Below are 53,266 nucleotides of genomic sequence, written 5' to 3'. Positions count from 1 at the left end.
GTGTTATTATTTTGAAGTATAAACTTAATAACGTCGTCGCGTAAATTACTAACATGAACATATTTAAACAAAGTAGAAAGCATTTTGTACTTTGATTACTCATAAAGTAATGTTACATTGAATAGACTATCATACGGATGGAAATTGTATCTTTTTTTCGCTTGGTTTTACTATTGAACCATTTTATTTGTTCTGTTTAAAAAGCTAATAGATTACGCAAACATATATCTGATGATTTACTGCTGTGAAAAGGAGACTTAGAAAATAAGAACGTGAATTATGTGTTTTGTTTTCCTTTTAAAGGTTCCCTTTTCGTTCATAGATGTCTGTATAGGGGGATCCGTGGCCAACTGGTTAAGAATCTTAACTTCAAATCACTTGCCCTCATCAATTAGGATTCGTACCTATGTTAGGGTGTATATTTCGTCATGTGAGGAAGCCACCCGGCGGCTTATGGAAGGTGGGAGATTCTAATTAGGTGCCCGCCCATACATGAAACAATGCACAGATTGACATTTGTGTCTTCTTCCGGTATAAAAGTCTGGAACGTACTTCCCGTCTGAAGTATTTTTGCATAGAACCTTTGTCCAGGCTTAAATTTAGTGTTTTGTCTAAACTTGCTGGCAATTAAAACAATTATTGTATACTTAGAAGTATAAAGTTTCTATCTTCAATAAAATTGCATTGTTTGAGAGAATTTCCATTTATTCGGAACAAAGTGATAATAACAGAATGTTAAAAAATGTCACAGAGTTTTGCGATTTTAGATGATGAAATGACTTGAGGTATTCTCTGTTATTTTGTGAAAAAGTGGGATCAAATGAAGATAATACATGTCGTTTATCCTTCCTCCATGTTTACTACTATGATGATTTTGATTGCTTGCTGGGAATATTTTAAACAAGTAAAGAATACAGTTAATTCCACTGATGTTTTCCTTTAAAATAGCATCTAAATAAACAAATTTAAATTTAACATACAAACATAAATTGCTGTTTTGAATTTAAGGGAAAAAAGCGAAGCGACATCATCGTCAAGCGCGACCTGTAAGTCCGGGCTACAGTACTGACAGTAACTACGGTACTGCTGATATACCACACAAGCCATATCCTAAATCACAACGGCGGAAACAGCTCGTAGAACATGGTAAACTAAGAAAGAAGGGAGATAACTCTAGCAGCAAGGAAGATAGCTCTAACACGGTAGAAACAACTAATGAAATTCCCTCCCCTGATACTAAAAATGGTTAGTTAACACATATATTAATTTATCCTTAAGTTCTTCAATTAATTCTATATGTTGTGAAAGGACTTGGTTGCTCAAAGCTTTGTCAGATTGAGATGATTTACAGTCAAACTTCGTTTGCTCTAACTCAAGGAGACAAGCAAAATTTGTTCGAGTTATCGGTAGTTCGAGCTATCGAACAATATACAATATATAGATATTTTGCTGGGACCTGACAGTAAGTTTGAGCCAACAATATTTGACTTTATTATACCTCACATAAATATCCAATGCAAATTTCCCGTTAGTTTAACTTGAATAATATATCGTATTCCCCAGTAATTTTTATATCTCATAAGCAAAAGCGCTATTTTGTTTTTCTGCGCATGTGATATTATTTTTTGATATCTCCCGTTGAGCGATTGATACTTTTGCACTGAGTAAAAGACTGAGACGTTAACTTTTCAGAAGATGTGCTTTTATAATTTAGGATTAAATTTCTTTGATTTGCGAACCTGGCCGATTTTTCTTTTATTAATGATTTGTTCTATGTGCCAAAAATTTCGAAAACAACTTTTTATCAAATGTTGAATCGAAACTACTTCCATGAGATTGGAAATGATCTAACTAAGAAAATAAGTGCTCACACATATATGTTTCGTTTAGAAATAATATAGTTATCGCCGTTTTTCGAATGTTACTGCAAGCGATTTCAGCAGTGTGTCACAATGTTGAAATAATTATGCGCATAAACATAGGATTCAGTGATATGCAAACGTCTCGACTAAATCTATCAAAAATGTCTTATTACACAGAAGAGTTGTCACCCGAGTGCTAACAAGTAAGCACTCCTTAATTCAGTCTCCATGTTTTGGTAATTCATTTTTAACGTTAGATAAATCATTTAAATCATTATGTTGATTTTACAGTAAATGTTTGACCTTTAATGTCATTTCGGTATAATAAAATAAATATTGCATTCCTGAGAGGGTGATATAAAAAATGTTCACCCCTCGAAATATGAATATAGACCTCGGCTGGCGCCTCGGTCGATATTCATATATCTCGTGGTGAACATTTTTCATATCACCCTCTCAGGAATGCAATATTTATATAATACTTGACATACAATATTATTAGAAAACTAATCTGAGAGATGAAGTTTAGAGCAACTGAAGCCAAAACTTTTGCTGTGTAACATGGGATACTTATAAGTGTAAATAGTATATGTTGTAATTGATGTGTAACCTTGTGAGCATTTTCTTCTGATTATTTTACACTAATCGTTGGGCATAAATAATACAGTTGTATAGATATGGAACAGCTTTACTTTGGCATATATTTCAATGTCCATCCTGTTATAACTTATGTAAAAAATATTCACTTTGTCTGCAGACAGCTTAAACTCATTTCTATTGTTTCAAAATCTCTATTAAAAACTTCTAGTCAGGTCCTAATTTCTAATCCCTAGGAAAGCATGATTATAGTACAACATACCTGATCATGGTCTGCACTGTTCGCTTTTCAGTCAGTAAATTTTCAGTGAACATCCCTTTGAATAATAAGTGGTATTGTCCAAATTGAATGATGGACCAGTCCATTTTAGAAATTAAGCAGGGTGAAGGTTAAAATTTTCTACAAGAGCTTTTATAAAGAACATTTAATTGTGACTTAACCAAATAATATTATGTCTTTTCCTGCATCTGTTTTGTTTTCTATAATGCCATTATTTCTTCTTCCTTTTACATATTCTTTTTTCTTCCTTGAATGGTCTGGCGTTTGCAATATGACTTCTTCTCGGCGAATTATGACCATTTTGTGTCGATTCGCCGTAAAACCCAACTCACTCACACTCCTTGAATGGTCTGAGTTGTAAGTGTATTATTTTGATTGTGAAACTTCCTCCAAGTCTTTCTATTTATTTGTAAGTGAGTAAAAAGAATAAAATAGTTTTAAGATAGTTTTTTAGATTCTAAGAGGTAATCAAATATGAGTGAAACATTTTCTCTTAAATGAAGACAGAATTTTTTGTTTGTTTGATGAGAGTTCAGATATTTAATAACACTGAATTACTGTTTGGCCATTTGATAAGGAATGATCAAACTTTCTAGTTTCGTAATTCTTAAAAGATTAAGACTAAAAGATGGATCATTTACTTCCTAATCGACATAATATTATTGTTGTCAAAAATTATATTAAAGTAAAATGTAATTATTGCTCCCATGACATTTTGTGTATTTACAGAACGTACACCCAGTCAGACTTGGTCTGTAGCATTTTTCGAAATATTGTGTGAATTTATCTTCCACAGGGTCAGAAAAACACGGGTACATCAACCCATTGCCAGCCAGCCCTGCGAAGTCAGGAAAGTCAGAAATTCCCTCCCTTTACAGGAGCCATAGATCACCAGGAGGAGGCACTGGACAGGAAGTTCAACAAAATTCTGGGAATTCTGGAAACAAATTAGGGATGTTTAATTTTGGAGATGATGTAAGGAATGATTTATACTGATGCATTTAAAATTTTAAGAAACCTTGTGATTTATTACTGACCTTGAGTTTTGTCCCTTGATAAACAGTATTATCGGTTTGATTTAAAATTGTTGCCCTCGTTCTGTTTTAATGTTGAGGACAAGGTGCCCAACCCATGTGACTTGGATACCATACACACTGAAAAAATGTCCTGATTTAGGTAGCATTTTGCCTGTATTTTCGTTATTACTTGACAGATTTTCATAAGGCAAAGAGCGTGAAAGACAAAAAAATGAGTGCTTTCCTCCACACAAAACGTCTGCTATCAGTTTTCAGTACAAACACTTTGTCCAAGTGAAAGTGTGTATGTTAACATTCCATGAAAAGCAGTTGGGCAAAGTGTTCTAGAAAAATACATAAACTTTACAAAAATATTAAGCATAATGAGACGGTTTGTCACAAGTCAGGTCTTTACCTTTAAGGTCAAGGTCACAAGTGTTTTATCTAATGACATCTGACCATGAATAAATCAGAAGAAAGTGTGTCATCTGTAATAATTCAAAATAGATATTAAATCAAGGTTTCCAGTTGGATCTTGCAGTTTTTAGCTCACCTGAGCACAAAGTGCTCAGGGTGAGGTATTGTGATCGCTCACCGTCCGGCGTCCGTCCGTCCGTCCGTCCGTCCGTCCGTCGTCCGTCCACACTTTCCTTTAAACAACATCTCCTCCTAAACCAACAGGCCAATTTTGATGAAACTTCACAGGGATGTTCCTTGGATGGTCCCCTTTCAAAATTGTTCAAAAAATTGAATTCTATGCAGAACACTGGTTGCCATGGCAACCGAAAGGAAAAACTTTAAAAATCTTCTTCTCAAAACCAGAAGACCTAGAGCTTAGATATTTGGTGTGAAGCATTGCCTAGTGGACCTCTACCAAATTTGTTCAAATCATGACCCGGGGTCAAAATTGACCCCCCGCCAGGGGTCACTTGATTTTACATAAGAAAATCTTAAAAAATCTTCTTCTCAAAAACCAGAAGCCCTAAAGCTTAGATATTTGACATGTAGCATTGCCTAGTGCACCTCTACTAAAATTGTTCAAATCATGACCCCGGGTCAAAATTGACTCTGCCCCAGGGGGCACTTGATTTTACATAGGAAAATCTTCAAAAAATTTCTAAAAATAAACCAGAAGGCCTAAAGCTTAGATATTTCACATGTAGCATTGCCTAGTGGACCTCTACAAAATTTGTTCAAATCATGGCCCCGGGGTCAAATTGACCCCGCCCCAGGGGTCACTTGATTTTACATAAGAAAATATTTAAAAAATCTTCTTCTCAAAAACCAGAAGCCCTAGAGCTTAGATATTTGACATGTAGCATTGCCTAGTTGACCTCTACTAAAGTTGTTCAAATTATGACCCGGGGGTCAAAATTGACCCCGCCCTAGGGGTCACTTGACTTTACAACGGAAAATCTTCAAAAGTTTTCTAAAAACAAACCAGAAGGCCTAGAGCTTAGATATTTCACATGTAGCATTACCTAGTGGACCTCTACAAAATTTGTTCATATCATGACCCCTGGGTCAAAATTGACCCCGCCCCAGAGGTCACTTGATTTTACATAGGAAAATCTTCAAAAATTTTCTAAAAATAAACTAGAAGGCGTAGAGACTAGATATTTGACATGTAGCATTGCCTAGTGGACCTCTACAAAATTTGTTCAAACCTTGTCCCCCGGGGTCAAAATTGACTCCGCCCTAGGGGTCACTTGATTTTACATAGGAAAATCTTAAAAAAAAAATTCTAAAAATAAACCAGAAGGCCTAGATCTTAGATATTTGACATGTAGCATTGCCTATTAGACTTTTACAAAGTTTATTCAAATCATGACCCCTGGGGTCAAATTGACCCTGCCCCATGGGGTTACTTGATTGTACATAGAAAAATCTTCAAAATTTTCTAAAAATAAACCAGAAGAGCTTAGATATTTGACATGTAGCATTGCCTAGTGGACCTCTACAAAAAGTTTTCAAATCTTGTTTTTAAAGTTACTTAAAGAAAATTTCAACTATATTTTCTCATAATTCTTTTGATTGATTTCTATTATGATCTTTTGACCTTGAAGACTTGTCCTTAAGTGCAATGATAACAGGTGAGCGATATAGGGCCATCATGGCCCTCTTGTTGAAGCTTTTACATAGTTAAAAATCTCTAAGCCCCCCCACACACACACACACTTCAACTATTATAATATTGTACTTATTGGGAATGGTTTCTTTGTACAAGAATTTTATCCTTTCAGATTCCAGTTGTCTGATAGAGACAGTGTTTTAGACACGAGGAGAAAATACTCAACAGTTTTCACCATAAGAGATTTGCAACTCAGTTTCTGGTTCAAAAAATTAACTGGGCAAACTCAACACTTGTGGAATCATGGGATTGAATAAGGGAGATAACCATTGACAATATTTCATGGAGGAATGAAAATGGAGTTATCCTTCTCAATAGTCAGCAAATTGTACATGTATGAGATATAGGAGGAGTGAAAATATACTGGAGTGTACTCATGAAATGATGTTTGTAAATGTGTAAATGGTCCAAGTGTTTTATGAAAAAATGGCATATATGACAAAAAAGGTGTTAAGTTCCAGTTTTGGACATTGTAAAAAAACCAAAGAGAATAAAAGTCATATTATTAATAATTTATTTAATGGACAATTAAAGAGAAATCCTGCCAAATACCAAAAAAGACATGTAATATTAGAGTATTATAACATATTGTCGTATAGAAATCCTGAGTGTTTGTGTAATGTGGGTCGGCGTGCTCTATAAGGTTGTGTTATAGAACTTTTACGAAGGACTATAGAACATTACGGGTTTCACATTTTGCTGTAACTCAATTGCTTAGGGTAAAAGTTGTATTTGCTTGTCTGCTAATGAGGTTTTCAGCTAGGAGTTGTACATTTTTGTGAAAAATTAAATGTATTGTGTAAGACAATGATGTATTTTGAATACAAACGTGGTAAGGAAAAGTGATTTTACCAGCTTGGCCTCATTTGCTGGGGTGCTGTGCTTCACTTTGGGTGTAGCTACATTGCAGACGGCTATTCCTAGTTGCAGACGGCAAGTTGGTTGCAAAAAAGAACAATGGCTGGCATGGTGAACATGGTGACTTTTTCTTAGATAAGTCGCATGTTTGTACACGGTACCAAGAAAGCCACATTGGTAGTTGAAGGTATGGTTTGACGGGATAATTTATGTTTGCCGGAGAAGAAAAAAACTTGGATAACTGTGATACTGGAATGGTTGCCGAGCAACCATTTTAGATAAGTGTATGTAAAAACTTTTTAAATGTTTGTTTTATGAAGAAGCTGAAAATGTGCTAAAATTTGCTAGTATATGATTTGTGGACCTTTGTGAATCTTTGTTTGTCATAACATTGTTATTGAATTGTATTTTAGACAATATTCAGCATTGCTTCCTGTACCCTGCTTTCCCTATAGCATTAATTAGGTTATTCCAGTTTCATGAGCTGGAATATTCTATTTTGAAATATTAGGGCGGATAAGTGTAGATTTGTAAAACTAAATGTAAGCAGTTATTTTGCTGTAATGCTGTTCTCAAACCAGATAAGAAAACAGACTCTGTATTCAGTACTATTGTAATTAATTGAATATTAAATTTATAAACATTAAACTTCGGAGAACTTTCATTGAATTTTTGTCTTATTTTTTAGATCCAAGTTTTGTTGGAACTGATTTATATGGACGGTAAATTAATATAGTTATATTTTATAACAAGTCCAGTTATTTTTGACGACTTTGAGTATTCATTTCACTTCAGTAAACATTAAATATGTTCATACTTCAAGTTTTCCTTACGTGTAAACAAAAGATACTTTCAAATTTTGTATAACACAGGTCCAAGAAAATATCTGAAGCTTTAAAAGTTATTAAATGAGTTCAAGACAAGTCAGCTATTGGTCATTTTCAAAGTTTTAGATTAAATGTCAACCAATCAGATGCTGGATGGAGTCATTAGACTTCTTACCTGGTATTGATATATAGAACATAGGATCTTTACAAAAAATCAGCATTTTAGAGGACAAAGTTAGACTTGTTAATAAAAACACTCGTAAAATTTAGTTTCACAGTGTAGGTTCAAGTGAAAAGATCTGCTCAATTAATTTTTCTTTCAGTTTTTAGCACTCTTATTCTAATATAAGCCTTGGGAAGAAATCTCAGCCTGTGTTATTTTTGAAATCTTTATCCATTTTCACTTCTGCTGATCGTTATTTTTTTGAATACCCTGAAATGCTGCTGATAGTTAAATCTTAGCATTATTTTATGACATACTCATATTATCAGTGTACATAGACTTTCTTTGGAGAGAAAATATACTAATATTGGTATTCATTTTTTCATACTCATTTCTTACTGCGTTTCTATACCATTTTAAGGGAAAACGCATCCCACTACTAAAATATAAAAGCAGAAATGCAGAAATTAATGATATTTTTCCAGATTTAAATTTATAGATAAAATGGCATTTGATTCATATATTTGATAGCTATATTATTTTTTTTATTGCGTCATATTTTAGAATAGAAAGAAATGATTTAATGTTCCCTCATGGCCATATTTGAAAAAAAAGAAGATTTTCTTAATCATTCCCTTTTAAGAAATAATTTTCAAGTGCCGTCTTTGTCTTTTTTGGCAACAAAGTGATTTAATGTATACCTAATTTTAAGTGTTTTCTTGGCCTTCCTTGATGCAGAAATGGTGAAACAAAATTTAAAGTTTTGCTTGGCCTTTGTTGAAAAAAGAAATGTTACAAAGCTAATTTTAAGATTTTTCATGGCTCTTTTTGACAAAAAAATACTAGTAATATGTTTTGTTTTGACAAAGAAGTAATGCATACCAGATTTCAAATGTTGTTTTTGACCTTTTAAACCAAGATGGAAGCTGTGTTCATTTTGTCTTTTTTCTAAAAAAGAAGCTATGTAAACCAGATTTTACCGTAAGTTTTGTCTTGGCCTTTTTTTTAAACAAGGAAATTATTTTTTTTAAAGCCTATGTTTCACTTGATCTTTACTGATATCATATACATTGACTGATAAATGTTGAGATTATTGGAGAAAAATCAGTTCAATTTGCTTAATGTGCAATATATGTATATACTAGACCTAGATACCTGTGAACATTTTTTGTTAATTTATCAGAAAATATAGGGATATATGATAGCTATTTTTAATGGTTATAAAAATCATTATGGTACGAATGGATGATTTTGTTTTTTGCTGTTTCAGTTCTTTTTTGTTAGTTGAATAAATGGAGAGGAGTGAATTTGTTAAGTCTTAGTGAAATTGGTAAGTCTAGTATGTGGAAATTAGTTATGGTGAAGTATGTTTGTAAAAATCCTGCTTGCTTGTGGTCATAATTGGCAGGTGGGCTTTAGTCACAGAATAGAATATGCCAAGAATGTTTCAATTAGAAATGAGATTAAGTGGCCTTTAGAGCCAGGTGGTTGCTGCTAAGAGATGGTTCTTTAGTAAAGTTTTGTCTCTATTTGTAATCTTTGATGTATTTTTAGATTTAAATAAGATCAGTACTTAAAGACCACAGAAATTCTTTACATTAATGACCTGTTAGTTAATATTTAATGTAGACAATGGAGATCTAAATATCATTTGTGAATATGGGGGTTTGTTGTTTTCATCTTCTTGGTTAAAAAATTACCCAGGGTACTGTTACCATGATAGGACCATTAGAAGCAATCTGTTACTAGTAACCACGTCATATATTATAATTACATCGCTAAGACCCTTCATGTGGTCTCATGAGAATAGCATTTGAACAGCCTGGTGAAGTTTTACTTTTGAAACACATGTAGATAATGCAGTGTTACTGTAACCATGTGGTTTTTAGAAGATAAATATTTGAATCTTTTTACAATGGTTTTATGAAGCATAGATCACGTTTATAGTCATATAAATTTCATTGGAAATATGTAGATCATCTTATATCAGAGAGTTATAAAATATAAATTATTTATAGTTTTGTGGTTATATCAAGAAACCATACATTATCTGACATGATTGAATAAAGCCATATAGCTAGTCATGTGATATGTGTGTAGAACCATTTTTAAGGTGGTGTACTGTATGAATGTTTGTGATTTGGTCTAATAAGTTATTTATGTGTTATTGAGAAGCATAATCATTTAAGTTGCTATTAGATGTCTATTGATAATAAAAATGTTAAAAACCCGAAAACCTTCTTTGATATTGCTTATTTATAATGTTACCTTTTGAGCCACTTTATTTAGTTTTGCAATAAATTTTATAGCTTGAATGTTCTAACAAAAAACTCCCATGAGAAGAGCAAGTTTAACAGCAACATTATCCACTCCTTTTGCGGCCATGGTCAAAACTCTTAAGTTGCTGAAATTTAGACATTGAATTTAAAAAGCTGTTTCAAGTTTCTTTTCACTCTGTGACTGTTCATTTTGCATATTTTATATATCTGTGCATAATGCAAATGCAGACATTAAACAAAATTTCGTCAGTATTAAAAAAGGTATAAACAAAGTTATAGTAAAATGAATATATTTCATTCTTCAGTCGAAGTTTCAGACTTTTGAATGTTGATGAGTACAGGTTCTATCCTGGTAGATGTGTAAAGCATGGTTATATATATAACCTAATGGTACCATTTAAAGAGACAGCACAAAGCTGGCTTCAGTTGCCACGAGCTACTTGCCGAAAAACTTGAGTTGACATGTCGTGAGCAGTCGACGAACTATACGGTAATTATCTGTCATTTGTTGCTGCATGGTTGCATGAATAGTCTTTTTCTAATGCAAAGAATTTCATTAATTACATTACTGAAAGATGCACCATTTTTAGGGTAGCAGATCAGCACTGACTGGCATTTCACTAGGAACTATTCAACCCCCTATTTGCTTTCATTTTTTCGTTAATCTATGACAGACTTTCATTAAAAATAGATGTAGGAAAAAGTGATGTTCTGTATAGATACGTAAATGCGACATGAAACCGTTTTTAGCTCACCAGAGCACAAAGTGCTCAAGGTGACTATTGTGATCGGTCATTGTGCGGTGTGCGTTGTGCGTCAACATTTGTCTTGTTAACACTGTAGAAACCACATTTGTGACCCAATCTTTATGAAACTTGGTTAGAATGTTTGTCTTGATGAATTCTACGTCAAGTGCGAAACTGGGTCATGTGGGGTCAAAAATTACGTCACTAGGCCAGATCAAAGGAAATTCATGTTAACACTGAATCCACAATTTGAGTTTGAAACTGATGAAAATTGGTCAGAATGTTTGTCTTGATGACCTCTAGGTCAAGTTCAGATCTGGGTCATGTGGGGTCAAAAACTAGGTCACACAGTCAAATCAAAGGAAAAGCTTGTTAACACTCTAGAGGCCACATTTGTGACCCAATCTTTATAAAACTTGGTCAGAATGTTTGTCTTGATGATCTCTAGGTCAGTTTTGAAACTGGGTCATGTGGGGTCAAAAACTAGGTCACCCAGTAAAATGAAAATCTTGTTAACACTCTAGAAGCAACATTTGTGACCCGATCTTGATGAAACTTGGTCAGAGTATTTGCCTTCATGATCGCTAGGTCAGGTGCGAATCTTGGTCCTGTGGGGTCAAAAGCTAGGTCACCTGGTCAAATCAAAGGAAAAGCTTGTTAACACTCTAGAGGCCACATTTGTGACCCAACCTTATGAAAATTGGTCAGAATGTTTGTCTTGATGATCACTAGGTCAAGTTTGAAACTGGGTCATGTGGGGACAAAAATTAGGTCACTAGGCCAGATCAAAGGAAGATCTTGTTAACACTTTAAAAGTCGACAATTTAAGTTTGAAACTGATGAGAACTGGTCAGAATGTTTGTCTTGATGACCTCTAGGTCAAGTTCGAATCTTGGTCATGTGGGGTTAAAAACTAGGTCACCCGGTCAAATCAAGAAAACGCTTTTTAACACTTAGAGGCCACATTTGTGACCCGATCTTTATAAAACTTGGTCAAAATGTTTGTCTTGATGATGTCTAGGTCAGTTTTGAAACTGGGTCATGTGGGGTCAAAAACTAGGTCACCCTGTAAAATCAAAGTAAAATCTTGTTAACACTCTAGAGGCAACATTTGTGACCCGATCTTTATGAAACTTGGTCAGAATGTTTGTCTTGATGACCTCTAGGTCACGTTCAAATCTGGGTCATGTGGGTCAAAAATTAGGTCACTAGGTCAAATCAAAGGGAAAGCTTGTTTACACTCTAGAGGCCACATTTGTGACCGTATCTTTATGAAACTTGGTAAGAATGTTTGTCTTGATGATCTCTTGGTCAAGTTGAATCCTGGTCATGTGGGTCAAAAACTAGGTCACCCAGTCAGATCAAAGGAAAAGCTTGTTAACACTCTAGAGGCCATATTTGTGACCCAATCTTTATGAAACTTGGCCAGAATGTTTGTCTTGATGATCTGTAGGTCAAGTTTGAAACTGGGTCATGTGTGGTCAAAAATTAGGTCACTTGGGCCTATCAAAGGAAAATCTTGTTAACACTCTAGAGTCCACAGTTAAAGTTTGAAACTCATGAGAATTGGTCAGAATGTTTGTCTTGATGACCTCTAGGTCAAGTTCGAATCTGGGTTATTTGGGTCAAAAGCTAGGTCAGTAGGCCAGATCAACTCTGTTGAGCGATATAGGGCCATCATGGCCCTCTTGTTTCTATGAAACAAAGAAGGATTTTAGGTACTGTCCTTCAACCTATAAGAACTGAAATAAAACTTTCCTCTGAACATATCACAATTAGTCTTAACAGTCATAAAACTGTTGTTAAATGGCGTTTCCAATGAAAAATAATCATGAAATTTGAAAAAGAAAAATTGATTTTCAACCATATTTAAGATAAATGCGCCTATTTCTGCAGCGATTTCTGGGATAAAAAGTTTGTCTCTAGAATGTCAGAAAATGTACAAAATGCATCCATCTGTGCCTTATTTACGACAGAGTGAATAATATTTCAGAACCCAAGTAAAACAATTCAAACAATTGAAACTTTTACCAAAATTTACAGTAAAACGACCATAGGGCCTAAATTTAGTCCAGCAAATGGGTAGAGGGTGGCTTTAATTAAATGTCTATATTTCTGTAAAATCTAGAATTGTTACTGAAAAAGTTATGAAATTTGATAAGAAATATATCTTGTACAGTACAGTAATATTGTGTAAAAATCGGACACCAATGCGGAGGAAAAGAAAAGCAGCGCATACTGCAACGATATGATTTCGGTGTAATGCAGTGAAATATTTAATTCATATACTAAAGAGACAATTTGAAAACATAATCACCAACAGATAGTAATAACAAATAGAAATTGTAGTAACAAAAAAGTGCATTTTATATTTTGACTCCAGTAAGATTCGAACCCACGCTCTCGTCTGTTTGAATTTAATTTGAAAGTACTAACTGAGTGTGATAACGATTAGACCACTTTTGGTCCTTCGAAAGTGTAACACTATGTATTCTTAATATTTTGAAAAATCAGCAATTGGGTAATTGCACCAATTATAGGTATATATACTAGACATTTGTTCGCATGAAATCTATTTATAGAATATCTGTTAAGCGAACCCAGTACATGAGCGCAATAATAATTATATTGTCCGAGGGTATTTTTTTTTCGTTTCAACTATTTGGTTTCAACAATACCTAAAGTAAATTATACTTTTTGCCCCACTGGACTGTTACTCGCTTTTAAAAATGCAAAAAATCGGAACAAAAGTCGATCGGCAATTCCTTTTAGAAGGACATATTTCATGACGGCTGCTGTTCATTTAATGCTAGTATCTATGTAAAATAGATACCATGTCGTAGGTGATATATACAGTTAATTTGAAGCCATAGACAAATGCACTTGTCACAAGACTGAAGCAAGAGCGGTCCGCACACAACTAGTCATTGCCAAGGAGTCAAGGAATTATACGGTAATAGTTCTATGGTGCACTGATGTGGCTAAAGTCATTAAAGTTTTAATACTATAGAAATGCTTCAGTTGCCTGCTTCAGTCGACAGGCCAACAAACACATTGTTTCGAGTCATAAGTATCTCCACTGCGGGGAATCACATGATCAAAATAATCTCTAAACCAAAATAAATTTATGAATAATAGGGGATAATATTGAAAAATCTTTTGCTGAAAATCTAAAATATAGCCTATCATATGCCAACATACATGTATCCTAAAACTACAACGATTTCAATCACAATCACCTTCTGATTATCTGGAACACTTCAAGAAACTGATACTTATTATTTTCCTTAGTGTTTGTAATTACAGGATATCTATCATTATTGTCAACTACATGATAATTTAACAATTTTCATTAGTCACATGATAGGCTATGTTTAAATTTCATATCTTATCATGACAGGAAATTTATTCATGTTCTTCAAAATATAACTTTGGTTTAGAGATTATTTTGATCATGTGATTCCCCACAGTGATCTCCTATTTCACAGTATTTCAGTCCGCGATCTTATGATTTTCTCTATTTGTATAATGATTTGAAACTGATGGGAGTTATCTGTCATTTGTTACTGCATGACTGCATATGTAGTTTTTTTCTAATGCAAAGATTTTCAATAATTACATTAATGAATGATGTCGAAAAATTTGTGATAATAATGAATTTGTAAAGTTTTGCAGATCGAAACCGAAAGTAGAAGTATACTTTGCATACAAGAGCAGATATGCGCCATTTTTAGGGTAGCAGACAAAATTTACAGTAAAACGACCATAGGGCCTAAATTTAGCCCAGCAGATGGTTAGGGGGTGACTTTAATGAAATGTCTATATTATTTTTTACTGAAAAAATTATGAAATTTGATAAGAAATATATCTTATACAGTAATATTGTGTAAAAATCGGACACCAATTCGGAGGAAAAGAAAAGCAGCGCATACTGCAACGATATGATTTCGGTGTTTTATCTAATTCATACATTAAAGAGACAGCTTTAAAGACCTTTTCGTTTTCTTCGGTTGTTCACTGGAATACTAATACATAATAATAAAAACAGAAATTGTAGTAACAAAAAAGTGCATGCTATATTTTGACTCCAGTGAGATTCGAACCCGCGCTCTAATCTGTTTGAATTAAATTTGAAAGTACTAAATGATCGTGCTAAACATTTGACGACTTTCACACTGGCCATAGCTTTATCAGATCAAGTGGTTCCAACGTTGTTTGAGCGGTGAATTTTTCGCCGATCAAATGGAGAAATATGGCCGATACTACAAATTTCCAGTATTGTAAGTATGATTTAAAGGAATTTCTACCCGTTAAATAACGAATCAAATGAAAACGATGGGCGCACCTGGAGCGCAAATGTGTCTATGTTTTAGCACATATGTCCATTTAGCTGAGATTTGTACCGTTTATTCAAACACTTCTGTACAGTCCGGCGGGGGAAGGAGATTTTTTACAGTTTTTGACAATATCGCATCAAATATAGTGTTTATCGGGAACAAGTAACTGTTCAAACACTTTTTATGTAAAGGGCTACCTCTTAAAACAAAGCATGTGTGTTTTCATAGAATTACTCAGGGTTATTTGTGAAAAATCGGCCGAAAACCTAATGCAACGCCGTTTCGAGTGGGTCGCTATGCAACGCAATCAAGTGGATACCGTTCTGTGTCTTACTTGCGAAGTCTTAGCCATCTTCAAAACAGCCATTAAAGCCTAACAATGAATAAATTTAGAGAGTTTTATATCATTATAATGATCCCGCCATTTCTGATATGGTACTTTTACATTTTTATGTTAGCTTAACATTTAACATATTTTTGTGGACATTGTCAAAAAACATCAACACAAAAACATAAAGCAAGGATGAACATCGAACAATATCATTAAGTAAAAAATAGTAATAGTTCGTAAAAAGAAGAACCAGTTCACGGATATTTTTCTCCCCCACGAATGGTACTTAACAGCATACCGAAATCGGGTTGGCTCTTTAAATCAGTACAGTTACAGTTAGTTACTTTTTAGTCCCTTAAAACCAATACAATGCGATTTCATTACTGATTTGTTGTGCATTTAAGCTGTTCATACAAAATAAATAATATTTGGTTCATGATAAAAGTATTGATCAGTTGTTTGTATATTTTTCATTCATATTGCTGGTGTAGCGTTCATTTATTTTCAGAGAGATAAATCACAGAAAACGTTAAAATTGGCCAGGGAAAAGACACTATTTTATTTGTCCTCCATACAACAGAAACGACGTAATAAACCTCTATGGTCATCGTTCAAAAATGTATTTCATTTGTATTTTCATTATATATATATATAAGTAACACTTTTTATTATATACCTATATAAATTCTGTAAAAAATCGGCTTGTATTTCACAATTAAATACTGGACATTCGTTCGCACTAAATCTATAGAATATCTGCCGTGGTGCACTTGACTTTGAGTTTAGCGATCCCGGTTCGAATCCGAACTTGGGCGGGTTTTTTCTTTCGTTTCAACTATTTGGTTTCCTTACCAAAAGTATTTTTTTTTACTTTTTGCCCCACTGGGCTTTTATTCGGTTTTATTTAAAAAAAATGCAGAAAACGGAATGAAAGTCGATCGGCGATTTCGTTTGAGAAGGACATATTTCATGACGGCTGCTGTTCATTTAATGCTAGTATCTATGTAAAATAGATACCATGTCGTATACAGTTAACTTGAAGCCATAGACAAATGCTCTTGTCACAAGACTGAAGCAAGAGCTGTCCGCACACAACTAGTCATTGCCAAGGAGTCCAGGAACTATACGGTAATAGTTCTATGGGCCACTGATGTGGCTAAAGTCTGAGTCATTAAAGTTTTCATACTAACAAAGGGCTTCAGTTGCCTGCTTCAGTCGACAAGCCAACAAACACATTGTTTCGAGTCATAAGTATGTCCTAATTCACAGTATTTCAGTCTGATTTTCTCTATTTGTATCAGGGTTGGAAACTGATGGAATTTGGAAGCTGTTATCTGCCATTTATTACTGCATGACTGCATTTGTAGTCTTTTTCTAATGAAAATAATTTCAGTAATTGCATTTCTTAAAGATGGCGATAAAAATTGTGGTTGATAATGAGTTTGTAAAGTTGCAGATACTTCTAAAGCAGGCTATTTAGGCATACACATACGAAAGGCTGAATGATACGCTGCATAGCACAGTACAGGAGAGAGGAGAAGGATTGTAAAACACTCTAGGAATAGAGTCAGTAATTCGGTCTAGAATGTGCTTCCGTGGTGTAGTCGGAAGAAGTCCAAAGTAAACAGATCCTAATATCTCTATTTTTTGCGGAAGTTCTTGTAAAAAGAAAAAAAAGATTTTCAACCATATATAAGATAAATGGGCCTATTTCTGCAGCGATTTTTTGGACAAAAAATTGTCTGTAGAGTGCCAGAAATGTATAAAATGCATCCATCAGGGCCTTATTTACGGCAGAATGAATCGTATTTCAGAACCCAAGTAAGAATAATTCAAACAATTGAAACATTTACCAAAATTCGCAGTAAAACGACCATAAGGCCTAAATTGAGCCCAGGAAATGGGTAGGGAGTGGCTTCAATTAAATGTCTATATATATTTATGTCAAATCTATACTTTAATGCTTCCCTATTTTCTCATTCTAAATGCCTATATCTTTCAATGGAATTTTAAATAACAGTCTTCTTCATAGAAATTCCAGATTTCTTAACTTTTAGGTGTATCTGAATTTAATGCTAAGTCGTCTGGATCTCCACAGTTCGTCGTGCCTTCTGTATATATTGTGTTCAATCTACATTATCCTCAGCTGTTTGGCTCAATGTTCCTGATCGTTTGATTACCAATTGGGTGCGTATCTCTGCATTTACGGGGCTGTCAAATACGTGATAGTGTTTAACTTTTTTGGACCTCTTACTGTTTGGTAATACTTTCAAAGCTTCTGTCGTTTAAGGCTTTGTATCTCTCACAATTTGAAAAATCTTCTGCTATTATAAGTAAAATTACCGTATCCATAGTATTCTTAGAATTTATTTAAAGTTATTTCATCTGCGCAGGCGCTAGCATTACATTCGATGTTTCCAACTGGACAACTAGATCTAGAACCTTGCAGCCGATCAAGAATCAGTCCTGATGACGCCAACTTGACGAACAATATGAAACTGTCCCTTGCCACGATTCCGGGGTATCGGTTATTCCGGCCCATCTTGGCGGGTCGGTATTACGATGCGGTTTTTGTTTACAAAACAACAAATAAGCTTTCGAATCCCACGGAGGCTCTTTTACCTTGCTTTCTGTGCGAGCAATTGCAAATGCATTGTCAAACTGAGAACCAATTACTAAAAGAAACTCTTTCTGAATGAAAGTTGTTTTCTTTTTGCGTAAGTGGTCGCCTGTTTTCAAGTATAATCATATACTAAGCATAATATACGGATAGCTGACAAGCTTTTACCAAAAGTTATATATATATTGTTATGTATATTTTAACACAGAACCAGTTGGGATTATTAGCTTCTTTTACAAAAGATAAAAGGTAGGATAAAGGGTAGATTTTCCGGAATCACAGAGCACAAAACACAGCCATAGAGCCATGCATCGCAAAGTAGGCCCGCAGCAAAAAGCTGTAACGGAAAAAAATATTGTAGACGGGTTGCTTCAAAAATCCGACAACAAGTACATTATAAATATATACTAAATACAGAATATGGGGGTGGGGTGGTAAGTGGTAGATAAAAGGGTCGGATATTGGGGGAAGGATAATCATGAATACTACGTTCCTTAAACGTAGTATTCCTACAACGTCGCAGACATCCACGTACAAAAGACAAACACACATACACACAACTAACATACAATGTACATAGAAAAACAAGCAGACACGCAAGGAAAAACATCACTGTTGGGTAACGCCCATGACAAACACGGACTGATACACATACACACACATAAGCAGGAAAAAAACAACAACAGTCGGGTACCGCCTAAGGACACAGGCACTAGTATCGTACCTGGGACAAAAATATGGCCTTGTTTTCATCCTAAATGAGTTCAAAATGAAAAATATGTAGTGAAATATGAGCCCCCTTCAAAAGATACAAATGTCTACTATTGTATCTTTTGAAGGGGGCTCATATTTCATTACATATTTATCATTTTGAACACATTTAGGATGAAAACAAGGCCATACATTTGTCCTAGTGCCTGTGCCTAAGGATGGCCGGCGTATAAAATTATGGTGATTTTATTCACTGTAATCTGGTTTTCATTTTTGCATAATTAAAATATCGCCTATAACGATTTTCTTCTACATCTGATTTATCCCCTGCTTAAATAACTTCCGGTTAGGCGAATACATTAAATTAAAGGTCAATAGTACAAACGTTTACCCGATATCGGGCTTTTCCATCGAAAACGAAAGTAGCTGTAAACGGTTTCGTACAAGTCAGGCCGAGAGATGGTGAGTAACTTTCATATTTTTAACACAAGTCACATGTTTTGCTAACATTCATCTATTATATTTTTCAATCAACACATGATATTTATGGCATTACACAGCGTAAACATGTCAAACAGGAAGAGGTTTTAATTTTACAATTATTGTTCAACTTGATAACTGAAAGAATGAATTACGGATTACTCTGAGGATTAAAAACACACAACAATAAACTTATTGATACTTAATTATCGTCTAGTTCTGACTAGTTATGCCTACTTTCGCTTTCTTTTTAAAGTCCCACCGCATACTGGCGTTTAAACGTTAAAAACCCTACAATAAGTACACCGAAACAGAAAAACTATGGAACACCTGGCGCGTAGCAAACTGCAGGCAAAATATTCAGTCTTAGAACTTTCTTCGGAAGTAAGTTCGATTAATTGTCGGGAGATTATCTTGTAATTATCCAAGTGCATTTTAGATAAGGCCGAAGGTAAGTCTTGCACGGTCCGCACATTTCTTAAACTGAAATTACGTTCAGCTCTGTTAACGTCCAGAACATAGGTGTTTTCCAGTCCTTTTGCCGGTAAAGACACTTTTGCTTAAGAAAATCACACAAAAAAGTAAAACCCACCGGCAATTATGCTATCCTTAATAGACGAGAAAAGGAAAAAAACTTTTATTTTTATATAACAAATATAGGAAAAGGTCTCCTGCCGGGGTCATACAGTGTAATAGTATTGGCCACGAATTTCGATTTTACGATATTTTCTTACCTACTTACTTTATTATAATTAAACATCAAATGGTGACTGATCTTTCCCCAATCACACCATTCCAATTCTACCCAACTGTCATAATCCTCCTCATTATATGCCTCCCCTAAAAATAAGTTACTTTATTTTGGGTCTAAATATTCCTGAGTACATCCCCACTTCTACCTGCCATTTCACTCCACCAACTCCGCATACTCAATTGTCTTTGTTTCACATCTTTATTGTTTCTTTTTACCCCGCACCCTGCTTGCTAGGGTATTTTATTGTCATTGTACCTCTTACATACTACCCCCATCCCAAACCACACACACACGCACGCACGCACACACACACACTGTCAGAATAATTTGTATATCTGATATATTGATAACGTAATACATAGGCACAGATAGTGTTTGACTCCCTTTCCCTACTTTCATTGCTGTAGTTAGTGTTGAATTGCTGTTTATAATAGAATTTGGGTCATTTGTGATTTGGGTTAATTATGTCGATAGCTGGATCCCAGCATCACACATCACACATAGAGCAAGTACTCGTTGTAAAATACTATGCATAAATTTGGACTAATGAGAACATGTTCTATAAATAGCACAAATCAAAGCTCACGTCTGCTAAGGTATAAAAAGGTAGATGGATGACAGAGAGATCATTCGGTATCCAGCGATAGAAGAGAACACATCGAGGATTCAACTAATAATTTATCCCAGTACCTTGATAAGGAAGTTATTGCAACTACACTGTCATGGCGGATAAATTATTAAAATGAAGACGTTTGGAGTTCATAGACTAAAAAGAGTTGCAGAATTTCAACAAGGTTTCGAGCTATAGGGACAGCGCATAGGAGTTTTACCTTAAAGGTAGTTGAATGCTATAGTGCTATAGACGATAGCAAATATAGGCTGAGCATCGGAAAGCTGAAGCAGAGACCCAGAGTTTAGTAATCTACTGAGATAGTAGGAGAGTTCAAGCTTATAGACGGTTCAGCATTATTGGCGAAGTACAGCCAAAGCATCGGAGATATACCTATACGGTATTTGAATGCTACATATGATAGCATATAGGCGCTGAGCATTCCAGGAGTCAGGGCATTCATATAGAGTTGTAACTTCAATTAAGAGGACAGAGGCCGAGCATCGATGCAGGGACTCGTATGTTGTTGATTCAAAGACATTGTGTGACGGGAACTTCAACAAAAAGACCAGTCAACTATAGAGTATCCAGCCTATAGGAGTTTGAGCAAGTTATTTTTAATTGAAGATTGTTAGTTTGAAACATAAAGTGATTAGCCCGATCCCTGAAATTATCGAGCTCATAATTCAAATCTTTTAAGAATCATTGGTACACGAATCATTTAGGCAAGGTAGCCAGAGGAAAATTTATGTACGAACTATTTGGTCTCACCAGTTTATCCTGTTACACAATTAGAGCGGAAACAGTGGTCCAGTGGTAACACTGTCTGACAACGAAACCAGGGGTCATGAGATGAGCCCTCGATGCTCCAGCTAAAATACTAAAATTGGGATAAGAATACCGCATATTGGTGCTTTTATGATGGCTGATTTCAGCCATTTCGTTCTGGCATGTTGAGGAGCACCAACACGCAAGAACGACAGACTAGCACTACCTTAATTTGTCGTATCGGCGCGCTAAATTTTCGTGTTGGCACGTTTGAATGGCACCGACACGTCATAACGACAAATAAGGTATTTGGTTATAAAGTATTTATAAAGGCACTAAATGATAGTTTTAGCGTGTTGCAGTGTTGGTGCTCTTCAAACGCGCCGACACGTCAGAACGAAATCGAAAGAAATCAGCAACTACAGTGCCTAACACTTGGTACGCTAAAGAACCAGGGAAGCTTCCGGAATTGGAGCGTCTTCATTATCTACTAACATTACAAACATTAACATTACAAACAGTCTTCAGCAGGAGTCGCAGATATAGGGTAGCAGTGGCGACTATAAATAAACTTATAATAGCTGTGTGAAGGTGGCTAAACAAACGACATACGACATTCGAAAATTTTGAATGTCGTTCATTGCGTGACATACGACATTCGAAAATTTTGAATGTCGTCCATTGCGCGACATACGACATTCGAATATTTTGAATGTCGTTCATTGCGTGACATACGACATTCGAAAATTTTGAATGTCGTCCATTGCGCGACATACGACATACGACATTCGAACTTTGACCAAAAATTTTGAATCTCGTTCATTGCGCGACATACGACATACGACATTCGAACTTTGACCAAAAAATTTGAATGTCGTTCAGTGCACGACATACGACATTTTGAAAAAGTTGAATGTCATGCAAAAAACGACATTGGCCATAAGACATTCGAACTTTGACCCAAAAAATTGAATGTCGTTCAGTGTGAGACATACGACATACGACATTCGAAAAAAGTTGAATGTCGTGCAAAAAATGACATTGGACATACGACATTCGAACTTTGACCAAAAAATTTGAATGTCGTTCAGTGCGCGACATACGACATTCGAACTTTGATCAAAAAATTTGAATGTTGTTCATTGCGCGACATAAGACATATGACATTCGAAAATTCTGAATGTCGTCCATTGCGCGACATACGACATACGACATTTGAACTTTGACCAACAAAAATTTGAATGTCGTTCAGTGTGCGACATACGACATACGATATTCGAACTTTGACCAAAAAATTTGAATGTTCAGTGCGCGACATACGACATTCGAAAATTTTGAATGTCATCCATTGCGCGACATACGACATTCGAAATTGATCAAAAATTAGAATCTCGTTCATTGCGTGACATACGACATTCGAAAATTTTGAATGTCGTCCTTTGCGCGACATACAACATCCGAAAATTTTGAATGTCGTCCATTGCGCGACATACGACATTCGAAATTTGATCAAAAATTTTGAATCTCGTTTATTGGGTGACATACGACATTCGAAAATTTTGAATGTCGTCCTTTGCGCGACATACGACATTCGAAAATTTTGAATGTCGTCCATTGCGATACATACGACATACGACATTCGAACTTTGACAAAAAAATTTGAATGTCGTTCATTGCGCGACATACGACATTTGACAATTTTGAATGTCGTTCATTGCGTGACGTACGACATTCGAAAATTTTGAATGTCGTCAATTGCACGACATACGACATACGACATTCGAACTTTGACAAAAAAATTTGAATGTCGTTCATTGCGCGACATACGACATTTGAACTTTCACAAAAAAATTGAATGTCATTCAGTGCGCGAGATACAACATACGACATTCGAAAATTTTGAATCTCGTCCATTGCACGACATACGACATACGACATTCGAACTTTGACCAAAAAATTTGAATGTCATTCACTGCGCGACATACGACATTCGAAAATTTTGAATGTCGTCCATTGCGCGACATACGACATTCGAACTTTGATAAAAAAATTTGAATGTTGTTCATTGCGCGACATAAGACATACGACATTCGAAAATTCTGAATGTCATCCATTGCGCGATATACGACATACGACATTTGAACTTTGACCAACAGAAATTTGAATGTCATTCAGTGCGCGACATACGACATATGACATTCGAACTTTGACCAAAAAATTTGAATGTCATTAAGTGCGCGACATACGACATACAACATTCGAAAATTTAGAATGTCGTCCATTGCGCGACATACGACATTCGAACTTTGATAAAAAAATTTTAATGTTGTTCATTGCGCGGCATAAGACATACGACATTCGAAAATTCTGAATGTCATCCAATGCGCGACATACGACATACGACATTTGAACTTTGACCAACAAAAATTTGAATCTCATTCATTGCGTGACATGCGACATTCGAAAATTTTGAATGTCATCCTTTGCGCGACATACGACATAAGACATTCGAAAATTTGAATGTCGTTCATTGCGTGACATACGACATTCGAAAATTTTGAATGTCGTCCATTGCGCGACATACGACATTTGAACTTTGACAAAAAAATTTGAATGTTGTTCATTGTGCAACATACGACATTCGAAAATTTTGAATGTCGTCCATTGCGCGACATACGACATTCGAACTTTCACAAAAAAAATTGAATGTCGTTCAGTGCGCGACATACGACATTCGAAAATTTTGAATCTCGTCCATTGCGCGACATACGACATACGACATTCGAACTTTCACAAAAAAAATTGAATGTCGTTCAGTGTGCGACATACGACATACAACATTCGAAAATTTTAAGTCCTATGTCGCGCAATGGACGACATTTAAAATTTTCATATGTCGTATGTCGCGCAATGAACGACATTCAAATTTTTTGGTCTAAGTTCAAATGTCTTATGTCGTATGTCGCGCAATGGACGACATTCAAAATTTTCGAGTGTCGTATGTCGTATGTCGCGCACTGAACGACATTCAAATTTTTTGGGTCAAAGTTCGAATGTCGTATGTCCAATGTCGTTTTTTGCACGACATTCAACTTTTTCCGAATGTCGTATGTCGTGCACTGAACAACATTCAAATTTTTTAGTCAAAGTTCGAATGTCATATGTCGTATGTAGCGCAATGGACGACATTCAAAATTTTCGAAAGTCGTATGTCGCGCAGTGAACGACATTCAATTTTTTTGCCAAAGTTTGAATGTCGTATGTCCAATGTCGTTTTTTGCACGATATTCAACTTTTTTCGAATGTCGTATGTCGCAAACTGAATGACATTCAATTTTTTAAGTCAAAGTTCGAATGTCGTATGTCCAATGTCGTTTTTTGCATGACATTCAACTTTTTCCGAATGTCATATGTCGTGCACTGAACGACATTCAATTTTTTTGGTCAAAGTTCGAATGTCGTATGTCGTATGTCGCGCAATGGATGACATTCAAAATTTTCAAATGTCGTTTGTTGTATGTCGCGCAATGAACGACATTCAAATTTTTTGTCAAAGTTCGAATGTCGTATGTCGTGCAATGGACGACATTCAAAATTTTCGAATGTCGTATGTCGCGCACTGAACGACATTCAATTTTTTTGCCAAAGTTTGAATGTCGTATGTCCAATGTCGTTTTTTGCACGATATTCATCTTTTTTCGAATGTCGTATGTCGCAAACTAAACGACATTCAATTTTTTGGGTCAAAGTTCGAATGTCGTATGTCCAATGTCGTTTTTTGTACGACATTCAACTTTTTCCGAATGTCATATGTCATATGTCGTGCACTGAACGACATTCAAAATTTTCGAATGTCGTATGTTGTTTGTTTAGCCAACTTCACACAGCTTATAATCATTTATAACTACTTTCGTTTCAGAAGGTAAAAGACCAAGGTCGCCGATGATAACATATTAGTTTGTTTGTTTTGTATAACTTTCTGGTGTGATTTAGATACACACAAGGTCGAGAAAAATATTAAGAGATGGTGAGTAACTTTCTAGCTTTTAACCAATTTTAACACATCAGTAAAGAAGAAATAAAACAAAACAAAGATAATTTTTGCTTACATGTACCATAAGCAGATTTCTATATTACATTCTCAATCTATACACAGCGTAAACGTGTCATAACACGATGTGTCCTTGCAACTTAATTTCTACTTTTTATTTTCTTATTTATATTACTCTTACTAAACAAACTAAAAAAAAACAAATTGTTATATTAAAGCTATAAAGAAGGAGAAAGACAATAATAACTTATAATTTATTAATTATCATCTGTTTGTGCATTGACTACTTTCTGTTTAAAGGCCCGCTGAGTTTTTGCTTGTATGCATACTATATTCATGAGCTAAATTATGAATTATGGAAGTAGTATGACTTGTCTTATGCAGAATATTTAAAACCAAAGGCACTATCACTTTTTAAAGTGTTCCTATATTTTAGCATATGATTGTTGCGGCAATAGATTTTGGAACAACATATTCAGGCTGGGCCTTTTCATTTCGAGCTGAGTATGAAAGAGACCCTAGAAAAGCAGAAGTAAAACACTGGCATTCCGGTATTGGAACTCTAGTAACAGTCAAAACACCTACTTGTTTGCTGGTAAAACCAGATGGAATCACTTTTCAAGCGTTTGGTTATGATGCAGAAAACCAATACTTGGAATTAGCAGATAAAGATGAGCACAAGAATTACTACTATTTCAGAAGGTTCAAAATGCTACTTTTCGGCGCACTTGGGAAGGTAATGATAATGATACGTTCAGAAATTACCTTATCTTTATACGTATGAAAAATATAGATCTACACCTCTTATCATAGTGTTGCCCCACGCTTTTAAAATATGAAACAAGACTGGGTCCGTCCGCCTCTGATCTCTCCAGAGCTTGTAATTTTAACTGGCACAAATCTCACATAACGAGATGAGTTTATCATAACGAAATAATGCTTACAAGGCCTTTCATTAAGGGATTTTGTAAACGGAGGTACGAAGAAAGCAACACTGTTGCATCCATGAAAAATGAAGATTTTTTAAAGAAGGAGAAAAATATCTGAGACCACTTTTCGACTGTGCAAGATATTGTATAATCATATACTTTGTCTGTGCATTACCCAATCTTGAGAAATAAATATACACATCTTAGTATGTTCACTATAAACCATAAACTATGCTTATCAGTATGTCTATTAACGCATCATTGTCCCTTTGAATATTTCCTTTTCATTGTTATTTGACAATTTCTATCCTTCTTCGTCTCACAAGCTTGCCATAACAGTGACATGTATAAAATATCTGGTATGCTTTATTTTTTCCAAACTCTATCAAAGCATCTTACAAAAGAAACCACTGTCATGGATGAAATGGGAAAGGAACTTTTCGCTGTAGATGTGTTTGCAATGTCTATCAAATTTATGGTCGACGATATGATGGCTGTTGTCAATCAACGCCTGACTGGGATAATAATGGAGACTGACATCCACTGGGTGCTCACAGTACCAGCAATATGGTCCGATCTTGCAAAACAGTTTATGAGACAGGCTGCTATAAAGGTATTCTCCGTATTTGACAATAAACTTTCTTTTGAGTCATCAAAAATTTGCTTATTTCTGGTGAAAACTTAAAAAAGTTCATTCAACAGGAGCTTACTGAATATAGAACTTTAAACATACATTCTTTTCATCTTCACAGGCCTGTATCTAAAACGGATTGCTCTGTATCCGTTCTGGGGGCTTTATCTCACTCTGTCCCTCTCGTCAGATCGCTCTGTATCTGCACAACTAGAGTATTTATTTTGCAACCTGTGTGGCTGCGTTTGAATGTGTTTATCATAAAAAGGGCGCTATATAAATCTGGTATGATAATAATAATCATCGCATTTAATAGACATGTTCATACATTTTTCAGGAAATTCAGTCACTGTCGTTGTTAAAATGAAAGTAGTAACTTCTCCAGATTAAGATGATTTAACGTAAGCCAATTATTATTAACAAGCGCTTCAGCGCTGTCATGTGTTTAAGTTTCAAGTTTATTCATTTAGTCATGGCATGTTACATGCATGAGACTATAACAGTATAACATAACAAATAAAACATCAGTGTGGAATGCATATAGTTTGTTGTTATAAAGTACATAATTGGAATAAGTAATTTTTACAATAATTGCAAATACTTATATTTACTTTAATGACTAGAAAGGTAACATTTGACAGTAAGTAGCAATGTAGAATATACATATGGATACTACTTACAATAATCTGAATGACTAGAGAAAAAAACTATATATAGTTGTACAAGCAACTGACAGGGATTTAGTCATAATAAGCGTTAACAAGTCTAAAATTATGAAGATATGCCAAAATATGTTTTACACGGAGAATGAGTTTTTTTTCCTTATTTTCCTTTTTTTTCTAGTAAGTTTTTTACTTCTTTCAAGACTTATTATCGATTTCTTGTACAAAAATGGAAAAAGATTAATCTTATAAGCGATTTTTTGGTGTTCAAAGTGAATTTACTACTTAAACAGAAGGGGTAGGGTTACACACCTTTAAAATTTTGAGTTACACGCAGTGAAAGTTCTCTATTTTGCTTTCACTCTTAGATTATATATTGTGGAAGAAATTTAGGTAGATTTTATGTCTGCCCTAAGGTTATGTTTAAATGGAGTAAGCAAAATTCAAAACAGAAACACAGCATTCGACCTTATTTTTTCAATGTTGAAGTATGAATTCTGTCTCATTAGATCCGTTTACTTGAGGCACAATAGAAAAAATGATACTGAAATTTTTATTTTGTGTTTTATAATTGTTTACCAATAGTTTGATGTTTCTTTTATTAAAATTAATGGTAAAATGAGTTCTTTGCAAACGTTTTGGAGAGTGGCTATCACTTTGAAATTTGTCTCTACTTGAGCTTGAGGAGATACCATAAGTTATACAAAATTGATAAAAAACGGCATGGTAAAAATTGTTTAAAAAATGCAAAATAGTGCAAAACACGGTTACCTTTCAGAATATAACAAACAAAGGCCGTTTTGTTAACATTACTATTAGTGATCTAATACCTTAATTCAATCAATAAAAAATGTTGACGAAGCAGCGAAACATGTTTGTAAACCAGCCCAGTTAATTTGGTCCCATTCTTACGCGCCGTCTATTTCGGAACAAGTCTATTTGGTTACCGAGCGTTGCATTATTTCGAGCTATTGTTATGTTATAATTATGATTCTACTTTGAAATATTAAATTAAAACATGTAGTTAAATGCCAGTCAGTGTAATATGAATGAACACGACATAACAATATTATATCCTATATTTTTGTGTTTCAAATAATAACAAAATTGTACTTATCACTTTTCTTTCATGCAGGCTGGTATTGCTACAGAAAGACTGACAATAGTGCTTGAACCGGAAGCTGCCTCGTTATACTGTCGACACATTCCTGTGGATACAACCGTTACTGATGGTAATTTGACGATTTCCGAATTGCCGACTGGATCAAAATACATGGTTCTAGATGCTGGAGGTAAAGCAATGTTTAATTATGTATTTCATAAATAAGGCCATAGTTGCTCTGTTCAGTTAAACTTTGGAACTTTACATTTAAATCAACTTGATCAAGGGTATGTCGATGACAGAATGGTAGTTTAAAAGGACCATAAGTCTGCCTTCCTTACGTTTTGAATTATTTCCCTTTTTCAAGTACTCATTTTTTTTCTGGAACATAACTAAAAAACTATAAAGATGATATTATCAAAACTTCACACGATGACAGAGGATAACATAAGGAAGTACAGTGTATAAGAACTTTAATTACATGTATATCCCTTTATTTGATTTATTCATAGAACGAACTTTTGTCCAGGGCATAACTGCAAAGCAATGAGAGGAAGTTCATTGTACAAGAATCAGGGATGTGCCTAATTATAATTGTAATTTAATTAATTATAATTAATTACAAATTTTGATCTAATTGTTAATAATGAATAATTAAGCACAAACTAAATTAAAGTACTTGAAATTAATTAATTACTGACTTAGATTTGGGTTGTTATTGTCAATTAAATCTAATTACTTTCAATTACTTTGGCTTTTTTACTGATCAATGGGCGTGTGAAATTTTCACAGTAACAGTAAATAGCTGACAGGTATTGTTGTATCAACAATCAGGTGTTAGAGGTGTTAATCCCTATTCAGTTCTGTTTAGTGTGATCACTGGGTGAACATTTTAGTCACTAAACCTAATAATTAGGAATGTCCAGAAAAACTGATATTGAAACTTGTCATTCTGTCGTGGTATTACACATAGTGCAAATTCCGCCCAGACAGGTCCAGGCTTACAGACAAAAATTTTGAGGCACTCATGTTCTTAAAGTGCAATAAACCTTTGCAGGATACATATATTTATTATCGGCGGGTATACACCTTTAAAGGTTCAGCGATTTGCTTTTTGATTGGTGTGTATTGTGTAAACAGTTTTGGCGGGTATTTTGCACGGAATTATGATTTGACAATCATTCGAGTGTCGCGCATTACAGCCGTCGAATTGCTAAATTTTTAGTGGAGATTTTTTTGTTTGAAAATTATGTCTTTAGATCAGTCAGAGACTATGTCGGATTTAAAACAATACTTTCAAAAGAAATTTGAAACTTTTCGTTATGAATTCGGTCGTCAGTCCTCCGCTAATTCTGTTACTGAAGTGAAAAAGTAAAAAGTAAAAGTAAAAAACAGCTGGACTTTAACTGTGAATCGTTAACGCTAGTCAAGAGGCTCCATGCCTCTAGTGCTCAGTATAAGGAAGACGAGGTTGATAGCTTGTGTGCTCAGCTTTCTGACAAGATTTCTTACAGACATAAGCTCATTAAACTTGCTGACAAGAAAAGTTGGCTTGTCGTTATTTATACGAGGAGGACGAGCTTGCGGACAATGCTGAAGACAGCAAACGCATCAAGGAGGCAGAAAAATCAGCTATGCTCATTCTCAAAGATAAGGAGGACAGAAAGAAAGCAGCCAACAAACGTTTTTCGTCTCCCCGGTACACACCCTATACAGTGCCGGTGACTCCTACCGTTCCTGCCGTTGCTACTGCTCCTAACATGTACAACGTTAGACAGACTTTTGGCAATTTTCGTCCCTACGCCGGGTTTCCAGCTAACACGTTCTGGCATCCAAGAGGTCCGAGGTCATCCGACCAATGTTTTGCGTGCGAGAAATTCGGCCACTTCCGGTCCCAGTGTCCACACGACGTCTACAACCGGGATCTCCAACCTGACGGAAAATCCATCCCCACAGATGTTTTCAGGAAACAGTGATCAGAATCAATCTTCCGACGTTTCAAGTTCGAAAGTTGAGTATACCTTGATTGTTTGATTTTCATTCATATAACGAGCATAAAGGCATAAAGAATATTTTGAATTCCAAGAAAGCCAGTGCTTATCAAATGCAACTGAATCTGTAAAGGGCAGACTTAAGAAAAATTTAGCGCTTATATTATTGATATAATTAAAAATTCCAGTTCATTAACAACTTATGGGGTCCTTTCACAGTAGACAGATTTGCTAACAAGGAAAATAAGCTCCTACTTCGGTATAACTCATTGTTTTGGGACTCAGAATGTCAAGCTGTTAATGCATTTACTCAAGACTGGTCAGGAGAAAATAATTGGCTAGTGCCCCCAGTTTATCTTGCTTGTAGAGCCATTTTACATTTAATACAATGCTGAACTTACGGCTGTCTGATCGTTCCCAGGTGACAGTCAGCCTCTTTCTGGCCTTTTGCCTTTGAAGATGCATCTTTTTCCTGGAAACCGTACGTCAAAGATGTCCTAGAATTCTATGATTTAAGCATTTTTGTTCATTTAAAAAACAAAAACACAAATTTAGGTTCTAGAAAATTTCAAGGCACTATTCTTGCCATAAAATTAGACCTGCTATATTTAATAATCTTTCGCTATTTATAGATCCAGGTTTCTATTTTTAGCATTAATCTTTACATTATCAGTTAGTTATATTTATAGATTTGGATTTTCCACTTTTCTTTATTTGATATACCCAGGGATTTTGATTTATAGCGGCTAATCAAACAATATAGTGGTTAATTAAGAGTTTCTGCGGGATCTCAAGTCTACATGTATAATTATTGTAAGAAATCGGCGGAGAATTGTTTTCCCATGTGTGGCGCTCAGCCCAGGGAACAGAATCATTAATATAATTTAAAGTTGATTTCTTTAAGTTTGGAAAGTTTATCCCAAGAGAGGCGCTCAGCCCAGGGGATTGTAATTTTATGGCTTTGCAGAATGTGTATTCAGCGATTTTTATGTTATAAAAACAACGCACGAAATGTCAGCGGTTATACACTCATTCTATGAAGCAAATCAATCCGTTTCTTAATTTTTTTTGGCAGATATTTTTTATTTCGAGGTTTGGAAAGAGTTCCATCAGTTGCTTCAGGTCAATCAGAGTCTCGTTCCTTTAGCAAAAGATTTATGTTCTCTCGTTTTAGAAAGTAAATCTGAAAACACTAGAAAATGTTACATATTTCAGTTTATTAAATGGATTTCTTGGACTAGACAGATGAACATAGATAAGATATATCCAGCTTTTGATTCTCATGTCGCATTGTATTTCGTTTCTTTGATCCAAAAACGGAAGCTCATCATCCATCATTGATCAAGCATTTTTTTGCTTTGAAGTGTATACATGATCTTTCGGAGTCCAAAAATCCATGCGATAGTAAAATCGTTTTTCCTTTAATCGAAACTGCGTGGAAACTTTGTGGTTCTTCAGTTCAAAAGAAAAACATTTCACAACAGAAATTATCCAAAGTTGCTTCAGTCTCTATCCATCCCAGGATACCGATTTGTATCATTTAAGATCGTTAGTGCTCGTAGTAATAGGATTTGCCGGATTTGTTAGAATTTCTGAACTGAGAAATTTGAAGATTTCAGATATTTCATTTCAAGATGAACATGTCGAAATAAACATTAAAAAGAGCAAAACAGACCAAACAAACAAAGGCGAAAAAGTTTTAATTGCCAAAACGAACAATATTACATGTCCGTACAGCGCTTTAAAGATATATTTTAAAAAAGGAAATATGTCTGTTAACGAAGATAAATTAATTTTTGCCCAGTTAACTTTTTGTAAAAGCAAAAACAGTTACATGTTTCGAAATTCTAAAGGTCTTTCCTATACAAGATGCAGAGAGTTGATCAGAGAATTATTGACAGATGTAGGCTTAAGGATAACATGGTGTAATAACCATATTTCATATCTTATTACAGGATGGTAATATTTAAATGAAATTTCGTCTCATTAAAGACATTAAAAATTAAAAACTTTTCACCGAGAGATTTTTTAAAAAATTTTTTTATCATTTTTAGGGAGATAATCGGTATTGAAGTTAATATTGATACCTATGGGAAATACATAGTTTCTTTGATTATGAGAATCTGAACTTGAGTTTCGAGAAAATTTTGCGGTAGAAAGTTGCATTATATGATTCTGATACAAATATCAAAAAGAAATCTGAATTTCCAGGTAGGGAAAAGGAAAAAATCCGTTTTATTTTTCTAGTCTTCTGGGGAGATAACTAAAAAAAAATCAGGGGAGGTAGTCTAAAGGAAATTTTTGAGAACTTCTGTCACTATATAACTTGTCAATATGCACCTTATTTCTATCGTTTGACATTTTTAAAGATTACATTATTAAGTTGTATGTACGCTTTTGGTGAATTGCGGCCTGTTACACCATGTTATCTTTAAATGCAGATGATTATGGGACTCATAGTCTAAGGCGTGGTGGCGCCACAGTCAGTGCTATGAACAGCGTTTCGGATAGGTTATTTTAAAAACATGGGCGTTGGAAGAGCGATCGTGCGAAGGATGGATATGTAACTGAAAATATAAAAGAGAAATTAAGTGTTTCCTCGAACTTGGGTTTGTGAGCGACTATCCGAATATTATTCATCTTAGCAGACGTTGCATATAGCAATAATATTAGTCATATACTGGTTGTTATATTGCATTTATTCCATTTTACAAAGTTATATCTACGAATTTTCTTAGAAATACGGCTTACGACAGATGGAAGTAATTATATATATACTTAAATATAATAACTTGTGTTTGCATTGCTTCTCAGTAGAGAAAAGTATGTGTAAAATGTAGCTCACATGAGTTCAGACTTATCTTTATCAAAAGTGTGTTTTGCATGTACATGTACACGCCTTATAGCAATGCAATCAGATTGTAAATCTATCTTCGAAACTATATTATCACATAAACAGTATAATTTTAAAGTAGATTTCAAGGTTCCCGTTCTTTATATTTTCGACGGCTCCCGGGCGACCTCAGGCCTAAATATATACAGTTGTTTGTTGTTTATATATAAAAGGTGTATGCTTGGAGGTTATAAATAATTTATGCTCGTTTGAGTGAAGCGAATTAGAGCATAAATATATTTATTATCGGCGGGTTTACACCTTTAAAGGTGTTTTTCATAGTTCAGCGATTTGCTTTTTGATTGGTGTGTATTGTGTAAACAGTTTTGGCGGGTATTTTGCACGGAATTATGATTTGACAATCATTCGAGTGTCGCGCATTACAGCCGTCGAGTTGCTAAATTTCCGAAAATATAATAAAATTATATTTTCGTTTTCCTAAACATCCGTAAATATTATTCCTTTTTATTTATATTGGTTTGAACGTGCTCATAGTTTTGAAGATTACATTTGATTCATGATTCAGTCACGTTCGTTACCATTTCATATTCTAGACATGTTCCATTTTATGCATAAACGTCATGTACTTATATATTATATTTTCAGAAAACTCCTTAGAAGAACCTACAAGCGAATTTCGGAATACTTATTATAAAATTACCAGGATTATGAACTTTCTTCTATATCGAAGGCATGCTGGATTAGTTATTCTTAATTTGTGCATTATTTTACAGATTATTTAATCTTATCGTTCTTTACATGCCAGTTTTACTGTTTGCTTTCTAATTTTGAGAACTTATTGAACACTATTTTATAACTAAATTTGGATTCAAAATTAGGGAATTGTCGGACAGGCGCACTTACTCGCTGCAGTTCAAAAGCACGGGAGTAAGGAATCCTCTTAAAGGATATGGCATTTTTCTGATGTCGCACGTCCCCCTCCGAAGACGGAGTAGGGTTGCGTGCCCCGCTTTCTGCAGTCCGACTTTGGTTTCTAAAACATCTTTCGGTTCAGGTAGTGTCGACAGTTTAAAGATGAAATCAAAAAATGATAAATAATTAGATTCATTCAGAGTTTGGCTGCATTTAAGATTAAAAAGATTTGATTCAGGTGTTTTTGGTATACGAATATTCATATTAATGTAATGATATTATTGTATGTTCAGAATCTGAGATTGTTAAGGCTGGGTTAACAAATAAAGACGGCTCCCGGGCGACCTCAGGCCTAAATATATACAGTTGTTTGTTGTTTGTATATAAAAGGTGTATGCTTGGAGGTTATAAATAATTTATGCTCGTTTGAGTGAAGCGAATTAGAGCATAATGTCTCATATGAATGTCAATGTGTACATTTGCTGATACGAACTGAATGACTGGATTTCAATATGTTTTCTTGCTGACATTTGCTGATATTAACATGCATGCATTAAGTAAATGATTTGATTTGCTGCGTTTATGCACATTTTGTCAAAAAAGCTTTGAATTGTAAATAATTATGTTGAATAATAAAAATTGTTTTGCAAATGACTGAATTGTTAGAGATAAAATAATTAATTATAATTAATTACTTTTGGCAAAATAATTGTAATTAATTAATTACTTTTTGAAAATGGCTTGTAATTTAATTTAATTTAATTAGCCATTTTCTCAATGTAATTGGAATTAATTAATTATTTTTGAAAATAATTAGGCACATCCCTGACAAGAATCAAAACTCAACTTTGCTCAGTTATTGAAATACCTCTCTTTATAAAATATACTTGTCCGAAACATAAATCTTTAAGTCTTTTTCTCCAAAACCTTAGATACCATCTTAAAATTATAGTTTGTTTAGTTCTCGCCATTTTTGTTTAGGGCAAACCCATTATATTAACTAGGAACCAGACGCCGCTTTTCATGGAATTGCACGCTGTAACATTGAAGGTTCCATATACACCGCCGTATACATAAATTATATTTTGTACTTTTGTAACATATATTAATGTTGAGCTCTGCTTAACACGGGGCTAAAGGGCGTGGACGGTAGCTTGCGTTTCAACAACCTTTCCATGAACAGGCTCAATGAAACCGAGCCCGCAACATTTTCATTTATGTCGTGTTGGGCGATCTATGGTTGGTTTTCCGCCTTTTCTATTGAAGAGATTTTATTCGAACTGCATACAAAATGTCTACTTAGAAACTTAGTCTACCTTGCTTACATTTTGAATTACCTCCCTCTTTTTGATTTACTCATAACACTTTAGTTTTGAGTAGAAATCCAAAATAATGAAAGGGATTCTGTTATAACTTCATGCATTTACAGAGGAAATACATTTTACAAGAACCATAACTCTCCCTTTGTTTAACCCACATGTCCGAGACGTAACTCTTAAAGTGCTGGATGGAATTTGTCGAAACTGAATACATGTTTATTTTATTCATAAATCTTCTTGAAGGCTTTTTTCCTTAAGGATGTACGAGCGTTTACATTCAGGATATTAGTCAATTTTGAAAAAGATTTCTTTGAATATTTCTTTCTTATAAACTTTATGCAGAAAATAAATATTAAATCATCAAAATAATATATATAACTATTTTTAAGATCTTAACAACAGTACTTTTATGCAGATTTAAATATGTTTTTCCCATTGAAAAACGTGGGTGTGTTAATTATGTCAACATAAAAAACGAAAGAGATTTGTGAGTGACATTTATGCTTATATAATATTGATATCACCATGTATTCATAGTGACCTGTAAGACCTGAAATCCTCATAACATTTAGTGGGATATTATTTGTTTTATAAAGTACCCCCATTTTTTTTTTCAATTTTACTTAATTTCAGAAATCCTTAAACAGTAGGTGAAAAAATGCCCTATAAAATAAAAAAGAGTGTGGAGACTTGTGCTTTTTCTGCTCTTATTTGTCTTGGAAATTAATGTTCTTCAAATGAGTATGAAAAAAATACAGTGCAGTGTACAAGAATCGTAACTCTAGTATTTTTACCTCTTGTTTTATCTCTATCTAAATATGTATTCGAAACTTTGGAAAGGAATTTATTTTAAAGAACAGTTAAGGAACTACCGTGTGTATACACTATTGCATACATATTAAATACTGCAGTTCTTGATAACGCTCTATCCTTTTCAAACTGATATACATGCAATTTAGTTTTAAAAAATCCTCTTTTTGGCCACCTTTACACGAAATATTTGCTTTGGCAAGGGATTAGCAATGTCCGACATGCCGAGTATTATTTTTGATTAAATAGAGATATTTCTTTAACTGCATATCGATAGGGAAAGTTGTATTGCTTCGTAGCACTTGTTTACCTAGTTAATCTAACTTCTACAGGGGGAACGATTGATATCACAGTCCATGAAGTTCAAAGTCAATATACCTTACGAGAAGTCAGAGCAGCAAATGGAGGTGACTGGGGAGGAACCATGGTTGATAAAGCGTTTGAAAACTTTATCATTGACCTAGTTGGTGAAACTGTATTTGATACTTTTAAACATTCCGAAACGATAGATTGGCTTCATCTTGCTCGAGAGTTTGAACTAAAAAAACAAGCAGCTGGAACACAATCGGAGGGAAACGTAATCATGCATTTTCCGGTGTCGCTTATTGATCTATTTGAGACGGAAAAGGAGAGAAAAATAACTATTAAAGATGCAATAGTAGTTTCGAAATATGATAAAACAGTAGAGCTGAAAAGAGATAAGTTAAAAATATCACATTCTACAATAGAAAATTTATTTGAACACTCAATACAGCAAATAGTCGAGCATGTACAGAAATTGATGACAGATGAAAGAATGGCATGCATCAAAGCCATACTCATGGTTGGTGGATACTCGGAGTCTCCTTTATTGCAACGTGCAATCAAATCAGCATTTCCCGGAATCCATGAAGTGATTCCACAAGAGGCGTCATCTGCTGTGTTGAGAGGAGCCTTGATTTTTGGTCACAATCCTATGACAATAACCGAGAGGGTACTTAAATATACATACGGTGTAGATATCAGCCTGCCATTTGTGGATAGAATATATCCAGAGAGCAAACGCGTAAAGACAGATGAAGGTGACCGCTGTAAGGACATTTTTCACAAACTGATTAAAAATGAGTCTAGCGTGACGCCAGGTGAAACACAAGTTAAAAGATGTTATTACACTGTTCACAAGAAACAAGCTAGAATATCTTTTGATATTGTTATTTCGAAAGAGAAAACACCTACATATGTAGATGAGAAAGGATGTACCAAAATCGGAACAATCCAAATAAAATTTGAAGAACCAGACGATTTACCCGGACGTAAAGTCAATTTAACAATGTTACTTGGCGGCACAGAAATCATTGTAGAATTAGAGGATGAAAAGACTGGAAACAAAGTAATAAATACAGCTGAGTTTTGGGGCTAAATGACAATCAGCGACAATTTGCATAAAACATTATTTTTGAATGGCATGTAGATGTCAATATCGTCATTACTTCTATGTGTACCTTATTATATATTGAAGTTTCGAATGTGTATTGATTCACAATTTTTTCAGCTTGCATTAGAAAGTGATTATACGTTACTCACTTAATAGTTTTTAATACATGATTATGCTTCATACATGTACTAGTATACATTATAAATCGTTGTATGGAAGATACAAATCTTCGTGACCTTAACTGAGTTTTAGTTTGCATAGAAAAATTTAGGTATTAGTATTCGCCAGTTTTCTCAGGACACTGTACCTAAATTATTATTTAGTAAAACATTTTTCAAAACTTAGGTAGTAACTGAAAGAAACAAAATATGACATTTTATGTTAAATGTCTGAACTTGGAATTTTATAAGAATACTAACGAGAGAGAGAGAGAGAGAGAGAGAGAGATGATAAGAGGGTTTTGATAATTTGAATGGAATAGGAACATTATTAATTAGGACGATAATTAAAAAAAATGTTTCATATAATCTTAGATTAAAGACTTAATTATATATGATCTTTATTTATTTGCACTGATATTTTAGGTTTTTTATTTAAACACATTTTACTAATTCTGTCGGCTTCAAAAGGATGATAACAAGATAACACCAACCATATCCTAGACAAAAAGGAAACGTATATTTTTAAGATTATTTCTGGAAAGGTTAATGTAAAATCTAACATCCTTAGAAAAGATTAATTAGAAAAATGAATTGATAAAAACACTTATGCCATGGCTTAAGACGAAACAGAAGTTGGGGAATTTTTTAAAGTGAAAATCTAACTAAATACTTCGTAATATTTGTGGTATTTGTTATTAACAATAATGCCAAGAAAAAAATATTTATTTTCACTAGCCCGACCATATTTTTTACCGCCGACGCTAAAGTTTTTATTGAACAAAATATATCAGTTTTCATGTATATTGACAAAAGGGGCCTCTGACCAACAGTTAAGATTTGTTGCTTACTTCGAATCTGTTGCACCTCCACACACATCTATGGGTGTGTCTGCCCATGCCTGATATAATACCCGGAGAGACACCTTGGGTCATCCTTCACTACTAAAGAATGAAGTATTTGTGTTGCGCAATTGTTTGGCCCTAATTTTCTATTTTCAAAATAAAAAGGAAGAATATCCAACAGGGAAAGCCACGTTCTAAAAACGAAGCCTCCCCAAACACAAACCCAGCACGTGGACGCACACACGATCAACACACACACGCACACAACACACACACAAAGCAAACACACAAGGACAAAACAAACAAAAGAAGGAACACAGTGGGGCACCACATTGCAACGGCCAGTGGCAAAACTACCACTGAGGAGCTTAAACTGGTTTATGGTGCACCTAACCACACTCTTACCCACACCATGTTTCAAAGTCACCGGACAGTGTAATTAAAAGTTATCCCCGCCAGGTGACACTCTAACATACGCAAAGGCAACAGAAGGCATGTAATGTAAAACACAAAGATGATCTTGTATATATGTATGCTTTACGTTTTTTAATGTCACCATTTCGATAACTTTTGTTTTAATAAACTTAATAAATGTAGTATCAGTATTGGGCAGTCGGACAAAACTGCCAAATAGACCGATTAAGGTCTGACTAAAAATTCTATAAATTGTTACAATTTAATTGTTTTTGTGAACAAGAAAACACCAAACATATCCGAGACAAAAATAAACGTTTTCTGACAACAAAAAGACAACCACAACAACAACAAAAAACAACAACAACAACAAAAAACAACAGAAAGCATGTTTACAACAGACTGACTCGTATCTGTATGTTTGTTTGTTTGTTTAAAGGTTTAACGCCGTTTTTCAATAGTTAACCTAACCAGTGTTCCAGGATTCTGTATCAGTACAAACCTGTTCTCGGCAAGTAACTGCCAACCTCCCCACATGAATTATCAGAGGTGGAGGACGAATTATTTCAGACACAGAGGTGGAGGACGAATGATTTCAGACACAATGTCTTTTATCAAATCGTTACGGAGAACATACGCCCCGCCCGGGGAGCGATGCTGCGAGTTTGCGGTATGTGGGGAAGAGGGTTTCCCTCTCCCAGCTGGTTGAGAATGTGATGCTTTCCCTTGAAAATGTTGAAAGTTAGTCGACAAGAGATGCGTTCTCCTGCTACATTTTAGCGTTAATATATTTTTGTTACATTCATACTACATATTACAAAGAATGATTTAGGAATCATAGTTTATCACAGCTCTCATGTTTACAGGCAGGAAACTTGACATTGTCTAAACGCATAAACTTCAGTCAAACACTGATAACGCAAAGATAAATGAATATCAAAGTTCCCGACCGTTTTCCTATAGCTTCCTGTGTGATTTATCGCTCCAAGAAACTTGACACAAATGTTCACCACATCGAGACAACTTCCAGAGCGCATATTTTGGATGGCTGGCTTCAAGGTCAAGGCAACACTTAGAACACACCAAATTGATTACATGGTCAACGAATTTCCCGCTCCATTTTTTTTCCAGAATCAAAAACAAATATTATTTTTGAAAATCAGCTTCCGCTCGCTTCAGTTTTTGCAGACCTATTTCAAAATTTCAGGCGGGCGTTTTTTCACTGTTTAGGGGCCTTATTGTCACTGTGAAGAGACAGTAATTCATAAAATTTATTACTTTTAATCATAATTGTCCATTAAAACATCAGAAGAACTTGTTTGAGGCTCTGTGTTGCCCTAGTTTGCAAAATTGACAACCGAATTGACAGTAAGATTGTGTAAATAAATCTTGGAAAGATCATTAGGAAGAGTTTCCGCAAGACATATTTTTTTTCAAGATGAACATCAATATCTCATTATTTAAAATAGTGTCATCTAAAAATGGCTGGTGATTAGAACAACGTTTTGCTGTGTTCCTTAAAATTATATACATTTATCAGCAGTAACTTGGTAGTACTTAAATGATGAACAGGCGGTATAATTCAATTTGGACTTCACAACCAGTGTTACATCATAACTAATGAATTGTTGAAATAACTTTGATTTTAAAGAATGGTAAATTGCTTCTATCAGCTATGTAAAATGAACACAATTTTCTGGCGGAGAAGGGGTACGCACATGGAACTTATTGAACTTTATTAGGGCAAAGAAATCCTAAAAAGCTTACAAACTCACAATCCAAGAAAACCTGCATTAAATGCTTACTTTTTTATTTTTCAAGTAGAGTTAAAATACAAGGATATTAAATAACTGTTTATAGACCCTTTTTCAGATTTGCTTAATGGGTACCATCAGATCTATTTATCAAAAAGAAACTGAGGATGACAATGCATTTATTGTTTTTTTTTTTATAATTTATTTTTTCTCTTTTATGACATACATCATACAAACACGTTACACTTGTTTTGTACAATTCTGCAGACCTACTAAATAATAATAAAACAGAAATAATATCTTTGAGATACATAAAACAATTGCAATTATTTCCCCTTCAGTTTTGTTTATAAAATCGTTTTGTATGTCAAAAAAGATAAATAAATGTATCCACTTTGCATGATAAGACGCTTAATTTGAGAAGAAAGTTAACACTGTATAAAATAAAAGTAGAGAAAAAAAAATATAGAGTATACCCATGTGCGCTCTTGATTACCTTTGAAATAGATTATTTCAATTTTTTTTTTTTCATTTTTTTTTTCATGTGTCTCAGTGATGTACGTGGTAAGGATGCATATTAAAGATTCAAGAAAGACCATTTCTTTAAATGATAATCAATTTTGTTTTGCATTATTGCTATTTCTTAATGCATTTATTGTTAAGACTTGCATCAGTATGCCTTTCCTTATCTACTAAAGTTAAATGTGGAATCAAAGAACAACAGAAAGTGCAAAATTTGTCATTGAATTTATAAGTGAATTGGGCCATCAGTGGATGATGGATTTCCTGGTATCTGGTGAAATTGCATTGAAAGTTGACAGACACTATGATATATAGGTTATGGGTACCTAATGAACTGGCGAGGTGATTACAGTATTTTCCATATATATTATGATTTCTGTTATACACTACATAAGAGTATCAACTTTCTTATTCTTATGTAGTGACATAGAATCCAAAGCGAAACCCTTTATGTGGCTAGGGTACTGGCTTACCTATGATACAAACTTAGCGAACACATTAGTTCTATACACTAATATCCGCCTGTTGTCCCTCCAGTTTGTTTAAATGTCTAAATGTTTGTAAATATTACAATGTAGCGCGACCCGGTAAACATAGATATATTTGAGTCAGGTGTCGGGTGGATGCCATATATTTTTGGAACAGTTTGTCATTAAACCTTCAACATTTAAGATCTTTGGTTCTTTTATGTATTTTCAAGCCATTTTGATATGTTTTTGCAGTGCTTGTTAATTCTTATGGAAAGGTTTTTTTTTTAATTTTATTTTTAGGGCCTCCGTGGCCGAGTGGTTAAGGTCGCTGACTTCAAATCACTTGCCCCTCATCGATGTGGGTTCGAGCCTCACTCGGGGCGTTGAATTCTTCATGTGAGGAAGCCATCCAGCTGGCTTACGGAAGGTCGGTGGTTCTACCCAGGTGCCCGCTCGTGATGAAATAATGCACGGAGGGGCACCTGGGGTCTTCCTCCGCCATTAAAGCTGGAAAGTCGCCATATGACCTATCATGTGTCGGTGCGACGTTAAATCCAACAAAAAAAAAAAAAAAATTTTTTTTTCAAATCGCTCCTCGCCCGCTCCAAAAATATAGGTGAAATCCAAAAACAAATATTTTTATATTTATTTCGCTCGCCCGCTCCTTAATTTTTTTTGGAAAAAGTCCGATGACCAAGAAATTAATTTGGCGTGGCCTTAGGGGTAAAAGGTCATATTAGTTTGTTTCCGGTCCGCTCTGTTAATCTTGAACTGCTTCCAGTATTGAAAGATACTTGGCACAAATGTTCACCACATGGAGACGACGTGCAAGGCGCATGTTTCGGCTGGCCCACTCATCAAGGTCAAGGTTACACTTAGGGGTCAAATGCCATACCTTCGGGACCCTTTTAAGGATTTCGAAGAAACTAGACATAAATGTTCACCACATCAAAACGACGTGCAGAGCGCATGTTTTGGACGACTCGCTTCAAGGCCAAGGTCACACTTAAGGGTCAAAGGTTCAGTGATTAAGACCCGACTATTTTGAGAAATATCGCATGTTTTGTGTTCGGCCATTTGATGTTTCGTGTTCACTCTGTAACTCTTGAACTGTCTGAAGGATTTTAAAGAAACTTGACACAAATGTTCACCACAACGAGACGACGTGCAAAGCGCATGCTTCGACTGACTAGCTTCAGGTCAAGGTCACACGTAAGGGTCAAAGGTGATACAAGTTTGTTTCGTATTCACTCTGTAACTCTTGAACTGCCCGAAGGATTTTAAAGAAACTTGGCACAAAGGTTCACCACAACGAGACGACGTGCAAAGCGCATGTTTCGGCTGACTCGCTTCAGGTCAAGGTCACACTTAGGGATCAAAGGTCATATCTTCAGGCGTAAATTGCTCCGCATTGCGGTGCTCTTGTTATATACATGTATATATATACTAAAAATTTAGTTGTATATGTAGAGCTGCAATTATAGTAAAATGTCATATATTAGCAGTCGTTTGTTAAAAGAAATCCAGTTTTTGTTGCGGCAGTAGAAATTAACACTGTATTTAGCTATACATGCATGAAGTGTGTAGAGGGGTTTTCCACCCAACATTAACACTTTCAAAGGTTGAAAGAGACTTTTTAGGAAAACATCTAGTACTTATGAAATATTGAAAGTTAACTTTAATTGAACAGTTCATACTAAACTCCCTAAACGTTTAAGAGTTAACCTACATTTTTTCCATCTAGGCATTAAAACACTTTAGTGCTTTCATTTTTAGAACGTTTGTTATTAAGTTTGTCACTTAGGTGGAGAGAATCTTTGGTTCTTGTGAGACTAGCCTTACTCGGGATGACTTAGTTTATGATCTGATGTTTTTAGTTGTCATCCCTCTAAGCCTTACTCGTATCTGCATTTTACTGTTAGGAAAACAAAGACATTGACAAATCAAAAAAGTCATAATATACTGGTCAGACTTACTTGCTCTCATAAATTAGACATTAATATTCATGTATAAACTTCAGATGGGTTAATTTTACTCATAATTTGAAAAAAGAGACTGAAATTCGAAAATATGAAGTGAAAGATGTGAGGAGATATCTACCATGACACCGGTTTCAGTACACAGCAGAATGCCGATAACACTACAGAAACAAAACACAAAATATACATTCATAAAATGTCAACAAGGTAAGTTTATGATTTAATGTCAACCAAAATTCATTATCAAAGATGTAATCATTACTAATACCTTGTACATGTACCAGAAAATGTTCCCAATGGATTTCATTGGGAATTTCCTAACAGAAATATGCTGAATAAGTTTGGACGTGACATGACATCGACAGTCAAAAGTTATCACGCTGTCCCGAAACGTCCTGTTATTTGGACTATTGTGAAATATATCTATAGAAAACGTCAACTAAGCAGAAGCTTGTAATCAAGATCATATGACATGTTGTATAACCTTTACAAGTTCAGTTAAAAATATACGATATTTCAAATGTTTCGTATAATATGATCGACAACAATTGATATGACCGTAGTCACTTTTTAAGGTTTGTTCATTTTTACGCTTACTTCATACTATGAGGGACAATAATCTAGATTTTACTGATGAAAATTGAAGACGCGAATTGCAAACAAGATAAATATGATATTCAAAAATGGCACACTGTCGATAGGACCAGCTAGCTTCTGTGTAATCAACATATGATTAAGAATGAAAAAGATTTATCGTTCGAAGGCCATTCCAGTGTGTTCCTTTATTTATCATTTATATTAACTGTTATTATTATTAGTTAAATTATTCGTCCTTACAGTATGCTTGTGTGTGTACTTGCGTGCGTCTGTGTTTCAATTTGTTGCGGATCTATTTGGCGATGTGTGGCTCTAGCTGTGCTCTATGCTTCCATGAAATCTAACCTTTCCTTTTATTTTTTTCTATATACACGATACAAAAACAAATAAATCGACTATTTCAAAAACGAGTTTCATTAATGACATTGTTAAATGAAGAGCTTTAATTGGCCGCCTACCCCCTAAGGTTTTACTTTTATTGTATTTTTCACATTTTAAACATTTTCACTTTCCCGGTGTCGTGTTTGAATTGTACGCACAGGTGTATCGGCGTATGTCAAGGTACACCCCTGCCCGCCCCACAACCCACAAGTTATTGAAAATGTTCTTAAGGTTTCTTATTTACTTTTTTTTTATTTGAAAATCCTTCTTCTTCTTTTGTTTCTTCGTAGTATATTATATTTACCCTCCCTACCCAAAGACATTAATAAAATCTATACAATTATGCTATTTTCACTTCATGTCCGAAAAGTAATATTTGAAACAATTTTTCGCATTTTTCCCTTTTCAAATTATTTCATGAACAGTCTTGGATGCAGCATCTCCAAAGTTTCTTGAAATAGGGAACTCGTCTGAAAACTTAAGTTAAAGATCTCGAGTGCTTTATTTATATAGACTCTTCCATAAACTTGCAACAAACAAACTATTACACTATTTGATATCTCTTATCTTCGGTGACCTCGGTCTTTTTCCTGCTAAAACGAAAGTAGTTGTAAATGGTTATATTACTTCCTCGTGTGATTTACGTATAAACAAGCTCGAGAAAAATATCAAGAGATGGTGAGTATAACTTTCTAACAGATCATAACACATGAATAAAGAAGAAAGAAAACAAAACAAACGCAATGTTTGCGTACAGATATCAATAATTGTATTTTCAAATGATACACTGCGTTTACATGTTATAACATGAAGGGTCCTAGCAAATGTCTTTTTAATTTTACGCTTAATATTCTAAACTTGAAAAATAATCATTATATCAAATCATGTTAAAAGTATCAAATAATAACTGATAATTTATTAATTAGTCATATTTTTTGTGTGTATTGCCTACTTTCGGTTTATAGGCTCATGTGGCGTTGCTTGTTTGCTTTGAGAACTCTTAAGAAAGGTTAACATTTCTTTGTGAGATAATCATATTAAGTTATGACATAAGACAATAATAAATGATTTGTTTGTTTGATTGATTTGGGTTTAACGCCGTCTTTCAACAGTATTTCAGTCATATAACGGCGGGCAGTTAACCTAACCAGTGTTCCTGGATTTTGTACCAGTACAAACCTGTTCTCCGCAAGTAACTGCCAACTTCCCCACATGTATCAGAGGTGGAGGACTAATGATTTCAGACACAATGTCGTTTATCAAATAGTCACGGAGAACATATGCCCCGCCCGAGGATCGAACTCGCGACCCCGCGATCCGTAGACCAACGCTTTACCTACTGAGCTAAGCGGGCGGGTAATAATAAATGATAATTTATTATTTGTCATCTGATTGTGTATTGTCTACTTTCGGCTACTTTCGGTTTATAGGCCCATGTGGTTTTGCTTGTTTGCCTCGAGAACTCTAAAGAAAGGTTAACATTTCTTTTTGAGATAACATAAGACAATAACAAATGGTAATCTGATTGTGTATTACCTACTTTCGGTTTATAGGTCTATGTCGTTTTGCTTGTTTGCTCCGAGAACTCTAAAGAAAGGTTAACATATTCTTGTCAGTTTTCAAAATTTTCATACATTTCAGCGCGTGATTGTCGCGTCTATAGATTTTGGAACAACATATTCAGGCTGGGCATTTTCATTTCGAACTGATTATAAAAAAGATCCTACCAAAGCCGACGTTAAACATTGGCATTCCGGTACTGGAACTCTAGTAACAATCAAGACACCTACTTGTTTGCTGGTAAAACCAGATGGAGTAACCTTTCAAGCGTTTGGCTATGATGCAGAAAATCAATACTTGGAATTAGCAGATAAAGATGAGCACAGAAATTACTATTATTTTAGGCGGTGCACTTGGGAAGGTAATGATAATGATACGGGCAGAAGTTAACATGTACTATTATTTATGAAAAATATAGCTCGGTACCCCTGATCTTTAGATATAGACCTGGGTTGCGTCGGTCCACCTGTCATCTATCAAGGGATTATTATTTTATCTGGCATATATCTAACATATATCCAGGCTCATGGCACCAAGGTCAATGACACACTTAGATCTGTCTCGTATCCTGTCTATAATAACCCCTACACCCACCAATGGATTTTAGACTATAATTGTGATGTTTCTCATTACGAAATAATGTTTACAGGTTCTGTTCCTTATTTTGTTATTCATCATCGTATTTTGTGAACTGTTGTTATTCCACACAGATAACAATAATGAAGCCCCTGTGAAAAGTTAAGATTTATTTTAAGCAAAAGCCAAACATCTAGGCCCAAGTTTTGACTTTGCAAAATATTCGGATCAACACATGTATTATACTTTGTCTATGCATCACACAACCTTGAAAAGCAAATGTACACATCTTAGTATGACGAACTACAAACCATTAAATATGCTTATCAATAAGTCTATTAATACATAATCCTTCCTTTTATTCCCTTTTATTGTTTTTTGACAATTTGTATCCTTCTTCGTTTCACAAACTATAACAGTGACATGTATAAAACTATCCGGTTTGCTTTATTTTTTCAAAACTCTATCAAAGCATCTTACGAAAGAAATCAATGTCACGGATGAAATGGGAAAGAAACTTCTGGGTATAGATGTGTTTGCAATGTCTATCAAATTCATGATCGACGATTTGATGGTTGTTGTCAATCAGCGCCTGACTGGGATAATAATGGAGACCGACATCCACTGGGTGATCACAGTACCAGCGATATGGTCTGATCCTGCAAAACAGTTTATGAGGCATGCTGCAATAAAGGTATTCTCACAGATTTGACGATAAACGTTCTATTGCGTCATCAAAAACTTACTTATTTCTTGTGAAAACTGAAGTAGTTCATTCAACAAGAGCTTGCTGAATATAGAATTTCAAACAAACATTCTTATCATCGCGTTCAATAGATGTGATGATACATTTTTCAGGAAATTAAATTACTTACGTTGTTCAAATGAAAGTAGTAAGTTTTCCAGATGATTTAATAAGCCTAATATTATTAACGAGCACTGAAGCGCTGTCTTGAAGTAAATTGCGTGAATGAGTGAGTTACTTCAATCACGAAGAAAATGTTGACAAAGCGGCGAAAAATGTTTGTAAACCAGTCTCATGCTCCGGATAATTGGGAACAAATTTATTTTGGTAACTGAATGTTGCAGCATTTCAAGCTATTTTCATGTTATATTTATGCATCTACTTTGAAATATCAAACTTTAACATGGAGTTAAATGCCAATCACTGCAATATGACTTTACACGATATGATTAGATAATCTCCTAAATTTTTGTGTTTAAGATAGTAATAAAATTGTAACAATCACTTTTATTTCATGCAGGCTGGTATAGCTACAGAAAGACTGACAATAGTCTTTGAACCAGAAGCTGCCTCGTTATACTGTCGACATCTTCCTGTAAATACAACCGTTACTGATGGTAGTTTGACGATATCCGAATTCCCGACTGGAACAAAGTACATGGTTATCGATGCTGGAGGTAAAGCAATGTTTAATAACTATAGATAAGGCCATAGTTGCTCTGCTCAGTTAAGCTTTGGAACTTTGCTTTTACTTTTTGAATTATTTCCCTTTTTCAAGTTCTCATAACACTTTTGACCGGATCATAACTACATGTATTAAAAGGATATTGTCAAAACTTCTCACGATAACAGAGGATATCATAAGGGAGTGCAGCGTACAAGAACATAAAGTATATCCCTTTATTTCATTTACTAATAGAACTTTTGCCCAGAGCATAACTGCACAGCCATGTGGGGAAGTACATTGTACAAGAATCATAACTCAATTTTGCTCACTTATTGAATTATCTTCCTTTATTGAATATACTTATCTGGAGCATAAATCTGTAAGACTTTTCTCCGAAACCTAAGATACCATCTCAAAATTCCAGTTTAATTAGTTTTGACTAATGATGTACAATTAAACCAAACACTGATTGCGATAAAACAAACCCTACCTTACTTTTTACATTTGCCATATTCGGATGCAAGATGTATTTAAGCAGATCAGGTTTGGTCTGGTATTTTTCTGACTGATATATATGATGATAAATTACAATTGAAATAAAAGTTGTCAACACAAAAATATAAAAATTCACCAGTTTTTTTTAAAGTTTTTCTTTCTAAATATATCTCTTAGATGCACGATGACCCCAACGTTTTTTTCTTTCCATTTTTAAGCATTCTTGTGCGTCATTAAAACAGCAAAATATTTTAAAATCTTAAGAACATATTTTTTGTAGATTTAAATTGAAAAAAAAAAGAAGTGGTTGGGTTAATTATGTCAACGTGTAAAAGAGATTTGTGAGTGACATTTATGCTTATATAATACTGTTCATAGTGACCTGTAAGACTCGAAATCCCTATCACATTAAGTGGGATATTATATGTTATATAAAGTACCCCCATTGTTTCAATTTTACTTATTTTCAGACATGCTTAAACAGCGGGTGAAAAAAATGCCCTATAAAATAAAAACAAGTGTGGTGACCTTTGCTTTTTCTGCTCTTATTTGCCTTTGAAACTGATGTTTCTTTAAGCCCACGGAGTATGAAAAAAAGTTCTTAACTGTAGAAAAATAATCCGACATCCTTAAAATGTGTCACAATGACAGAGGACATTGAGAGGAAGTGCAGTGTACAATATTCCTGTTTAGACATGTACTTGTAACTTTGGAAAGGACTTTAAAAGAACATTTAAGGAACTACAGTGTGTATAAAATATTGCATAAATATTGAACACAACGGTTCTTGATAACGCTCTTTCCTTCTCTAACTGGTAGCATACAATTTCAAAACAATTTATCTTTTTGGCCAACATTATACGATTTACTTGCTTTGGCAAGGGAATAGCGATTTCCGACATGGTTTTTGTTTCAGGGAACCATATTGTTTTAGAGCAAATAGAGATATGTCTTTAACTGCAGACGTTATTTTGCTGTGCAGGACTTGATTACCTTGTTTATCTAATTTCTACAGGGGGAACGATTGATATCACAGTCCATGAAGTTCAAAGTATATTCACAATATACCTTACGAGAAGTCAGAGCAGCAAATGGAGGTGACTGGGGAGGAATCATTGTAGATAATGCGTTTGAACACTTTCTCATTGACCTAGTTGGCGAAACCGTGTTTAATACTTTTAAACATACGGAAACGGTAGATTGGCTTCATCTTAGTCGAGAGTTTGAAAGAAAAAAACAAGCAGCTGGAACACAATCGGAGGGAAATGTAATCATGCATTTTCCGGTGTCGCTTATTGATTTATTTGAGACGGAAAGGAGAGAAAAATGAGTATCAAAGATGCAATAGTAGCTTCAAAATATGGTAAAACAGTAGAGCTGAAAAGAGACAAGTTACAAATATCACATTCCACCGTAGAAAAGTTATCTGAAGACTCAATACTGCAAATAGTTAAGCACGTAAAAATATTGATGAACGACGAAAGAATGGCAGACATCAAAGCCGTACTCACGGTGGGTGGATACTCAGAGTCTCCTCTCTTGCAACGTGCAATCAAATCAGCACTTCCAGGAATCCATATTGTGATTCCATAGGAGGCGTCATCTGCTGTGTTGAGGGGAGCCTTGATTTCCGGCCACAATCCCGCGACAGTAACCGAGAGGGTACTTAAGTATATATGGTGTAAATATGGATAAACCATTTGTGGAGGGAAAACATCAGGAAAGCAAACGCTTGAAGACTGATGCAGGTGACTTATGTGTCGGCATTTTTGGCAAACTGATCGAAAAAGATTTGAGAGTGGTGCCAGGTGAAACACAAGTTAAAAGATATTTTTACACTGCTAACAAGAAACAAATTGGTATGCGTTTTGATATTTTCATTTCTGAAGAGAAAAACCCTACATATGTAGATGACAAAGGATGTACCAAAATCGGAACAATACGAATAAAATTTGAAGAACCAGATGGTTTACCCAGACATAATGTCAATTTATCAATGTTACTTGGTGGCACTGAAATTATAATAGAATTAGAGGAAGAAAAGACGAGAAACAAAATAATAAATACAACTGAGTTTTGGGGCTGAATGACAATCAGTGACAATTTGCATAAAACTCATGTTATTTTTGAATGACACGTAGGTTTCAATCTGTTCATAACATAACATTATATACTGATGTTTCGGTTGTATTTATTCTCCTTTTTACAGCTCATATTAGAAATTATAAAAAAAATATAACTGAGTACTTTAAAAACCTGTCTGAATAGTTTTTTAATAAGTTTTTTTTGTTCATGCTTTATGCTGGTATACACTTTAAATCTTTGTAAAGATAATCAAAATCTTAAGGACTTCTAAATTTTAGTTTGCAATGGTATTTACTGTCATAAGCATTTGAGTATTAGTACCAGATATGCCAATTTACCCATGAAAACTACATCTGAGTTATTTTAAATAAAATATAATTTTTGAAATGGAAATTATGTAAAACATAGAAAGTAAGTTGAAAATGAAAGAAACAAAATATGGCATTTTATTTTAAATGTCTGAATGTGGATAATTTGAATAGAATAGTAACATGTTTAATTAGAATGATAATTAAAATATTGTTTCATATAATTTTAGATTAAGGACTGAATTATGTAGGATCTGTATTTATGTAAATTGATACTTTAGTTGCTTTTTGATTTTAACAAATTTTACCAATTCTATCGGAATTGGGAAGATAACAAAATCTCACCAAAACTATCCGAGACAAATTATAAACGTATATTTTCAATATTATTTGTGGGTAAGTTAATGTAAAAATATTCACACTTCCTTAGAAAAGTTTAATTAGAAAATGAATTGATAAAAATGCGTATGCCAAGACGAGACAGAAGTTGGGGGAATTTTTTAAATGTGAAAATCTAACTAAATACTTGGCAATATTTGTAGTATTTGTTATTAACAATAACGCCAAAAAAGTTATTTATTTTCACTAGCCAGACCGACCTTATTCTTTGCCGCCGACACTAAAGTTTTTATATTACAACAGGGGCCTCTGCTTACTTCGAATCTTTTGCCTCCCCACACACCCCTCCAGCAACTTTCAATTCCAAGTTTTTTCATCAAATTACTTCAGTACAAAGATACATAGCAAAATGAATTATGCCACTTGAATGTTTAGATACTTACAACGTTGAGCTGAAGGAATTGCGCCACTGAATCTTAACTCAAGTACACACTCGAGGGTTTCGTACTTTAGACACAAGTTTAGATCAACAGTAACAGAAGATAAAAAATGTTTCAATATATTTGGGTCATTGAAACATTGAGTCACAATATACAACGAGATCCACTGTATAATTTATCAGACGCGCATCGACAAAGGGAATTAGGGTACAACTACTTCACATGTGAACAAAGCGCGCATGTCTTCTGCATCCGCATTTTGACACGTTTTTTATATATAAATGTGTCTACCCACATATTGTGCCTGAGAATAATCATTGTTATCAGATCTTTCTCACACGAAACTAAGCATTAAACAATACCTAATTTTGGCAAATGCAAACCAAAACTATGTAAATAGACACACAGAGAGAATTTATTGCGGTAAAATAAACAATACGAGTATATCATAAAACGAATACAAATTCAATGTCAACATAATAAAGTGCAATTGTAGATGATATATTATCAATACATGTACCAAGGATAAAACAAAAAGAGAGCATGCGTTGGTTTTGGTATTACGGAATCCGGATACGGATATTATAGACTGATAGATTAAATTCTACCCCGATATTAACGTTAAGATTGACATATAAAGCTCAACCCTGTTTATACGCCCGTTTTGGAAAACACTTAAACCGGCTCAAGGTCATACATAGAGCTAAAATGTCAAAATTAACCATCATATTTCGTGCCCGGAGCATGACGAAATAATCATGCAAGGTATTGACTTCAACTTTGCACTTAGGTAAGTGGAGATAAATCGATGCGCATAGCACATGAATTGGCTCCGTAGGTTAAATGTCTAGGCCACAAATTGAGCTAAAAGGTCATATTTCGTGTC

The 53,266-nt window shown here is 34.5% G+C and overlaps 4 protein-coding genes across 4 annotated transcripts; all 4 read left to right on the top strand.

Annotated features, from left to right (window-relative positions):
- Positions 1–1,008: 1,008 nt before the first annotated feature.
- On the top strand, positions 1,009–9,968 carry LOC128551712 (uncharacterized; the record flags this gene model as incomplete). Its single annotated transcript, XM_053532628.1, has 3 exons — positions 1,009–1,245; positions 3,536–3,714; positions 5,999–9,968. Coding segments are annotated over 3 exons (431 nt in total), but the record flags the coding sequence as incomplete, so codon positions are not given.
- Positions 9,969–19,109: 9,141 nt separating this feature from the next.
- LOC128551716 (heat shock 70 kDa protein 12B-like) lies at positions 19,110–38,561 on the top strand. Its single transcript, XM_053532630.1, has 6 exons — positions 19,110–19,220; positions 25,290–25,397; positions 25,858–26,157; positions 26,742–26,963; positions 28,779–28,935; positions 36,964–38,561. Exons 2-6 carry the CDS (start codon positions 25,395–25,397, stop codon positions 38,028–38,030), a joined length of 1,749 nt encoding a protein of 582 aa, XP_053388605.1. The 5' UTR covers positions 19,110–19,220; positions 25,290–25,394; the 3' UTR covers positions 38,031–38,561.
- An 8,250-nt stretch (positions 38,562–46,811) lies between these two features.
- On the top strand, positions 46,812–51,467 carry LOC128551713 (heat shock 70 kDa protein 12A-like). Its single transcript, XM_053532629.1, has 4 exons — positions 46,812–47,086; positions 47,774–47,995; positions 48,567–48,723; positions 50,224–51,467. The coding sequence occupies exons 1-4, from the start codon at positions 47,042–47,044 to the stop codon at positions 50,307–50,309; spliced, it is 510 nt and encodes a 169-aa protein (XP_053388604.1). The 5' UTR covers positions 46,812–47,041; the 3' UTR covers positions 50,310–51,467.
- Positions 50,896–51,294, top strand: LOC128551717 (uncharacterized). The gene has a single exon (XM_053532631.1). The coding sequence runs from the start codon at positions 50,896–50,898 to the stop codon at positions 51,292–51,294; it is 399 nt and encodes a 132-aa protein (XP_053388606.1).
- Positions 51,468–53,266: the final 1,799 nt, after the last annotated feature.

Source organism: Mercenaria mercenaria, unplaced genomic scaffold (genome assembly GCF_021730395.1).
Source record: "Mercenaria mercenaria strain notata unplaced genomic scaffold, MADL_Memer_1 contig_1583, whole genome shotgun sequence".
NCBI classification, from domain to species: domain Eukaryota; kingdom Metazoa; phylum Mollusca; class Bivalvia; order Venerida; family Veneridae; genus Mercenaria; species Mercenaria mercenaria.
The sequence above is the reverse complement of the archived record's forward strand: the minus strand, read 5'-3'. Positions and strand labels throughout refer to the sequence as shown.

What these genes read in the sequence shown, in the direction of transcription:
- LOC128551717 (XM_053532631.1), top strand. Translation starts at nt 50,896, where the DNA reads ATGGATAAACCATTTGTGGAGGGAAAACATCAGGAAAGCAAACGCTTG.
- LOC128551716 (XM_053532630.1), top strand. An exon ending in TTTTCGGCGCACTTGGGAAG is followed by an intron (nt 26,158 to 26,741) that starts GTAATGATAATG and finishes ACTCTATCAAAG; the next exon opens with CATCTTACAAAAGAAACCAC. An exon ending in TGAGACAGGCTGCTATAAAG is followed by an intron (nt 26,964 to 28,778) that starts GTATTCTCCGTA and finishes TCTTTCATGCAG; the next exon opens with GCTGGTATTGCTACAGAAAG.
- LOC128551713 (XM_053532629.1), top strand. Translation starts at nt 47,042, where the DNA reads ATGAGCACAGAAATTACTATTATTTTAGGCGGTGCACTTGGGAAG. An exon ending in TGAGGCATGCTGCAATAAAG is followed by an intron (nt 47,996 to 48,566) that starts GTATTCTCACAG and finishes TATTTCATGCAG; the next exon opens with GCTGGTATAGCTACAGAAAG. An exon ending in CATGGTTATCGATGCTGGAG is followed by an intron (nt 48,724 to 50,223) that starts GTAAAGCAATGT and finishes TAATTTCTACAG; the next exon opens with GGGGAACGATTGATATCACA.